The 68,109-nt window shown below is 55.0% G+C and overlaps 4 protein-coding genes and 1 long non-coding RNA gene across 11 annotated transcripts; 3 read left to right on the plus strand and 2 right to left on the minus strand.

Moving 5' to 3' along the window:
- Window positions 1-8,902: 8,902 nt before the first annotated feature.
- On the plus strand, window positions 8,903-14,033 carry CDC42EP5 (CDC42 effector protein 5). 3 transcript variants are annotated; one of them, XR_006197128.1, is made up of 3 exons: window positions 8,903-9,304; window positions 9,569-9,704; window positions 11,410-11,449. XR_006197128.1 is itself a non-coding variant. In XM_042918923.1 (3 exons), the coding sequence occupies exon 3, from the start codon at window positions 13,523-13,525 to the stop codon at window positions 13,982-13,984; it is 462 nt and encodes a 153-aa protein (XP_042774857.1). In that variant the 5' UTR covers window positions 8,903-9,304; window positions 9,547-9,704; the 3' UTR covers window positions 13,985-14,033. The 3 variants fall into 3 exon arrangements, 2 of the variants coding, with proteins under 2 accessions (XP_042774857.1, XP_042774856.1); XM_042918923.1 differs by lacking the exon at window positions 11,410-11,449 and adding an exon at window positions 13,523-14,033 and having other exon boundaries at window positions 9,547-9,704; XM_042918922.1 differs by lacking the exon at window positions 11,410-11,449 and adding an exon at window positions 13,523-14,033.
- An 852-nt stretch (window positions 14,034-14,885) lies between these two features.
- LENG9 (leukocyte receptor cluster member 9) lies at window positions 14,886-16,935 on the plus strand. Its single transcript, XM_042918877.1, has one exon. The coding sequence runs from the start codon at window positions 15,263-15,265 to the stop codon at window positions 16,883-16,885; it is 1,623 nt and encodes a 540-aa protein (XP_042774811.1). The 5' UTR covers window positions 14,886-15,262; the 3' UTR covers window positions 16,886-16,935.
- A 36-nt stretch (window positions 16,936-16,971) lies between these two features.
- On the minus strand, window positions 16,972-28,905 carry LENG8 (leukocyte receptor cluster member 8). 2 transcript variants are annotated; one of them, XM_042918847.1, is made up of 16 exons: window positions 28,783-28,905; window positions 27,127-27,219; window positions 26,262-26,436; window positions 25,780-25,881; window positions 24,898-25,008; window positions 23,847-24,099; window positions 23,488-23,629; window positions 23,039-23,227; window positions 22,365-22,643; window positions 22,143-22,283; window positions 21,711-21,996; window positions 20,886-20,987; window positions 20,738-20,806; window positions 20,518-20,647; window positions 20,227-20,434; window positions 16,972-18,255 (listed from the first exon to the last, which is right to left on the minus strand). In XM_042918847.1, exons 2-16 carry the CDS (start codon window positions 27,162-27,164, stop codon window positions 18,093-18,095), a joined length of 2,388 nt encoding a protein of 795 aa, XP_042774781.1. In that variant the 5' UTR covers window positions 27,165-27,219; window positions 28,783-28,905; the 3' UTR covers window positions 16,972-18,092. The 2 variants fall into 2 exon arrangements, with proteins under 2 accessions (XP_042774781.1, XP_042774780.1); XM_042918846.1 differs by having other exon boundaries at window positions 18,165-20,434.
- Window positions 28,906-32,865: 3,960 nt separating this feature from the next.
- TTYH1 (tweety family member 1) lies at window positions 32,866-47,511 on the minus strand. Of its 4 annotated transcripts, XM_042918886.1 has the most exons (13): window positions 47,304-47,511; window positions 44,532-44,710; window positions 42,533-42,644; window positions 41,847-42,067; window positions 39,264-39,359; window positions 37,931-38,003; window positions 37,477-37,552; window positions 36,953-37,008; window positions 36,719-36,811; window positions 36,486-36,578; window positions 33,612-33,754; window positions 33,447-33,492; window positions 32,866-33,357 (listed from the first exon to the last, which is right to left on the minus strand). In XM_042918886.1, the coding sequence occupies exons 1-13, from the start codon at window positions 47,427-47,429 to the stop codon at window positions 33,319-33,321; spliced, it is 1,353 nt and encodes a 450-aa protein (XP_042774820.1). In that variant the 5' UTR covers window positions 47,430-47,511; the 3' UTR covers window positions 32,866-33,318. The 4 variants fall into 4 exon arrangements, with proteins under 4 accessions (XP_042774820.1, XP_042774823.1, XP_042774821.1 ...); XM_042918889.1 differs by lacking the exon at window positions 33,447-33,492; XM_042918887.1 differs by lacking the exons at window positions 32,866-33,357; window positions 33,447-33,492 and adding an exon at window positions 34,230-34,376 and having other exon boundaries at window positions 33,669-33,754.
- Window positions 43,703-45,050, plus strand: LOC122208162. Its single transcript, XR_006197132.1, has 3 exons — window positions 43,703-43,897; window positions 44,354-44,564; window positions 44,967-45,050. It is a non-coding gene; the product is annotated as an uncharacterized LOC122208162 (long non-coding RNA).
- Window positions 47,512-68,109: the final 20,598 nt, after the last annotated feature.

A 68,109-nucleotide genomic window follows, 5' to 3' on the forward strand; every position in this document is an offset into this window, starting at 1 on the left:
TATTTGAAATTAACTCAGACCCCCTTGGCAATCCGTGCATCCTGAACAGAGACAGAATTCAGAAGCTCAGAATGTTAGCCCCACACTCAGCATTAATGTTACCTCAAGCTCATTACCGCAGAAGATCCCTTACCAGACCAAGTTCAGGGTACCGACTTTTGAGCATGGCCAAAGGATAACAGACTTGGGGGTACAGCAAACTGGTTTCAAAATGTAGAGCTGCCTCTTGCTAGCTGTGTCCTTGGGAATATCATTTCACCTCTCTGAGGCTCCCTCTGCTTTTCTGTAAGATGGGTGCCTGCTTCGCAGGAATGTTCAGAAGATTGATTGATGGTCAGAGATTGTTATACTCTGCCTTTCACAGGAGACAAGAAGTTCAGCTAAGTGGGAAAGATCTGGAGCCAGGTAGCCTGGGATTTGACCATAGGTCTGTCTCATTAACTACATGACTTAGGGAGAGTCACCCCCATGCCTCTGTGTTGTCATGTATACAATGAGGATAATGCTAGGATCTATTTCACAGGGTTTTGGTAAGAAACTAAACAGTTTTATATGTGGTGTGTGGAGTAAGGTGCCTGACATAGAGTTAGCTCTCATGCAGGAATGAGAGTTGTTATTATCATCATCATCATCATCATCATCATCATCACCCTAGTCATTATGTGCCTAGACACAGCCTGATAAACTGCCTGTGTTCAGGAATGACGGATGCTCTTTGATAGATTACTGTTAGAACCGCTGACAACTGATACAGGTAAAGACACTGAGGCCAAGAGCTGAAAGTGACCAGCCTGGGGTCACACGGGCAAGAGTTGGTGGAAATGGGGCCCGAAGCCAAGCCTGTATGATGCCAGTGAATGGGCTTTTACCACAATCCCACCTGCTCACATTTAGCACCAAGGCAAGAAGGATCTGAGGAATCCCCTCTACCACTCCAGAGGCTCAGAGTACTTGGCCAGGACTTTGGCCCTTCCCTCCTGCCTCAGATGTTCCACTGGTACCAGAAGAGTTGCTCCTGCAGTGGAATCCCAGGACCTTTCCCGAGGTGGGGCAGAGGAGTAAGGAATTGTACATGGTCTTAGTTGCATGGGAGATACAGGCACTGGGAGATGGCTCAGTGGGAAGGAGGAAGGAGCTGAGACTCATGACAAGGCACTCCAGAGACAGAACAAGGCTGTCCTGGGAAGCAGGCAGACTGGTTGCAGACCACTCCTGGTGCCATGGTTTCTCCTGGGACTCCCTCTGCTGGCATGGTCCTCACCCCCTCTCTTCTGCCTCCCTCTCTGTCTCCATCTTTCTGGGGCCTCTTCTCTCTGATATAGATTTCTCTCTTTCTCTTTATGTGTGTTTCTGTCTGTCTCTGTCTCTGTCTCTCTCTCTCTCTCATTCTCTCTCTGTCTCTCCTCTCTGGGCCTCTCTTCTCTCCTTCTGAACCTAGATGGGGGTGTTTCAAAGTCCTTTTGGGTGCTGGAAATCCCTTCTGGTGGCAAAACCCGACCTTGGGCTACCCTGCACCTCAACTCCCCTGTTCACATCCCTGAGCTGGTGGAGAAACCCCCATAGCTCATGCATTGGCCACTGCACCCTTATGGCCTCTGACTCCCCTGGCCTCCATTTCCTCATCTGCTGCTCAGAGCCTGGAGCCTGCTTTCAAATTCTGCGTCTCCCTCTCTCTCTGCCCCTCCCCCCTCTCAAAAATAGACATTAAAATTTTTTTTAATTAAGTAAAACTAAGTAAATTTTAAATTTCAGTTCTTCGGTTCCACTAGCCACATTTCAAGAGCTCAGCAGCCACACATGGCTACCATATTGTATAATTCAGATAACAGGACATTCCCATCATTCCAGAAAGTTCTGTTGGACTGATCCCTGTCTTCCTTGCTCCTGGGGGTCCTCTCCATCGTAGAACATACCCTCTCTTGTATTTTCCATCACTCCTTCCCTGTCAGGGTCAGCCTGCCTGAATTAAAATCCCACCTGCACACCTTAACAGCTACATTAGCTAAGTTACCTAAAAATTAAAATTAATTTAAAAATGAATTTTAAAACACCTTTCTGTTGTGTGCCTCAGTTTCCTTATTTGTAATATGAGGATAATAATATCAACCTCCACCACCCACCAAACACACAATGCTATTGCAAGAATTAAATGAGGTTACATACAGAGAGGGCTTAGAGCAGTTTCCAGAAGATTCTAAGCACTCGATAGATGTTAGCTGCTGTTATTATTATTATCGTTGTTGTTGTTGTACATCATTTTCAAAATGTGGAAATAAGCTCAAGCCTCCTTTTGAAATCTGTATGTAGGGGCACTTGCCTGGCTCAGTCAGTAAAGCATGAGAAGCTTAATCTCCGGATCATGAGTTCAAGCCCCACATTGGGCACAGAGATTACTTCTAAAAATAAAATAAGAGGCACCTGGTGGTTCAGCCGGTTAAGCCTCCGACTCATGATTTCAGCTCAGGTCATGATCTTGCAGTTCATGAGTTTGAGCCCCACATCAGGCTCTGTGCTGACAGCTCAGAACCTGGAGCCTGCTTCATATTCTGACTGTCTGTCTGTCTGTCTGTCTCTCTCTCTCTCTCTCTCCCCCTCCCCCGCTCATCCTCTGTCTCTTAAAAATAAATAAACGTTAAAAAAATTCTTTTCAGTGTTTTCTTTGAGCAGCATCTTGATCAGCAGTACTCAACAAGAGGCAATATCCCCCCTACAGGGGACATTTGAGGGGAGGCAGGGGTGATACTGGTATCCAGTGGGTGGGGGCCAGGGGATGGGGCCACACATCCCACATGCACAGGACAGCCCACCCGTGACAAAGAATGATCTGGCTCCAAATGGCATAGGATGAAGGTGGAAAATGCTGGTCTATGTGTTTGCAAGAACCCAGACCATTTGGGAGGTGTACACCCCAAATTAATTTCAGGGGATACACAAGATGGAGACTGGATTGGAGAATGCCATCGAAACCTTTTTTTTTTTTTTTTTAATTTTTTTTTTCAACGTTTTTTATTTATTTTTGGGACAGAGAGAGACAGAGCATGAACGGGGGAGGGGCAGAGAGAGAGGGAGACACAGAATCGGAAACAGGCTCCAGGCTCCGAGCCATCAGCCCAGAGCCTGACGCGGGGCTCGAACTCACGGACCGCGAGATCGTGACCTGGCTGAAGTCGGACGCTCAACCGACTGCGCCACCCAGGCGCCCCATCGAAACCTTATTAGTTGAGGTTTATTTCTCGATCTTTACAAACAGAATGTGTTCATGTATTGTTCATGTAACTAAAAATTACATTAACAACAAAACAAAATAGTAGCAAATGTATCCAAAGCAACCAAAGAAACAATACTCTTTTTCTGACCCCTATCTGACTCTTATCTCTCCTCCGTTCCTGTCACTGCCAGACTTCTGGGGTCTGTACCTCCTCTCTGCCTCCTCCCCCACCCAGTGCAATCTGGCTTCGGTTGCCAGCCCCCCAGCTGCTCACCCAGGCCATTATCAGGTCTCTGGGTTGTTACTGAATCCAGTGAATCTTCTTATCACGTTGGCCTGCTTTTGAGACAGCGGTGAGAGACTGTCTGACTTCCCTGAGCTTCTGGATCCCATCTCTCTCCCCCTCTTTCTCTGGCTGCTGCCAGAACCTTGTCCAAGCAAGTTTCTTTCCTTCTTGCTAGCCCTCCAATGTCACACTTCTCGGATGCTTTGTCCCAAGCCTCTGCTCTTCCCGAACTTCACCCCAGAACCAGCTACACAATCGGGGTGGGGTGTGCATTGCAAATGAAAATGTGGGGTCCCTTTTTCAAAATTGTTAATAATTTCAAGATAGTCACAGGAGATCATTAAACCAAGTGCACAGCACTTCTGAGCACAGGGCCCCAAGGGACTGTGCAGGTCAGTGGCCCATAAACTCACCTTGCTTCCTGCTCTCCTGGGTACAACCCCCAGCCTGTCTCACCCCCACCCCCTGTTCTCCACCTTGATAGTGGCCCCATCATCCCCCAGGACCTGCTTTCTGAGGGTTGTTGGGGTAGACAAAATGCACCTCTCAAGATGTCCCGGCATGAATGCCCAAAACTCACGAATATGTTGATCACAGAGCAAAGGGACTTTGCAGATATGATTAAAGTAACTTACAGACCTTCAAATAGATTATCCTGGTGTGATGGTGAATCTTGTGTCCACTTGGCCAGTCTCCAGCACCTGGTTATTTAGTCAAACACTAACCCAGGTGTTGCTATGGAAGCATTTTGTAGATGTGGTTAAATGTCTACAGTCACTTTACTCTAAGTAAAGGAGAGAACATGGCGGGGGGAGGGGTCTCTCATCCAATCAGTTGAGCAAAATGAAGGTTTCTTTGAGGGAGAAGGAATTCTGCTTCATCTTCTCCTGACTGACAGAGCTTCCAGTCAGTCCTGTGGATTTGTGTCCTGCCAGCCCTACAAGCACAAAACCCAATTCCTTGCAACAAATCATATATATATGGTGTGTGTATATATATATATATATATATATATATATATATAGTAAGTAATCATATATATATTGTAACTAATCATATATATATGCAACTAATATATATATATTTTAACTAATCATATATATATATTGCAACTAATCATATATATATTGCAACTAATCATATATATATTGCAACTAATCATATATATATGCAACTAATATATATATATATTGCAACTAATCATATATATATGATTTGTTAACCGTATTCCCTAGTAATCAGTAGAAATTAATATTTTATATATATCTTAACTATGTAGGTATCTTAATTATATATCTTCTTAGTTTGGTTTGGATACATTTGCTACTATTTTGTTTTCAATGTAATTTTTAGTTACACAACAATACATGAACATATCCTATTTGTAGAGAGAGAAATAAACTTTGACTAGTAAGGTTTTGATGACCTTCTCCAATCCAATCTCCATCTCACGTATCCCTGTATATCTTAATACGTGTGTGTATGTATATACACGTAGGATATGTCCTGGTTCCCTGGAGAACCCTGACTGATAAACCTGTGTTATCCAGGTAGGCCCATCTAATCACATGAGCCCTAGAAGCAGAGAACTTTCTGTGGCCAGAGGCAGGAGAGAGATGAAGAGAATGGGGAATCCAAGAGATTTGAAGCCTAAGAGGGATTCAACTCACTGCCGCCAGAGGGGAGCTTCATGGAAAGCATGAGAAGGAGGCAGACAGCTTCTAGGAGCAGACCAGGCCCCAGCTGACAGCTAGTCAGAGCCAGGAACCTCAGACATATGGCCACAAGGAACTGAATTCAGCCAATACCTTGAAAGGGCTTGGAAGAAGATCGCCATATCGACATCTTGATTTCAGCCCTGAGAGGCCTAAGGACCCACCCGGACTCTGACCTACAGACACCGTGGAATAAAAAAATGCAGTGGTTGGCACAAAAACAGACACATAGACCAATGGAATAGAATAGAAACCCCAGAACTAGACCCACAAACGTATGGCCAACTAATCTTTGACAAAGCAGGAAAGAACATCCAATGGAAAAAAGACAGTCTCTTTGACAAATGGTGCTGGGAGAACTGGACAGCAGCATGCAGAAGGTTGAAACTAGACCACTTTCTCACACCATTCACAAAAATAAACTCAAAATGGATAAAGGACCTGAATGTGAGACAGGAAACCATTAAAACCCTACAGGAGAAAGCAGGAAAAGACCTCTCTGACCTCAGCCGTAGCAATTTCTTACTAGACACATCCCGAAAGTCCAGGGAATTAAAAGCAAAAATGAACTATTGGGACCTTATGAAGATAAAAAGCTTCTGCACAGCAAAGGAAACAATTAACAAAACTAAAAGGCAACCAACGGAATGGGAAAAGATATTTGCAAATGACATATCAGACAAAGGGCTAGTATCCAAAATCTATAAAGAGCTCATCAAACTCCACACCCGAAAAACAAATAATCCAGGGAAGAAATGGGCAGAAAACATGAATAGACACCTCTCTAAAGAAGACATCCGGATGGCCAACAGGCACATGAAAAGATGCTCAACGTTGCTTCTCATCAGGGAAATACAAATCAAAACCACACTCAGATATCACCTCACACCAGTCAGAGTGGCCAAAATGAACAAATCAGGAGACTATAGATGCTGGAGAGGATGTGAAGAAACGGGAACCCTCTTGCACTGTTGATGGGAATGCAAATTGGTGCAGCCGCTCTGGAAAGCAGTGTGGAGGTTCCTTATAAAATTAAAAATAGACCTACCCTATGACCCAGCAATAGCACTGCTAGGAATTTACCCAAGGGATACAGGAGTACTGATGCATAGGGGCACCTATACCCCAATGTTTATAGCAGCACTCTCAACAATAGCCAAATTATGGAAAGAGCCTAAATGTCCATCAACTGATGAATGGATAAAGAAATTGTGGTTTATATATACAATGGAGTACTACATGGCAATGAGAAAGAACGAAATATGGCCCTTTGTAGCAATGTGGATGGAACTGGAGAGTGTGATGCTAAGGGAAATAAGCCATACAGAGAAAGACAGATACCATATGGCTTCACTCTTATGTGGATCCTGAGAAACTTAACAGAAACCCATGGGGGAGGGGGAGGGAAAAAAAAAAAAAAAGAGGTTAGAGTGGGAGACAGCCAAAGCATAAGAGACTCTTAAAAACTGAGAAGAAACTGAGGGTTGATGGGGGTGGGAGGGAGGGGAGTGTGGGGGATGGGTATTGAGGAGGGCACCTTTTGGGATGAGCACTGGGTGTTGTATGGAAACCAATTTGACAATAAATTTCATATATTGGAAAAATAAAAAAATTTAAAAAAAATGTGGTGGTTGTCAACCATATAGGTTGTGGAGATTCTTTCCACCATCAATGGAAAAACAATACCTTCATCCTTGCTTCTCTCTCTCCTGCAAATCCCTTTTGGTTCTCAAGTCCAAGTGAACCTGCCTGAATCCCTTTGCGTTGTAATTTCCTCTCCATTCTTGTGGCCCTGGCTCCAAGAGGGACTCTTGTGGTCCCTCTCCAGGGTCCCTGCACCCAGCCTCACAGCTTCCTGGCCAGGGCCGGGAAAAGGACACTGCCAAAAAAAAAAAAAAATTAAGGAAACATCAAAGATTCAGTAACCAAGATTGACAACGCCGTAACACAACAAACGAATAAATGCGACAAAAAGGATCAATAACACATCCGTGATGAACAAAATATCAAAATCTTAAATGAAGATGGGATCAGAGTGACTGATTTTTTTCCTTTTGTCCCAGGACCCAAAAAAGCTTTCCACCAGCCCGATCCTGTCTTTCTTTGAAGTTTTGATTTTTTTTGTTCATTTTATACATCCATTTTCAAAATAGGGCATTAAAATGTTCTTTATTTAGACAAAATGTGGTCTATCTGTGCCATGGAATATCATTCAGCCATAAAATGAATTAAACACCAACACATGCTACAGTGTGGATGAACCTTGAGGACACTATGCTCAGTGAGAGAAGTGGAACACAGAAGGCCACATAGCGTAGGATTCAGTGTCTGTGAGACGTCCTGAACAAGCAAATCCACAGAGACAGAAAGCAGACTGGTGGCTGTAGGAGCTGCAGGTGGGGAAATAGGGAGGGACTGGCTTAGGGATAAGGGGCTTCCTTTAGAGGGCGATAAAAATGGTTTGGAGCTGGACAGAGGTGGTGGTTATATAACACTGGGGATGTACCAGACATCACTTTTGAATAGTTCCTTTAGTTTTGTGTGGATTTAACGCCAATAAAAGTGTTTGATAAAAATCTATATTTAAGTATGTTATTTATCTTGGTTACTGAGTTTTGTGTAAACCCCTCCCCCCCCATCCACCCTCAATCCACCCTAAAATGCTGGATTTGAAATGCAGCATTCCTCTTGTGAATCCCAGAGGGAACTTTCTTCTTTCTTTCTTTCTTTCTTTCTTTCTTTCTTTCTTTCTCCTTTCTTTCTTTCTTTCATTTTTTTTAAGCAGGGCAAAGGGACGGGGAGCTTTAAGGACTGCAATTTTATTTTATTTATTTATTTTTAAGTTTATTCATTTTGAGAGAGAGAGCATAAAAATTGGGAAAGACAGAAAGAGAGAGAGGGAGAGAGAATCCCAAGCAGGCTCTGAGCTGTCAGCACAGAGCCACACGCCGGGCTCAAACTCACAAACTGTGAGATCACGACCTGAGCCAAAGAGGGATGCTTAACGGACTGAGCCACCCGGCGCCCACCCTCCAGGAACTTTCTAATACCTGGATCCGACCCTGCTATCCTATCCTGGGGTACCCCTTCAGTACCCCAGGCTCCAGGACAAAAATCTAAGCTCCCGGTGGCTTTTGAGCTGATCTCTGCATTTTAGAGAGTGCTTTTTGCCTGTGGTCCTCCTCTGCTCACCTGGACTTCCAGCCTGCTCGGAGTGGTCCTCCTCTTCTTCTCAGCTCTACAACCCGCCCCTCCTTGGAGGTTTGTTCAAGCTTCACTTCCTTGTTACCTGTGAGATTGACTCTCTTCACCAGCCCCAGCTCACAACTAAGACAGCCTCCTTCCTGGGCCTCCTCCCAACCAGCCTCCTCTCTGGGGACTCCACTCTCCTGGGAAGACCCTCCCTCGTGCCTCCTAGGGGGAGGGGGTGGGAATCTTCCCAACATTCAAATCTGAGACTCCTCTTGTCACTAAAAGGTGCAAATGCTCAGAGTCATGGAATGATCTTTCCGTGAGCAGTGTCAGGCAGGGACATTCGCCCAGGAAACTCTCCAAAGCAGAGTCAGAGCTGCTCCTGCGGACTCAGGGACCTTGTCTGTTTCATTCTCACATTCTCTTTCCCTCTCCCTCCCTCTCTCCTGCCCTCCCTCTACACACACACACACACACACACACACACACACACACCACAGACACTCCTCCAACAGCTGCAATCTGGAAGAAATTACTCTTCTAAACAGCCAGACTTCCCCAGTTTCAGGAAATTCCAAGCTGGGCAGGAGGAGGGGCTGGGCTGGGAGGGGGGCGCGCCCTGTCCATCCCCCCACCCCTTCTGCGTGTCCTCTGTGCGCACCCGGTCCGGCCCAGGCCCGCCCCCACACTCAGCCCGGAGGCCTCTGCTTTTCCACCACCGCTTTCTAGTCCTTTAAATCCTAGAGGCAAAACTTTTGGGGGATAAGGAAGGCGGGGAGGGGCCTGGGCCTTAACCCTCTCTGCCCCAGAGGGACTGGGCTGGACTGGGCAGTGACTTCGCGGCCCGTTTGGGCTCCTACCATGGCCCCCCGAGAGGGGCTGACACTTCGATCCCCGGTGCAGGTAAGAAGGGACTCGAGGCCAGGGCCTGCCAGGGGTGGGGGCCCGGACTCCTTGGGTCTGGGTCTGAGGCAGGGAGGGTCGGCGGCCTGGACCCCAGGGTCCGAGGGAGGGGGGGGGGGGGTTGGGACCTGGGACTCCTGGGTCTGAGGAGTAAGAGAGGTAGGAGGCAGGACCCCTGGAACCTGAGAGAGGAGGGGTCCTGAGGAGGAGGACGCCTGGGTCCTGGACCCCCCCCCCTCCAGGTCCCGCATGACACTTTGCCAGGTGTGATCCGCCCGGAGGAAAAAGGAAGAAGGCGCGGACTTGGGACTCGGAGGCAGAGGCGGGCTCCGAACCAAGGAGAGGGGCGTCCCAGTCGGAGCCCGAGAGCGCGCCTGCCCCACTCCGCGAGGGCCACGAGGTAAGGGGCAGCGGGGAGCCGGGGTCCCGGGGCCCCTGCTCAGGTCCGGGGGGCACGCGGGACAAGACGCGCGAAGGGACCGCGGGCGGCAGCCACGTGGCCCCAGCAAGCGCGGCGAGCCCACGGCGGGGGGGGGGGGGGGGGAGGTGTCTCCCACCCGCGGACCCGGCCCCGCCTCGGCCCCACCCGCCTGGCCACCTCTCCCCCAGAGCCGAGAACCGGTCGGGCCGGGTCTGGAGCGGGCGATTATTTCCGTCTTGGCGGGGCCGGGGCTGGAGGGGACGGAGGTGAACCAGCTGTGCCCTCCTCTCCTGCAGCTGCAGCTGCGGGCCTGCAGGGGCGCAGGGAGGCGGGAGGAGGGCGGCCCAGCCGAGTCTCGGGGCCAGAGCCCCCGGGCTCCCACCCTTGCGCCAGCACTCCGCCAAACAACAGCGCTCTGTACGAGCCTTGGCCGGCTGACGGAGTTTTTCCGAGCATGATCTCATTGTGTCGAGCACTCAGCTCTGCTAGAGGGAGACTAGAGCCCTCTATTTAAGAGGACACCGAGGCTGGAGCCACTTACCCGAGGCCCTTAGAGCTAGCACCAAGAGGCCGCGCTCGAAAACGATTTCTAGTTCATTGCGCTCAGTCTGGAATGGAAAAAAAAAAAAAAAAAAAAAAAAAAGCAAGGCAAACAGATATGGTCAAGGGTGCAGGAAATCCCGGGACTTTAGAGCATCTCCGGACGTTGTTTTTTTCCATGGGGATAACACACCCACCCGCCCCATCCAAAGGGGTCTGTGGGCAACAGGGTGGCCATCTTTAGACCCTCAAGTTTAGACTCTGCCTGGTGTCCAAACCGGGACCCCCACATTTGTTGCCCTGTGACTCCGGGCAAGTTAGTCCCTCTCTCTGTGCCTCAGCCACCACATCTGTAAAATAAGGGTCTCCCCCCCTCACTGGGTTGTTCTGAGGATTGAATGAGTTTGTTTATTTGAGTAAACCATTTAGGCCCCCACCTGGCCCAGAATAAGGGCTTAGGAAATACAATATCAGCATCATGAATATACTTTTCAAGCACGCCTAGCAAACAGGCTTTCCGACTCCCATTTTTCAGTGGAGTAAACTGAGATTTAAGGTTGAGGAAGGTAGTTCAGGGTCCCACGGAAAGGTGTGTTTGGCCAGGCACTGGGAAAATGGTGGTAACGTGGCCTGGGAGAGCCACAGAAGGGTGGCATGAGGGACAAGCTAGGGCGTGGGCAGGGCGAAGAGCCAGCGGCTGAGAGCTGCCCAGGGAGGGCTCAGTTCAAGAGGCAGCAGGCAGTGGAAGTGGTAAGTCTGGGCTCCGGAGTCCCACAGAGCTGGCTTTGTGACCTTGGGCAAGTCTCTTTCCCTCTGTGAGTGTGTCCTTCTCTGGGACTTGGGAGAATGATCTAAGGTGGCCACTGAACATTTACTGAAGTTCTGCTTTGGCTGTGTGTGTTGGGTCCTGTGCCCAGACTTTATTGGCAACATCTCACCAGTTCTTGCAAAGGGACTATGACATGTTATGGGAACACCCTATGTCCCTAGGTTCCTTTTTTTTTTTTTTTTTGAGGAGGAAATGAGGTCAGAAAGGTTAAGTAACCTGCCCAAGGCCACACACACCACACAGCCAGACCGAAACCTGGGCGGTTGGCTGAGCTGTGATCTTTTTTTTTTTTTTTTAATTTAATTTTTGAGACAGAGACAGAGACAGAGAGCCTGAGTGGGAGAGAGGCAGAAAGAGAGGGAGACAGAGAATCTGAAGCAGGCCCCAGGCTCCGAACTATCAGCTCAGAGCCCGACACAGGGCTTGAACCCACCAACCGCGAGATCATGACCCAAGCCGAAGTCGGACGCTCAACTGATAGAGCCACCCAGGCACCCCATTCGGTGTTCTTTTCACCTGCAGCTCACTCCACAGTAATGATGGGCACCTACTAGCTCTGGGAGCAGATTCTTTTTATTTTACACTGTGGATTGAAATTCATTAATGAGAAAAAGTCAGCGTTTAAAACAAATAAAATAGATTAGGATTGAAAACATCTGAGTGCCTTAGCTTGTAAGTCTTGTTTCATCCAATGTTTGTTCCCTTTTATTGGGGGAGTGGTGGGGAGGAAAGGCCATTACGTGCCAGGTTATAATTAGAATATATTTACTCATCTAGGTGAGGTCAGGGGAGTTTGAGAAACACTACAGAGGTGATAAAATCAAGACTGGTTTTTCCAGGGAAATAAACGTAAAGTGTGTGTGTGTGTGTGTGTGCACGTGCGTGTGTGTTGGGGTGGGGTAAAGGACAATCCTCAGAACACATCCAGCCATGGTTATTTTAAATCCTTTTAGCTTTAATTTTTCTCTGCATTATCAGTGATGTTTCCCAGAGTGCTAGTTACTGAAAGAATAGTGCTGACTGCTTTACCTTCTTCATAGGGTTTTATCAAATCTAAATTGTGTTCTAGTTATTTGGGGACACATCCTCCTCCCCCCCCCCCCCAACAACTGGCACCACCAATTGGCTGGCACTATTACAAGTACAGTTTTCTTTAATTGAGAATTTTCTACATGCCCTTCAAGGAAGGTGGTGTTATTTTATCCATTTTTTTAAATGTTTTTTATTTATTTTTGAAGGAGAGACAGACAGAGCATGAGCGGGGGAGGAGCAGAGAGAGAGGGAGACATAGAATTTGAAGCAGGCTCCAGGCTCTGAGCTGTCAGCACAGAGACTGATGCGGGGCTCAAACTCACGAACTGTGAGATCATGACCTGAGCTGAAGTCGGACGCTTAACCGACTGAGCCACCCAGGCACCCCTTATCCATTTTATAGAGAGGAAACAGACATAGAGAAATCACATAATTTATCCCACTCATACAGCTGGCAAAGGGTGGTGCTTCAATTCAAACAGAAAGGCGATTTTTTATTATTATTATGATGATGATAACAGTGACTGTTAAAACAAAAGTACAAGGTCATCAAAGCCCCTCCCAAAAGTTCCATAAAAACAGCCAGGTTCCAGGATGTGGGCAAAGGTTGGCAGGCATTTCCAGGTAACATAGAGCCCAGGGAAGCCACGAGGTAGTAACACAGCTATTCCTGTAGTGCACAAGCAGCCAGCTTCAAATTTGCGCTGTTCTTGCTCATTTTTAGAGAAATTTGCAAAAAGCAAGACATTATATTGTCTCTTTCGGAATCAAATACTCATGATAAAATGCTGTGCAAGCATACAGATTCCCAGGCCCGCCTTAGACCTGAATTTGAGTTTCCAGGCAGGCCTGCATTGGGACTTGCTTGTGCCCTAGGCAAAGGTCTCGTGGACATATATTAATTTATATTTTATAGCTGTGTTGGTGTAAAGGCAAATCTTTCCCACACGTTTTAAAATAGATTAAAACATTTTAACATTCTCTTAGGCCTCTCCAAGTGTGGTGGGTCCCAGGCACTGTGCCTGCGTCCCTCCCCTCCATGGACAAAGACATCCCGCCTTCAGGGAAGGGGCCTGGGAATCTCTGTCGGGCAGAAGCCGGAGTTTCTCCGTCAAGTTTAGGAAACACTCGGAAGAGTCGGTGAAGCACTGTTGCCTGGCCTGTAGGGAGACTCGAATATTAGTAATTAGTGGAATCAGCATGGCGTGGTGGTTGCGGGCCAACCTCCGTTGGGGTCTGCGACCTCGGGCCTCCGGGAGCCGCTGTTTCCCCACCTGTCAAATGGAAGTAATCCCTCCTTTGAACCGCTCGCTGCCTTAGGCCCAGGGTGGGAACGCGGCCTCGCTCGCTCACTCGCTCCCGGAGGAGGCAGCGCTGACCCGGCCCTACCCCGCAGATGCCGGTGCTGAAGCAGCTGGGCCCCGCGCAGCCCAAGAAGCGGCCGGAGCGCGGCGCACTCTCCATCTCCGCGCCGCTCGGCGACTTCCGGCACACGCTGCACGTGGGGCGCGGTGGCGACGCCTTCGGGGACACTTCGTTCCTGAGCCGTCACGGCGGCGGGCCGCCGCCCGAGCCCCGGGCGCCGCCCGCCGGGGCCCCGCGCTCCGCGCCGCCGCCCGCGGTGCCGCAGCCCCCGCCGCCGGTCCTCCGCACGCCCGCGCCCGCCGACCCGCTGCTGTCCTTCCACCTGGATTTAGGCCCCTCCATGCTGGACGCGGTGCTGGGCGTCATGGACGCGGAGCGCCCGGGGGCCGCTGCCGCCAAGCCCGACTTGGACCCCAGCTCTGGGGCACAGCACCCCAGGGCCCGCTGCCACCCCAACGCGGACCTCGAGAGGGACGACGTCATCGGCCTGTAGGCACCCCTGTTCCTGATGCTTTTACCATCTGGCACCCCACTTCTTTATACATAAATGGCTAAGGTCTCTGCCCCGGGTTCTGCCTGTTTATTTTGCACGTAGGAAGGGAACATGGCGGGGGAGCAGGGGTGTCCGTGACGGGGTCCCGGCGCCTTTAAGGGCCAAGTGTGTCACCTCGACCTCTATTCCCCAAAAAGACTGGACCGAAGTCGAGGTCGGATGATTGCCCTGGTGAGATGTGGCCCCTTTAACAGAGGAGAGGCGTGGTTAGACGGTGCCCCTTTTAGGGGCGGTGTCCCCACGTGTGGGCTTTCACAGCCTCATTCATTCATCAATTTTGACGGAGGGCCTGGCCTGACTTGCTCCGGGGAGCAACCTGATTCACTCCAGGAGGGGGCCGCTGACTCGCTCCGGAGAGGGGGTGGGGCACCTGACTTGCGGCCGGGCCGGAGTGACTCGCTGCCCGGGAGGCTGCTGAGTCGCTCCCGGGGGGGCCACCTGACTCGCTCCAGAGGACCAAGTGCAGTCCCGCGTCTCCAGTGAACCCCCTGGGGAAGCTGCCCTTTATCCTGTGAGTGGCCGCACAGGTAAGTGTCCGGGAAGAGGCTGGGTCCTGGTGGAGGAGAGACCCTCCCAGCCCCGGATGTGTCGGCTCGAGGGCGACAGCGGCGTCCCATGTCACGGCTACCTAATTTCAGCCTGCCGGGGTCCAGTTGTCTCGCTGCAGGCGGGAGTGGCCAGAGCTGGTCGGGGCAACACTTGCAACTCTTAGGCGAAGGGTGGAACCTAGGCACCCCCCCTCCCCGAGGGCCCCTGAGGGGGCGGGACCTCCATACAAATCACCAGGCGGGGGCGGAGCCAGACTCTAAGAACTTGGAAGACGCGGGGCTGTACACGCAGACGCGGCGGAGGGCGAAGCCGGGCACCCTGGGGCCCCAGAGGGGGCGGGGTCGCACCGGTAAATCTTTTGGGCTGAGGCGGCAGAGGGAGGAGGATCCGGTTCCTTGAGGGCACTGACGGAGGCCGGCACCCAGGAGGCGGTGCCGAGCGTGTAAACCCTTTGGAGCGGGGGCGGGCCACACACGTGAATCGCTGGTCCGCGGAGGAGGCGGGGGCCAGACCGCCTGAGGGCACCTCCGTGGAGAACGGTCCGCCAGGCCCGGGATCGGAGGCTCCGCGAGCGAGCGTGCGCCGTTCCCGGGGCGGCGGGGGCGGGGCGGGTGACGTCACGGCCGGGTCTGCGGCGGCCCGCAGAGGCTCTCGGCGCACTCCGCTCCCATGGCGGCCGAGCCCGAGTCGCCGCCGTCGGCCTGCCGCTTCTTCCTGGAGGGCCGCTGCCGCTTCGGCGCCCGCTGCCGCCAGCCCCACCCCGGGGCGCCGGCCTCGGCACAGCCTAGCCGCGAGGCCGAGGCCGGGGCCAAAAAACCGCCGCTGCGCACGGCCGCGGCCGTCATCCAGCGCATCCGCTGGGACCCGCGCCTCGACCCGGCCGACTTCTCTGTGGGCTACGCCGACCGCTTCCTGGGCGTGCGCGAGGAGCCCTTCTGCGCCTTCTGCTGGGACGAGCCGCTGGCGGCGCTGGGACCCGGCGTGCTGGCTGTGCCGCAGCACCGGGTGCGCTACTTCCGCTTCCGGGGCCGCCTAGTGTGGGACCGCGCCTCGCGTACAGACCACGTCTTCGGCTCGGGCTTGGCGGCTGGTCGCGGGCCCACCATCCTGGACGCGCTCGACAGCGGGGGCGCGCACGACGGTGAGGATGCCCATGTCGGCGAAGACGCCCACGGGCCCCAGGACGTGCACGATGGCGAGGATGCGCGTGCCCGCGAAGACGCCCCTGAGGCTGGGGATACGCGTGACAGCGAGGATGCCCATGTCGGCGAAGACGACGCCCATGGGCCCCATGACGCGCACGACGGTGAGGATGCCCATGTCTGCGAAGATGCCCACGGGGCCCGAGATGCGAGTGACAGCGAGGATGCCCACGGGCCCCAGGACGCGTATGATGGCGAGGACGCGCGTGATAGCGAGGATGCCCACGTTGGCGAAGACACCCACGGGGCCCAGGACGCACACAGCGAAAAGGATGCGCTCGGCGGCGTAGCTGCCGCCCCTGCCAACATCCGAGTGGAAGAGCACAGAGCACCCCACTGGACAGAACTAGAAGTGGGGCGGAGGCCAGCCACCGCAGCCAGGACCACAGAGCCACGGGACGGGAAGGAGCAGGCCCAGGCTGCCCCGGGAAGGTCCGCGGGAGATTTCCCGGAAACCGAAGCAGAGTGGGGTCCCGGGGCCTGGCCCTCAGACTGCGGAGAGGCCGCTGGGGCCAGGGCCGCGGGGCCTCGCCAGCCCCGCCCCACGCATTTTGTGGCTCTTATGGTGACTGACCCTGGGCTGCAGGCGAGAGTAGCCAGGGCCCAAGAAGAGCTGGTCCGAGCCGCGCCCTCGTGCGCCGCGTTCATGGTACCCGCGGGCGCGCTGCACCTGACACTGGCCCTCCTGAGGCTAGCAGGCCCTGGGGAGGTAGCCGGGGCCCTCGGTGCACTGAGACGTGCGCTCTCGGCTCCAGGGCTTCAGGCACCCCCACAGGTGAGGTTTACGCGCCTGCTTCTCCTGAGGCACCATGTACTCTGTGCCCCTCCCTGCCCCTCCTTGGAAAATATGGCCCAAGTGCTGAGACAGAGACTAGAGGCGGAGGGGCTCAGAGTAGTTCAGCCCCTAGGGGGGCTACACCCCCACCTCACCTTGGCCAAGGTGCCCCAAGGTTCTCAAGTCTGCCTCCCCAAGCCCAAGTTCATCCCTGGACAGGAGCTAGGGAGCCAGCCCCTGGGGAAGCTCTGGTTGTGCCGCGTGGGCAGGGCAGGAGATACCTACCAGCCCCTGGCTGAGATGCCCCTGGGGTGACCGCCCCTGCTCAGACCTCTGGGGGAGGTAGATCTCCACCCTAAAGAACAGGAGAAGACCCAGTCCACGCAGGAAGGGACAAAGTGCTCTCTCTCTCTCTCTCTTTAATTTTGGTTTCTCTCAAGCTTCCAAATGGTGCTCAGTGATCCAAGGAAAAGAATGAAGGAAGGAGAAGGGAGGGGAGAGGGAAGGGAGGGGAGGCAGAGGAGGAACATCTGGAAAAAAAGCAGCCTGACAGTCCAGCTGTTTGCAAACTCATTGCACATCCTCCAGTTACATGGCAGAAGAGGGGGGAGGGCCAAAAAGAAAAAGGGGAGGAAGAAAAATAACTTAAATAAACACACACAAAAAGAAAAGAGAAGGAAACATGACGTGAGCTGGTGATCCATGAAGGCAGGGAGGGAGGGAGGGAGGGTAACCGTTTTACCTGTGCTGAACCAAAGAAGGGTGGGGAGCAGGAGGAGGAGGGAGGGAAGGAAAAAAAAACCAGAAGAAACACTGGGGTGGAGGGAGGAGGGACACGGAGACAACTTAATACAACTGCAGACGAGGCGGCCCGGCCGAGGTCCCGCGATGATGGCCTCCGGAGTCCTCAGTGTGCAGTGGCGACGTGGACGTGGCGGCGGCTTGGCGGCGGCATTTCTGGCGTGGGGGGCTGAGGGTGGGGCACAGTCTCTACACGGCTCCCCTAGCCCCAAACACTGAGGCCCCGGAGGGCTGGGCAACAAGAGTCTGTGGTGAGGCGGGCGGGGGGCAGGAGGCGGGCTGGTGTGCTGGTGCCCCCGCCACAGGCGGGCACGGGCGGAGCGGCCTGTCTTCTTCCGGCCCCCCCGGCGTGGGATGGGCCAGGGTGCCAGGTCGGTACCGGAGTACAAGCTCGAGAGAGAGAGAGAGAAAACACTGAGACAGCATTAGTAGAGGTGCAGGTGGACACAGAGCAGCCTACAGACCATGCCCCCAGCCCTCCGCTGTCCCACCCCCTCCTCCCCCAGTCCCATCCCTCTGAGACAAAAAATAAAAATGTAGAAAAAAATCTCTGTACAGACTCCCCGGTGGGAAAACGGGGACAGGGATGACGGCTCTTCCTGGAGCCCGCTCCCCGTGAATTAATTTACAACCCAAGTCCATGGCTCAAAAACAAAATCGGCAAAGGCGGCGCTGGGGAGCCACAGCCCTGCCCCCACCCCGCCCCCATCCGCGCTGGTGCTCAGAAGGCTGATAGCTGCGCCAGGCTGAGGCGGCAGTCGATGCTGGCGTTGTCCGGGCCCGTGTAGGCCAGGCCCAGGGGCTCTAGGAAGGCCCGGCAGGCGGCCTCGCCCTCGAAGGCCAGCTCGGCCTGCAGGTAGGAGACTGGCAGCGCAGGGCGGAAGCTACGGAGACAAGAGGAGAATGTGATGAGGCGGGCGGCGGGCAGGGGAGGGCCCCACGAGCAGGGAGTGGGCGCCCCCCCTTCGGGCACCCAAAGGGCTTCCTCAGCACATTACCTGCTGACCTCTCATCACCACCCCCGCCCGACCTCCCCACCTCCAGGGGCTTGGGGGGGCCCGGGGCAGGGGTGGTGGCCCCAGCCCCAGTTGTGCCCCCCTTCACCCTCACTTACCTGTACGGGGGGACCCAGGAGAGGGGATGGGAGGGAAGGGCCCAGCTGGCTCCTCCGCTGCTCAAGGGCCTGAGCAGGCCCTCAGAAGAGGGCCCACTTTGGCCCAAGGGCAGGGGCCAGGCAGAGGGAGTGACCCGAGGACACGGGCATGGGCACGGGTTGCAGGTCTGACAGCTATTCTGGGGAACCCGCCCTGCCTGGGTCTAAGTGCCTCGGGAACCCTGGGCACAGGGTCAACCCCCACTACACCCTTGCACACTGGCAACAGTCACTTGCACACAAGAGACTTGGCACGTTCCAGAAAACGGCTGTGAACAGGCTGAGCTCGCTCCCAGAAACCGTGTCACCCCTACCCTTTACAAACACACACGAACGAACCCGGAGCTCCAAATCGCACAGGGAGTAAGCGGCAGAGAGGACAGATGCCTCACACCCATGCCACATGGTGACCCTTGATAGCCACGGGGGGCACGAGACAGCCTATTTCTCCCCACATCTGAGCTGGCCTCCCACACGCCCTGCCAGGACTTGGTTCTGGAGGCTCTGGGACGGAGGGACGTGTCTGCCAGGGAGTAAGGAAGGGGTGAGAGAGCGCGTCCGGCCAGTGAAGAGGCCAGGACCCCTGCTCCCAGGCCCAGCCTGCCCGCATGACACCCTGGGAACGGCTGTCCCGCTGCAGAGGGCAGACGGAGGGACAGCCCCCGGGGCCTCCAGACGTACCACCTCCTCATCACCCCTGGGTACGCAACCGTGTCCTGTGTTTCCTGCCGCCTCCGTGTCTCTGCCCCACATCCTTGTCTCTCCTTCTGTGGCCTCTGCCCTGGCTCCGCTCTGCCTCAAATCCTCTGGACCCGAACTGGATCCCGGAATGTGTGCATCTCCTAATTTCACGGTGACTGTGTCTCCTCATCTCCACACCATCCCTGTGGCTACGCTAATGGATGTGGCCCCTTGGACCTACCAACCTCTGACCAAGGGTTTTCAACCCTGGCAAGACTGACACTGGGGCCGGGTAATTCTCCGTCATGGAGCATCCTGGGCGCTACAAGAGGCTCTACCCACTAGACACCAGCAGCACCCCCTAGTTGTGACAACAACAAATGTCTTCTGATCTGGCCCCATGTCGCCCAGAGGCATCTCCGCGCCCTGACCACAGGTTCCCCAGCACAAACACACGCGCGCACACACGGCACCAGTGACATCTATTGAACAGAGAACCGCCCTGCCCTGGCTTGCCCCCGAATCACACCGGTCTCCCTAAACACTCTGCACTCTTGAAGGCGCTCAGAAACAAACGGGGTCTCGTCCCATTAGATCAGAGGCTACCAAGAGCAGGGCCGTCCTTCCTAGTCTGTCTCTACCGAGTGGGAGCTCAGTGACGGGAGAGCCTTCAAAGGTGAACAGAGACCTCGGAGGAAGGAAACCAAGAGCCCAGAGCAAGAAGACAAACCAGGGTCCGGGGTGACGTGAGCAGAAGAAACAGAGACTCAGAGGGGTGCAGAGGGCGCCCTGGAGCAGCGAGACAGAGTGGGGGACACAGGGGACGCAGAGGGCGAACTGAGTGAAGGGAAGCAGGAGGGACTGGGGAGCAGAGCATATGTGGAAAGAAGAGACGGGCAGAGAGGACCATAGGCCCGGGGACAGGAGCCCAGGAGGGTGCGGAGGGCAGAGGGGAGAAGGGGTGGAGGGCGGCGGGGCCGGCAGAGAAGAGGGGGCAGGGAGAGAACCCAGCTTCACATACGTTTTGATCATCGCCTTGAGGGCAGCTCTGCGCTCCCGGTCTGCAAACTTGTCCACCAGGTACCCGGACATGCAGGGTGCGTGAGAGTAGAGCCGGAAGAAGCGGTGGTAGTTGCCCAGAGCCCAGGCTGCCCTCAGTGCCAAGGCGTGGGCCACGCAAGGGTCTGCCTTCAGTTCCCGAGTCAGGTACGCCAGCTCCGTCGTGATGTCTGGGGGCCCGAGACAAACGGGGTCAGCAGCACCCAACCCTGGGGGCCTGGGGCCAGCCCGACCTGTAGGCGGCGCCTCCCACCTCCTGAGTTCTTGGTGAAGATGTAGTAGAGGACCCGGTAGGCAGTGAACTCGCCCACGTTGCCGGGTAGGTTCTCGGCGTACAGCGACTTGAGCTGCGTCTGGCACTGGTTGAACTCCTCGTGATCGCCCTGGAGCCCCGGGCACGGAGAACGAGAAGGAGAGTGAGGCCAGGACAGGGAGCCCCAAAGAGCCCGAGAGGGCCCCGGCACCCCACTCACCTTCTCCAAGGCGATGCGGGCGTGCGTCTCGTACACCTCCACCGTGAACTCTGTCCGCACGCCTTGCACCTGGAACAGCAGGGGGGAGCGGTGAGGCCAGGGCAGGCCAGGACTCAGCACGGCTAGGCCCTCCCAGCACCCCCCTCACCGTCAGGTCCTGCCGAATCGACTTCATCTGCTCGCAGGCAAAGGCGTAGTCCTGTTTCTCTTTCCAGTGGGACTTGACCATGCACAGTGACTTTTTCAAAACCTGGCAAGGGATCCAAATTAAGGCTCAGCGTGCTTTCAGCAAGGTGAGCAAGGCTATAACTAACACCCGTTACTTCTTCTTTTTTTTTTTTTTTTTAACGTTTATTCATTTTTGAAAGACGGAGAGAGGCAAAGCACAAGCAGAGGTGGGGTGGAGAGAAAGGGGGACACAGAACCCAGAGCAGGCTCCAGGCTGTCAGCACCAGAGCCCGACGCGGGGCTTGAACTCACGAACCGCGAGATCATGACCCCAGCCAAATTCAGACGCTCAACCGACTGAGCCACCCAGGCGCCCCACCCATTACAATTTCTTAAACTCCGTGCGTAAGACAAAAGGTGCAACATCAAAGCCGCTTAGCATCTTGCTACCAGCTTAATAAGGAACCCAAAACACTCGGCAAGAGTGCCAGCTCCCGAGCCCCAGCTGCCCACATCAGCATGTACCCTGGGCGCAGGGTCAGCCACGCTGCCGCTGCCCAGCAGAGAACACAGTGGCACGATCACCCGTCTCCCAAAGCGCTGGGCTGGGGAGGCGGCTTCCCTCCCCCTGCCTCCTCACCAGGAGACGGCTGCTCAGAGCCGAGGATGTCTCCCGAGGCGGCCACGTGACCGGGACCCAGGCTCCAGAGCACGTCCCTGCGCAGCCACAGGCTCCTGCCGCCACCCACAGCCCCCTGTGCCGGCGGTGGCCCCGCAGGGGGACCCGCCCCTCCCAGGCACTTACTGCCACGGGGCGCACAGTGGACGGGTCAGGAGCACAGGTGAGGCGCAGGTAGTGCTTGGTGATGTCAGGGCAGGTGCCCACGATCTGTAGCTCCTGCCAGTCGGGGTCCGCGCCGCTGCTCTCCAGGCTGCCCATGTGCAGCACCAGGGGCTCGAGGCGCAGGCGGCGGGAGTGTCCGTGCTGGAAGCGGGCAGCCCGCTTCTGCTTCTTCAGCTCACGCTCAGGGTCCTCACACTCCAGCGCAGCCATCTTTTTCCGGCTGCGCTTGGTGGGAGCCAGGTCATGCCTGGGAAGAGAGACCACGGGTGAACGCGGCCGAGGTCACCGGCTGCCTCGCCCGATACTCCCCAAGCACACAGCCCTCTTCCTCCCAGGAACCCGGATCTTGGTGCCGCCCCCCCCCCCCCCCCGGCCACCTGCCCCAGGTCTCACCTCTTCCCACGCTGCGCCCTGCCTCGGCCTCGATCCATGTGGGCCCCCCGACCTCCTCGGCCCTTAGGGGGTGGGTTCCGGCGACCCACAGGGTGACACTCATTCCCTGAGTAAGAACTGTCTGAATCCGAGTGGGAGTCACTGCACAGAAGCAGCAGGAAGGTGAGGCCTGAAACAGCTGCTTCCCCCCAAGCCCCGCCCCCCATCCCCAAGTCGTCGCACCTTCTGCGGAAGTGGCGGGTGGGGGACCGGGAGGAGGAACGGGAGCGCGAGTCCGTGCTGGAGGAGGAGCTGTTGTCCTTCATGAAGACATTGCGGTTGCCAAACTTGGCGAAGCTGCTGCCCCGGGCTCGGCCAGCACCCCCAGCCCCCGGTGTCCCTCGCTGGGACTGGGCACCCCCGCCCCTTGTCGCTGAGCCTGCCCCCCTGGGAGGATGTAGGCTGCTAGGGGCCTCCCACCGCTTCTTCTTGGGACTCTCAGCCACAGGCTCCCGGGTCAGCCTGAGGATATAGCAGGGCAGGGCATCACCAACCCAGTGCCCCCACCGTCCCCAGCATCTGCCGGCCACCCCAGGGACACACCACCTCAGGCAGGAAAGGAACTTACCCAGGCGACTCAGCTAACACACTGCAAAACCAGGAGGCAAACCCCAGGCTTCCTCTGTCTAGAGAGTGCTCTCCGCTGCTGAGCACCAGGCGCCCGGGAGCCCGCAGGACCTCCCTCCCACCCAGGATCTCATCCCCAGGCAGCGCCTGCGCCTCAGCTCTCCCCTCCTGGCCTTCCACCCCGGGGTCCGACCTCCCGGCTCCTTCTCAGGGCTCCGGGGACCCAGGTCTGCGGGTCTCCGCTCCGGCACCCAGAACCGCCCTTAGCCGCACCCCCTGCCCGGACTAACCCCGGCAGGGGCTCCCGGCTCCAGTCGATGGTGTAGGCGGAGCCGTCCTGCAGCCGGGCCTGCAGCAGCTCCTTGAGCAGCTTCTCGGTCCGGTCCTTGTCCTCCTCCGACTCGCAGGCAGTGAAGCAGCGCTCCACATACTCCTTCATGTCCTGCGGCCAATCGTCGGGCTTCCCGGACAGGCTCCCCCTGGGAAGGGGCACATGTGGGGCTCAGCCGGGCAGCACCCCACAGCCCGACAGACTCCGTCATCGCCGCCGCTTGCAGAGCTGACACGCGCCAGACACGGTTCAGGTGCCTTCTCTCCCCTCTCATTTCCCGCTCATGGCAGCCAAGAGGGAAGGAGGACCCCACCCCATTTCTGGAGGAGCCGACGGAGTCTGGGTGCAGAGCCCACCGGCGGACCAGAGGCGAGGGAGCGGGGACAGCAGCGAGGAGGCGGCCCTCACCGGTGGTTCTGGGCTTTTTCCGGGTTCGGCTGGGGGCCGAAGCTGCCGTGCTGACCCTCTGAGGTGGAGCTGAAGCTCTGGCTGGTGACGGCAAAGGGCCGTTTCTGAATGTTGAACTTGAGACCGCCAGTCCCAGGGGCTGCTGTGGGGACCGCAAAAACGGGGTTAGGCCTCACCCCAGCCCACCTCAGACCGCCCCAGCCCCAGGAACGGGAGGCGCCCAGCTCCGGGTCACCTGCACCCAAAGCCTGGGGGTGCCCAAGAGCCCAGGACGGACCAGCACACCATGCACCCCACGCACCCCACGCCTACTTCTGGACCCCGCGGGCTCTCCTCTCCAAAGTCTACCGCCGACTTACGCTTCATCCGGTTCCACAGCTGTTGGCCCTTCTTGGGCTTGGCAGGCTCAGAGTAGGTGTGTGGCCCATAGGCCTGGCCGGAGGCGGGCCCTGCCTGGCTGTGCTGTGTGGCAGGGGCTGTTCCAGGCTGGGGGCCGCTGTTCAGAGTATGAGCCCCGTGCGGGGGGTTGGAGGGCTGAGGGGGCTGGGCTGCCGGCAGCTGCTGAGGGGGTGCCTGGTAGGACATGCTTTCTTCCATGCCGGGGACTGGGGGCTGGCGGAGGAAGCAGGCACTGAGGGCGGGAGCAGAGGCCTCTGTGCCGGCCCTCACGCTGCCCCGCACGATCACAGCACCGCTCAGCCCTCAACCCTGTGCCATGACCCTCCCGCACCTCGCTGTCCCGAGCCCGCAGACAGCTGACAAGGCTCAGGCTCAGACCTGGAGCTGCTCTCCTCTGGCCCCCAGCTGTTGAATGGCAGCAGTGGGCATTAAACCCTGCAGCCCACCCCCATGTGAGCACTGGCCCAACAGCGCATCACCCGGTGGTTCCTGTCTGAGCATATCCCGCGTGCCAGTCAAGGCACAGAAGTGATTACACACACTCGTGGGAGCTCTGTGAGGAAATGACAGGACTGGCAGAGACGCAGAGGTATCACGTGGCTCGTAACGACACCACCGGAGCGGGGAGCTGGGGTTCTGGGCCAGGCCCGCGCACCTCCCCGGCACCAGCTCCACACTCCCCACTGCACGCTAAACGCCAAGGCCAGACTGCGGATGTGGCTGTGCAGGTATGTGTGCACGCGCTGGGCGGAAATCGGGAAGACGGGCCGCCACGCTTCAGACTGCTCCCGCCACCGCCCCAGCACCCGGCCCCAGGCCGTGCCCAAGCCCTAGACCCTCCCTTTCAAAAGCTACACTTTGCCCTCCTCGTTATCAGATGAGGAGTTGCCCGGCAGGAGAGAAGGCAGGGGGCGGGTGGCTTAAATGATGCAGGTGTGCCCACTGCTCGCCCGCTCAGAAAAACTGTATTCCCCTTCTTCAACATTCCGAGGAGCCGGGTACGGGCATTACCTGGTTCAGAGTCCCCTGGTGCTGGGGTGCCGATGACTGCTGGGGGGTGGCGGAGCCATAGGAGCTGGCCACGCCGTACTGGGAGGGGGAGCCGTAGCTCTGGTACATGCTCTGCAAAGGCACGGAAAGAAGGGTCAGCGCAGGCGCGGGGCCGTCCCTGTCATCCTGCCCGCTGGGGAGCCACACGCAATCTGTGATGCCCCACTTCCCCTTTCTAGTTCTTCCTTTCCGCTGCATAAATGCACCCCATTCTCTTAAAGAAAACTAAAATAAAATGGGAACCTCGATCGATTCCATTCCATTATAGAAAATATTTACTGAGCACCAACTTTTCTAAGCACAACAGAGCCCCCCCAAAAGAGTAAATAAATAAAAAACCATGCTCTAATGAAGCCCGCGCTCAAAACAGATGCAGTCATCACAGGCAAATACGTAGCGTGTCCGGCAGTAAGCACCATGAAAGAAAAAAAGGCCCAGGGAAGACACGGGGCAGGGGTGGGTGGAACCGCTTTAACTACTCAAGTCTGCCAGAGGACGGGGCTCTGTGAGGCACGACCTGGGCAGCCCTCGGCAAGGCGAGGACGCAGACAGGCACGGGAACGTGGGAAGAGAGCTAAAACAGAGCACAGGTGCTCGTCGAGCGTGAAAGACCTAGGAGGTCTCTGCGCAGCGGTGGAATGAGCGTGGGGACGGAAGCGGCCAGAAGCAGGGGAGGCAGGTCCCAGGAGGCACCCTGAACTTGATCTTGTGGGCAACGTGCCAGCGGAAGATTTTCCAGAATTTGTCGTTGCTGTCTTCGGGCCGCCGGCTGGCCCTGGCCCCTGTCCCGACACCTCTCCCGCACCCCAGCGCGGCACCTGCCCCGCCGGGCCCGGCACTCACCATGGGGTAGTAGTAGCTGTAAGGGTAGGCGTAGTTATACTGCTGGTACCACTGGTAGTACTGCTGCTGCTGCAGAGCCGAGGCTTCTGCCTGTGACACGTACTGAGGAGAGGGACACACGCCATGAGCATCGGCAGCAAGAGCCCACAGGCCCTGCGGCCCCCAAAGGAGCCCGGACGACAGCGGTTAAGAGCTAAGGAGCGACACTGGGTCCGCCTCTCTCCAGAGAGCCACGGCCTCTGCCAATGATCGTGGGTCACCTCGGAGACCCCGGACACATTCCCCTCTTCAGGCTGGATCCCCTGGGACGAGGACCGTGAGGTGCCCTAAGCTCTCCAAGCAGAACACACTTTGCTCCCCTCACCTGAAGGCTCCCAGGACGTCTTCGGGGCACCCTGTCCTCGTGACACCAGAGAATACCAAGCGTGTCCCCCCCCTAGCAACCCCCCCACAGGCTACCCAGGCACTGTGTGCCTCCTCACTTGTGCGCTGGCCACGGGCCCGTTGCTGCTGGCCTTGGTGGAGCTGCCGGCAGCTCCTGCTTTGCTGATGCTGGCCAGAGCCTGGCGGGCCTTCTCCCACTCCGGGTTCTCATGCATAGGAGTCTCCATGCCGTTCTCTCTGCCTGCCCCGGCCACCATGCTGTACTGAGAGGACCTGCAAGAGAAGGGACACTGGTCGTCTCTCTCTTCCCTGTGCACGGTGGGCAAGGTGGAGGCAGGCACATACTCGGGCTTGCGTCCTAGATCTCCCTCGCACCACCTACTGGAGCCTGAATTTTATTTAATCCAGGATATACTTTCATCGTAATACGCCGACACCTAGTTTCTGCGTCACACCTTTCTGTGAGAGATAGATTAGAGACCCAAGGCGCTACAGGTGCCTACTACACAGCAGTTCTTGCAAATCAGACAAAAAGATTACCAGTACCCACAGAAGTTAACATAGCATCTGGTGCCTAGTAGGCCTAGATGTTTCATTGGTCAGTTCTGGCTGACACCTCCCCAGCCAGCAAGTCATGATCACGCTGTTTTGGAAAAGACCAGGTATTAGCAGAAACACACAAGTATTTGAGGTGTTGGAGTCTGCCCCTTAATCACAGCTCACTGAATGAATTCCTGCAGCTGTATGAAATAAGCACCGTACTGTGAATTTAAAACGGTGCTCAGAGAGGTGAAGACCCGACCCTCTCCACCCTGCAACCCAATGCTTCCCTGACCCTGGTGGCCAGAAGAGGCCCTCATCCCCTCTGCACCACACTGTGTGCGCTGCCGTCCCTGAGGACAACACTGGCTCTTGCTTCCTCTCGCCCTCCCCTCCAGCCTCCGCCCCTCCAGCCACACTAACCAATCCGTGCTACGTTGATCACCCACGTTGGCCGCCATCTGGACCTTGGGGCATAAGGGGTGGACCTCAGGAGCCAGACTGCTTTTTCACCGTCTATGAGAAAAAGAGGAGTTAGAGAGACTTGCGAAGACGCAAGAAACAAGTCACAAAGTGGGGGACTGGAGGAGCCGGGCTCACGAGGAGCCCGGCACAAAAGGAGGGTCTGAGAAGTTAGGAGAGAATTCTGGGTGTGGAATCAAAGGGCTTCTGTGTGAGGGGAAGACCTCCACCACCCTGCAGTGTTCTGGCTGGAAAATGAAGGATTTGAAAACAGGGAAGTCTGAAGGAATTTCCCAAAGGGAAAGAGGAGTGCCTGAAACCCACATGGGAAAAGGGAAGATTCGAGGGAAACCCTGAGACGGAAGAAAGGTCCAGCGGGCGGGGTGGGGGGCCTCAGGTAAGGGCTGAAAAGAAATCCAGAGAGGAAGACAGCTGCTGAGAAGCAGCAGAAGAAAAAGGACGCTTGGAAAAACAAAGTCTACCTAACTCTTCGGGCTGCAAACAGGGAAGCATCTACGGGAACCTAGAGAGAACTCCAGAGAACAGATAGAAAAAAAATATCTGAGAGAAAAATATCTGGAAGTTACTCCAAGAGACAGGGAGAAGTGGAGGGTGCCCACGATGGTGGGGGGGAGGGGGGCGCTAAAATGAAGGAATGTGTTCTCAGCAAGCTTTCAGGGAGGCTGAAATTAGAGAAGTCCCCAAGGTCAGAGGACAAGCAGCGGCCAAAAGAGGCGATCCCCTGTTGCGGTCTAGAGAGAAAGCTTTGGAGATGCCTGAAAACGTCCAAAACGTCTTCAGGAAACTAAGACTGGAGTAGAAAAGACTGCAAGAAAGTGAAGGGGGTGCCTTGGGGGCAAAACTCGAGGGGCTGAGAAGTATAGGGGGCTCAAAGGCGAGTCTCCCCTGGAGAACCCGACAGTCCCACAAGAAGGGAGGGGACAGGAACAGCAATCTGGAGTTGGAAGAAGCCCTAAGAAAAATCTGAAAGAGGAAAGAGATTGGGGGGCGGGGGGAGGGGCAGGAGGTGATGAGTGGGGACAGTGAGCGGGCACAGCGAATGAGGGAGGCCTGAGACAGAAAGGAGGGTGGGAGTAAGGCCTGGGGTGGGGGAGGGAGGCTCGGAGGGTCCTGGGCTGGTCTGACCGGCACCGGCCACGAGGGGCACCTGGCCATCCCGCAGGCCCGGAGGGGGCTAAGGCGTCAGGTGAAGAAAGAGCCCGTCCAGATCCGGGCGACCGGCTCCAGAGCCACTGCCCCGGCCGTGCCGCGCGTGCGCACCGCGTCTCCGGGGGGGGAGGTGGGGGGGGAAGGTGCCGGGACCGCGCGTCGTCCGGGGCAACGCCATCCTCCCGGTGGAACCTCCCGGTCAATGGGATTGAGGGAGGGGGGCGCTCGGGGCCCAGAAATTCCGAGGGCGGGGGCGGGGAGCCGAGGCCGACCGCGCAAGCGCCAGGGTGCGCAAGCGCAGTGGCCTCCCGGGCCCGCCACACCCTGTCGTCGCTCGCGCGCGGCGTCCGTTGGTGCGACGGCCGACCTAGGCCTCGGGACCCGCTGGGCAGAGGGCCGGAAGGAAACGCCGTCCCCGCCCGACCGCCCACCGCTCCCCACACCCACCTCAGCAGTTCGTCCCCTAGAATCGTCAGCAGCGGCCCAAGGCGACAGCGACACGGCCGCAGAACTGCTCGCGACCCGGCTGGTTCTTGTCTTCCTTGGGCTTCGACGTTCTGACCGCAGCGTCCTGACGTCACACGGAGGCCTCGCCCCACCTCCCTCGACACAGCACAGCCAATGGGCGCCTCGAGCTTGACTTGAGCCCGCCCCCCGCTTGCGCAAGGACGCGTGGGCGTTTAAGGCAAGCCGGAAGACTAGGGTGGGGACGGTGGCCCCGAGGGGACACGCCCGGCGGGGTCGGCCGGCGCTGTGCCGGCACACGCAACCGTGTCTTGGCTCAGTGAGTTACGGTAGCCGCCGTTGTTTCCAGACACAGAGTAGCGTGAGGAGGGATGTGAGACTACCTGCCGTACAGCTGTGGAAGCCCGGGGCAGAGAATGGTGAAGTCGAAGAAAGGGGGTGAGAAAAGCCTCCGGGAAAGGGAGCTTCCCTACTGCATGAAACTGCCAGGCGCCCCCGGCCGAGAACGCCTGCAAACGCACGGAGGCGGGCGACGGGAAAGGCCTGGGGACCACCGCGGGAGCACGGGGGGAGCAGGTGGCCGCGGCGGAGTAAACGCGTGCGGGGTCCTGGACTAAGCTGATGGGTCTGTACAGGTGGGCAGGTGGCACACCCTGGAAGGGCAGTGGTGCCACGCTGGGAAATGTGGACCTGGCAGGTAGCAGGGTGCCCTTTGTTTCCATCCTGGATCCTGACCGGTGGCACGATCCAGTCCAGCTCAGGGACCGCTCAATGTACGCATAGTAGGCAATAGAATAATTATTTCAGAAGCCGTTTTTCCTTCCCGTGTTTTACTATTAGAAACTTTTCTGTTGATGACTGCGTATCATTTTAATTAGCACAGTTGATCTTTTTCTGTCTTCTCTCTTTAAAAAGAAAACTTTGTTTTAGGTTAATTTTGGGTGTACAAAAAGTTGCAAAGATAATTCAGAGTTCTGTGTATCCTACACCCGTTTTCCCTTAATGCTGTTATCGCGCATTACTGTAGTATATTTGCTAAACCAAGAAACCAACATTGGCACGTTACTGTTAACTAAACTGCAGCTTTATTTGATTTTTACTTTTTCCACTAATGTGTTCTTTATGTGCTAGGGTCTAATCTAGAGTACCCCATTGCCTTTAGCATCCCTTTGCTCTTTTTACTTTTGAGAGCAAGAGTGAGAGCGTGCATACTTGTAGGGAAGGAGGGGCAGAGAGAGGGAGAGAGAGAATCCCAAGCAGACCCTGAGTTGTCAGCGCAGAGCCCCTTGCCGGGCTTGATGACACGAACTGTGAGATTGTGACCTGAGCCGAAATCAAGAGTCAGACACTTAACTGACTGAGCCACCAGGCGCCCCTAGCATCCCTTTACTTTTAACGGTTATATTTAAGGTGGGTTTCTTCCTTCCTTTCTTTTTCTTTCTTTCTGCCGATAGGTTTCTTGTACATAGCTTATAGTTGGGTCTTTTTTACCCAAGTGAACAATCTCTGCCTTTTGAAAGAAGTGTTTATAACGACACTTTTAGCAAGATTATTGGTATGCTTGCCTTTATACCTGTCGTCTTGCTATGGGGTTTCTATTTGTCCCATCTTTGTTTCCCTTTTCCCCTTTTGTGGCCTTCTTCTGGTTTGAGATTTTTCTTTTTTTAATAGGCTTTTTTAGAGCAATTTTAGGTGGGGCCTTTGGGAGGTGTTCTGTCTCAGTCCCCCTTTGCTGTTCTGTGGTCAGACTCTGATGACCATGGGCTGTGGTGATTTCAGGACTCACCTGGGTGTTTTCCATGTCAGGGATCACTCTCCTTTGCCTGATGCTGAGTCTTGAACCCTGTTGTTTTACATATTTTGTCTGGCCTTTTGGTTGTTTCAGGAAGGAAAGAAAACCTAGTCCCTGTTCCTCCCTCTTGGTTGGAAGTGAAAGTCCTTCTATGTATGATTTTTAAAATAAAAGTATATTTATCTTTCGTAAAGGTTAGACAAAATGTCCTTCTTTCTTGGTTAAAGCTCCCGGGTTATACATCACTCCTGGACCTGTTGGCAGAAAATCAGGCGGCCTGAATCTCAGGCTACTTTTGGAATCTGCAACCCATCAGGGGGCGTTTCAGCTTGCAGGCAAGGACTCACGGTCACCAGAGGGCGGTGTTTGAGGTCAAAGCAGCCTGAGGAGCTGCGGGCAGGCCCCAGGGTCAGCCAGCTCAGCTGCAGTCAAGAGGAGAAAGTGAGTCAACACTTAGGGCCCCCAAAGCCCCTCACTGGAAGTTGCGGTCAGTTTCTGCTTCCCAGCTTCAGGCCAGTCCACCCTGAAAGCTTCCTTGAACATTCCTTGCAGTGCACAAGATGGAAACAATTAGCAAGACTGGTCCCCTAAGGCAGGCCCTACACCTGGCACTCTGGGCCAACAGGCCCTGACCTGAGACCCTCGGGTATGTGTTTTGAGCTTTAAGGATTTTTCATGGTTTCAAGAGGCAACATGATCTGTATCCCACACAGTGCCTGGTACCCTCAGTACTCTGCACGGCGTTTGGAAGTAACCCCATCAGTGTTTCTGGAGGGAAGAGATGAACATTCACACAGGCAGGGGGACTAGTCTGTTTTTGCCGCCCGGTGAGTTAAGGGAGTTCAGGGAGACTTGTGGTCCGGGAGAGCTTTGAATTTTGGAATCGCAGAGGAGGGCCTGGGGACCTGTCATATGTCCCCCGCTATGATGGATGAGGCAGCTGAGCCCCCAACAAACAGGTCAAGTGACTGACCACAGCCATCTGATGGTACGTAAGCAGCAGGCAAGGCCCTCAATCACAGCCTGCACATTTGTCCTCTGTGCTGCCACCGCCTGTCACACCCAGCTCCGTTCTCTCCTTTCTTAGGCCTTCCCTAAAGTCCCGAACCCAGCCAAGGGCTGTTGTGTTCCGGAGAGCCCTGCCATACGGTTATTTATTGGACTCGCCCTCTTTCTGTGGCCTTCAGCTCCGAATTTAGCCAGAAGCCAAAGTTTTGTTGCAGCAGACAACCCTTAACATACGTCCCTAGATTTAGATGCCTCTGCTCTCCTTCTGTGAAGTGAACCCCCAAAGCAGGCCTGCCTGGTCAGAGGGTCTCCACTGTTTTGATTGATCACACGTGAGCAGACTGTTGTCACTGGATGGCGATTCCCAGTGTCAGGAGCCGCGGGTTGAGTGCCCGCACCTCCACAGCCCTGCCATCAGGGAATCTTCGCGCTGACTCCTAACACGGGCTGGAAAACCGATCCTGCTTGTTTTCAAATCACACTTCCTAATTATTAGGGTTTGAACATCTTTTTGTCTGTTCACTGGCGTTGGGATGTTCATTTTAATTGCTTATTTTCAAGTCAAGTTGTCTTTTTCTTAGTCTATGGAAGCTTTGTAGATTTATGTAGTAATAATGTGTTAACATTTCCTTGCCATATGTGTTAAAATGACTTTTCCCTAGACTACTAATTTGCCTCTTGGCTTTATGGTTTGTTTGTTTGTTTGTTTGTTTTTTAGTTCCACAGTTTGTCAAATAAATTACCTTTTCCTTTCCAGCTTTAGAGGATCTTGCTGAAAATCCTCCCCTTCCAACCAAGGTATACCAGATACAAAATCTCTTTGCATACTTACTCTTTGAAATATTTCTGCCCCTTCCCTTGTCTACATTTAGATTTTCACCTGTCTTGTATGTAGAATGTTTTCTTCCGGGTGGGGGGCCACCGTGTTCGCAGATCTTTGAAAGCAAGCAGCCCCTTCACTCTGACTTGACGTCTGTCTTCTGTCCTATACATACACTCTAAGATCTATTTCTGGGTGGTCTGTTCCATTCCAGGGATGTCTGCCTCTTCCTGGGTCAGGACCTGGGTCCTGCTTTTAGAATCAGGCAAAAAAGTTGGTATCGTCATTATTACTATTTAAAATAACAATACCTCTAGAACCGCCACAGAGCCTGGACAGAAACAGAAGTGCCCGGCAGCCTCTGGCTGCCCTGAGGGGGTCCCTGGGCCCCAGCCGGGAGGCCAGATCAGGGAGGAGAGAAATAAGGACCCAGCTGCTTGTAAAATAAAGTTTTCCCTTTTATTTCAAATCAACCCATTCCCAAGTTAGTGCCGCAAGTGGAGGTCACGGCCCTAAGCCCCCTGGGGCATGGCAGGGGCCGGGCACTTGTGTCCCTGCAAGGATGGGCCTGGTGGCCAAGGGTGACGGGTGCGGGGCTAGCTGGCCATCCCTGCCTGCCAGCCCCAGGCCCCGGCCTGCCCCCTCAGTAGGGGCGTGTAGTAGAGGTGCTGTTAGTGGTGAGAGCCCGGTCAGGCTGGGTCAGTGGGATCTTCTCCGGCCGCCAGGGAAGGAACCGCAGGGAGAGGCAGACACAGGGGCCCGAAGCAGACGGCAGGGCCGTCCTGGTCCCCAGAGTGAGGGACAGGAGAGCAGCGGCGGCTCCAGGAGCCGGGGTGTCGCTCTCTGGAAGCTCACCAGGGTGGGGGTCACGGGCTCCAGTCCGGCGTGGAGGAGGGGCTCAGATGGATGACTGCCACTGCACAAAGCGCTTGGATTCCTGCGGGGAGATTGGGGACAGGGCATGGAGGGGGTCTGGCGCCATCGTGCAGGCCCCCAGCCCCTCCCCCAGACCAGTGGGTCCACTACCTGAGGGTTGAAAGGGTCGTCATCGTCTGTGTCATCATAGTCGTCACTGAGTGGCAGAGAGGCAGGATGGGGGCTCCATGAGGAGGCTGACCCCCAACACCAGCCGCGGCCCAGGGGTCGCCCCACCACCACCACTCCTGGGACCACGCCCCCTCCCCTCCTGACCTGGGCGGGAAGAGGGCCCAGGCGCGGGGCAGGCTGCACAGGGCGGTGGCTAGGGCCCCCGCGGACAGGAGGGAGAAGAGCAGCAGGAGGAGCAGGCCTTCCAGGGCATCCTCACACAGGCCCCGAAGGGCAGCGCCATAGTCCTGGGGTGGGCAGGGGAGGGTGTCAGTGGGCAGCGCCCCTCCCCCAGGTCCCCCCCCCACACACACACACACACAGTGTGCACGGCTCAGACCGCCCACCTGGCTGTGCCCTGCTGGGCAAGTCACTTGACCTCTCTGTGCCTCCGTTTCCTCCCCTGTCACCTGGACTCAGTCCAAGCACCCTGGAGGTGCTCCAAGCACAGTCATTGTACCTGGAGGTATAAACCCAAATCGTGGCCTCCTCTCCACTGCACCCCCAGGCGCCACACCAGCTCAGCCTTGGTCTACTGTGGGGCTGTCCCGTGCACTGGAGGATGTTGGACAGCCTCTCTGGGCTCTATCCACTGGATGCCAGAGCACCCCCTCCCCGGTTGTGACAACCCAGACATGTCTCTGTGCACCCCCAAACGTCCCCTGGGGGCGGGATCTCTGGCTCAGAACCTCGCTAAGAAGAGCCACAGACTCAGAATGGCACCTTGCACGTAGTGAGGTCATTTCAGATCACAGGAAGCCGAGAGGGGACCAGAAGGCAGTGCTGGGCCCCGGCGGCAGTGGGGACGGATCCTGGCAGGAAGGCTCGTGCCCGCTCGAGGCCCCGGAGCCGTCTGAGGGCTGCTGTGGCCTGTGCAGGGAGGGGGTGTGAGGGGCAGAGGCTAGGACCAGTCCGGGCCCCCTGCAGGCGAGGCGTGGAACTGGACTTTAATCCGTGTGCAGGGGAGTCGCTGAAGGGTTTTAGTGGAGAAAGAACTTGATCGGATTGTGTGTGAGGCTCAGCCAGCTGTTAGCTGTTTCGGGGAGGACAGATGGGGGGTGGGGGGGACAAGCAGGGGGACAGGGGCAATACTGTGTGGCCACTGGGTGGGAGGTGAGGAGGGTGACCAGGGTACAGCAGGGGTGGAGTGAGTCATGCTCAGAGCCCGGGTGGGTTTCAGAGGAAGGACCAGCAGAACTTGCCTGGGGAATGGCTGCGGGAGGTAATGGCTTGCTGACAGACAGCAAGAAGGATGCTTCTAGAAGGTTTCTGGCTTGAGTCCTTGGCTGGCGGGCAGGGGTGCCTGGCACTGAGCCAGTGTGTCGCAAGGGAGGGGCCCGTCGGGGCGGTGGGGCCTTCTGGTTTTACTGTATCAGGCACCTACCCTCCTCATAGCCCTGCAAGGCAGAGATCAGCTCCCCCCCACACTGCTGCCTTTTGCAGTGGCAGGAAGTTGAAGCCCAGAGAGGGCAAGCCGCTTGCCCAGAGTCACACAGCCTGGAAGGGGCAGAGCTGGGATTGGAGCCAGGTCTCTGAGGCTCCAGACCCACCCTCCTGGCACTTTATCCCTGCTGTCAATCCTGATTTTAGTATGTGGGGACCCTAGAGCCTAGAGAGGGGAAACTGAGGCCGAGGGTCACATGGCACACCAGTGGAAGATGAGACTCTGACCCACCCTTCTCCCTCCCTTCCTTCCCTCTGGCCACAATGAACCTTGGGAAGCGCAGTCCAGCCCAGTGTTGGCCTGGACCAGAGAGTGAGTGATCTGTGGGGCCCAGTTTGCCCTTCCATGGAAAGTCGGGGTGCTTTCTAGGACTTTGCAGCTCAGGTGTTCAGCAACCCTGAGTATTGCTTCATTGTGTCCCCCATGGCCCCCTTGTTAGAGTGCCAACCTCCGAAGCTTTGGGGACAGTGGGAGCTATGGAAGGGATGTGATCACAGCAAGGGCCGGTTCAGATCCCTGATAGGGTCTCCAGAACAAAGGCAGGATGCCCACTTAGATTTGAATTTCAGATGCCCGACGGCAAAAAATTTTAGTACAAGCACCTTCCCAACACAGCATGGGACGTACCTAACAGTAAAGAGATTATTTGTTTGGTACATCTGGCAGCCCTGTTGAGGGCCCATGAGGGGACACACCACAAGGGCCGAGGAGGCATGTGTCCTCCAGGGGAAAAGAGGCCTGAGCTGCAGTGGGCCCTTGGGATGGGGGTGGGGCGAGGAAATGAGGGCATGACCCTGGGTGACTGCCTGGCTGTGGAGGCTCACAGAGAGAGGGGAACAAGGCCTCTGGGACCCAGCCCTCTGCCCCTCATCTTCCAAGTCCGTTAGGTGGGGCAATGACAGCATTTCCTTCCGACCGACAGCATGACGAATGAGGGCTCAGGGAGCTACCAGCGGTAACGCACACAGCAAAGCCCCGTGCGTGCGGGGAGGACGGAGGTCCCGTGCAGGAAAGCAGGTGTCCTCTCCCTCCTTTCACCGGGGAGGGAAACCGGGGTTCAGGGACGCTCACCTGCCAGTGGCCAGAGCGGACTGAGTCTGTAGGAAACCAGGCATTCTTTCTCTGGGGTGCCCTGCCCACCCCTGCTGCCTCAGTACGATGAGACCACCCCCCCCCCCCCACAAGAGCTTTACAGCTGCTGACCCCCTGCAACCTCGGTTTTATAAGCGAGGAAACTGAGGCACAGAGTAGGTAGTGACTTGCCTGAGGTCAGGAGCCAGGACTGGACCCCAGGCATGTCTTGCTCCAGAATTCCCTAACCAGCACAGGCTCGAGGAGGAAGGCAGGGAGCAAGGGAGGGGTGGGGCGAGCGGGGAGGAGGAATACACATGATAGATAGGTGATAGGTAGGTAGGTAGAGAACAGCTATATGGCAGATAAATAATAGACATAAACGTAAGGATTTCTCAGGGTTGGTGGGAGAAAGACCGGAGGGCTCCCTGGAAGAAGAATTTGGACAAAGGGACAGGGCTCACCTTGTGCAGGCCGCGACAGTGCAGCAGAGCCACCAACTGGTGGAAGTTTCCTTCTGTGACATTGAGCGTCTCCTCCAAGGACAGCAGAGGCTTCTGCACGGGAGTGGAGTGTTACCCCACGCACTCCTCAGGCCGCGGTCCCCCGGGCTCCGCCCCTCTGGACAGACCCCGCCCACAGGCCGCGAGCCCCCACCCGCCGCCCCGCCTCCTTCCCCTGGGAGCGGCCTGCGCACCTGCGCATCAGGGAAGTGGGGGACAGCTTCTCGCTCCAGGCCCTGCAGCTGGGAGTGGATGTTGGCCAGAGCCCGCTGGGACAGAGTCAGCCTCTGCGGGAAGACAGAGGGAGGACCGGGTAGTCCGCGCCCCCAGCCCGCTCTGCATCCTGGCGCCTGCATCCCCCCCCAGAACCTGCGGTCCAGGCCCCAGCCCGCCCTCCTCCGCCCGGCTCCCTTGCCCGCACCCCTAACCTGTTGAAAGGGGTTGGAGACTGCCTGGTTGCAGAGGAAATAATAGTTCAGGATGTCTGAAGCGGGAGGGAAAGAGGGGGGAGGCCATGAGCCTGGGTCCCCAGCGCCTCCCTAGGGCAAAGGTGGGAAGGGGCAGGGCCCTGTCTTTCCACCCTCAGGGCCAGGGGCGTCTCCCCAGCTCAAGACCCTCCTGTGGTCCCAGAGGCCTGGCATTCAGGGACAGGCTAACACACCCTCCCTTCTCCAGCCACAGTCAGAAACACGCGGCTCTCCACACTCCCCTGGAACCGGATCTTCTGCAGTCCCGTCCTTGTCTAAGGTGCACTCCCATTTCCTCCCATTCCTGGGGAGGCGGGCCCAGCCCCTCCTCTGGTCTCCCCTCTCCAGCTTCTGTATCGCTCTCTTTTCCAGCCCATCAGGAGAGGTGCCGAGAGCTTCTGAGACTGAGCCCCCAACCCCACCCCAGGCGGGACTGGGCACAGAGGCCTGAGGACCCAGGGCCTGCGCTGGGTTGATGGGATCACCTGAATCGAGCCCAGTCTCCTCCTCGGTCAGGTTCAGGATGTAGGTGTCAGGACTGGAGCAGAAATCGCTAAGGCCCTGAGAGAAGCATCAGGAAAAAGGGCTCAGACCAGAAACTCTTCTAGTTCCACACTCGCACAGAACTCAGTGTCTGGATAACAGCCCAGCCCCCAGCCCTGGGAAGCCAGGAGTCCAGGCCCCCAGGCCCTCCTCCCCCAGGCCCAGGAGTCCTGGCCCCCAGCCCCTCCTCCCTCAGACCCAGGAGTCTAGGCCCCCAGCCCCCACTCCCTTAGAACACACGTATCCAAGGCTCTAGCTTCCAGCCCTCAGGATCTAGACCTCAGAACCTGGGATCCTGGCCCCAAGTCCTTCCCCTCAGGGTCTGCCCCGGGATGCAGTAGCTAAGGCTGCTAGCCCAGCGTCCCAGGGCCCAGGGGCCTGGCCTGCAGCACTCACCACAGCTGTAGCCGCCTCCAGGCCCATGGAGCCCCAGCTCAGGACAAGAACCAGGAGACTCATCACTGCCATCCTATATAGGGGGGGACTTGTCACGGTCCATCCCATCACAGCCCCCCTTCCCTACCACCCTCTGGAGCCTGGAGGGGTAGAAGTAGGGGCAGAGAAACTGGGCGGGGGTGGGGAGTACAGGTTGTAGATCTGTGGTTGTTGATGTCAACCTGAACATCTGGTTGCTACCCCGGGGGTGAGGGGGGAAGACAGTGAGAAGGGCCCTGGGCTGGCAAGCCAGCACCCCAGATCCCAGCCAGGCTCTGCCCCTGCCTTGCTCCGGGATTCTGGGAGAGCTACCGCCTGCTTCTGGACTCTTTCCTGGCTTTGAGTTCACAGGAGCCCAGCAAGCCGCAAACGTGCCTCCCAGGTTTGAGCATAGCTTGGTCAGCCTCCTGCTCTGTCCAGACTCCTCCCCCGAGGAGCAGGGACATAGCCAAGGCTGAAACTGCAGCCTGAGTTTTCTCTAGGGATGGGGTCTGGGCGCAAGGGTTAGCACTGGAGGGTGGTCACCGTCCGGAAGCCTCAGGGGGAGCCCGCATGGGACTGTGGCACTTCTTACCCAGGGTGGGCGTGGAGACCGGGGAGCCCCAGCAGGGCCCCCAGAGGCAGGGAGGAAGCAAGGGCCCCCCTGAGTGAGATAGGCTGGCCTGAGTCGAAACCAGCTCCAGCATTCCCTGGCTGTGCAGCCCTGAGCAAGAGGCCCAAGCTCTCCGCGCCCCAGTCCCCCCTGTGTCAAATGGGGAGAAGGAAAGTGTTTCCTCACAGGGTCAGCCTGCAGGTTCCAGAAGAGAGCTGGCCGTATTTAACGAGCTGTTAAATCAGAGAGTGGTGCTGAAATTCCCGTGAGCCACACAATGGTCACGCAGCCTCGGATGTGGCTGCCTTCTGCCTCGGTCCCTCCTCTGCACGTCAGGTGCCTGAGAGGCCCCTTGTTCACAGGTGGTTGTGTGTGGACGGTCCTCAGCAGAAGTCAGCAATCACCCCCTTCCTGAGCACGACCGTTACGGGCTTTTTTCTAGGATTTGGAGCCCTCGCGTGGCCTCGAATCCTGTGTTTCCAGGTCTGCCCTGTGCCTCCTGGGCTGCTCCAGGCCTGGTTTCTCTGTACACACTGGCCCAGCCCAGGACCCTCGGGGGCAAGCCTGTGGGATGGGGGCACGAAAGCAGTACGAGGCTGGGAAGGACAGCAGTGGTCCCTCTCGCAAGAGCGCCGTGGGATGGAAAGAGGTCCCCTCGTGCTGTGACGTGAGCCCGCCTGCCACGAGGGCGCCCGCTCTTACACGATCACCAGCCACTTGCTCTGTTTTGCCAGGCCCAGGAGCGTGAAGAGACAGACCAGCAGCTCCAGCAGCAGCAGGAGGACGTAGGCCAGCCACCTGGAGAAGGGACAGAGTGAGACAAATCCAGCCTTCAGCACCCCGGCTCCCAGGCCAGGACTTGGCAGAGGGGGACAGCTCCCCGGCATTCATGCCCTGCTCTGCCTGACCATGCAGGTGCCCCCCCTACCCCAGCTGCCAGGCCCCCGGGCTGCAGCCGGCTCATCATGAAACGGGTGCGCTGGGAGGCGGGCCGCCGTAGCCCTTCAGGGCTCAGGTCCCAGGGCCGGGGCGCCTGGACCCATTCCCGGATGGCAGTTCCCGGATGGCAGCGAGCAGAAGCCCGCTAACAGGCACAGGTGATTGGCCTCCTGGAGCCCCACCTGCCTCCCCAGGCTGCAGGGTGAAGTGAGTCATTCCCAGGCGCGCTGAGTGTCACATTGCACGGCCTGGGGCTCAGGGCCAGCCTCTCTCTGCCTCCTAGCTGCACGCAACCCTTGTCTCTGGAACTTTGCCTCCTGTGCCTCGGTTTCCCTGCCTGTACCATGGGGGGAGAACAACAGCACCTACTCCAAGAGCTTGTCACAAGGCTAGTGGGACAGCACTTAGAAGGGTGCCAAGGGCGCCTGGGTGGCTCAGTCGGTTGAGCGTCCGACTTCGGCTCGGGTCATGATCTCACAGTCTGTGAGTTCGAGCCCCATATCGGGCTCTGTGCTGATGGCTCGGAGCCTGGAGCCTGCTTCCGATTCTGTGTCTCCCTCTCTCTCTGCCCCTTCCCTGCTCATGCTCTGTCTCTCTCTGTCTCAAAAATAAATAAAAACATTAAGAAAAAAATTTTAAAAATAAATAAATAAATAAAAATAATAAATAAATAAATAAATAAATAAATAATAAAAAAAATAAATTAAAAAAAAAAAAAGAAGAAGAAGGGTGCCAAGCACGTGGACACACTTAAATATGAGCTCGAACGCTAGCCAGGGAACTTCAAGTGTTACTTACTTAGGTCTCAGTGACTGATTCACTCTGATGGAGCACGGCCCCAGAGCGCGCTCAGCGCACGGCACCGCTCGCAATGCTCCCCACGCGGCCCGAGAGCGCGCTCAGCGCACGGCATCGCTTGCAGTGCTCCCCACGCGGCCCCAGAGCGCGCTCAGCGCACGGCATCCCTCGCACTGCTCCCCACGCGGCTGTGCCCAGGCTGCGGCCCCAGTGTGGCAGGGACCCTCCTTCCCAGGGAAGGAGCTGGGCCGCGTGGCCCAGTAGACCTCCGCGCTTTCGCTGCCAGTGTCCCCATGGCACACGGCGCACAGCACACCGCACGCACACACCGCACATGCGCGCGGCACATGCACACGGCAGCTCACTCTCACTTCCGTCAGGGGCAGCCCAGCCTCCTGCCCTAGTTGTGTGCTGTGAACTCCTGCTCTCAGCCTCCAGGAACTCTGCCAGGAAGCTCTCCCTCCAGGGGCCCCGGTTCTCTTGCAGGAAACTGGCCACCTTCGTTGAGGGACGACTCCCAAGTGCCAAGCACTCTTATGTTGGTGCATCCAGATGTTTCCCGTTGGTGGTGGGCCTGCCTCACCCCGGTGGAGTCTGCACAGCTACCGGAAGCCCTGGAAGGGGGCTGAGGCCTGGTACATGCGGCCTCTGGGCTCAGCCACAAAGAAGAAGCTGTCCTCACGGGGACCCAGGCCCATCTGACCGCCCGTGGGCCATCCTCCTCACGGGCTGCTTCAGTCCTAATCTGCCTCCACCTTCTCCGTGTGGCCTTCTCAGGCCTCCCCTGCAGCCCCCAGCCCCTGCCAGCCTCTGGACCTAGCCCACCCCTCTCTCCTGCTCAATTTTCTCCCGAGCTCCCCCTACCCACCACCTTGGAGAAAATGTTTTACTCGTGTGTGTTCCTTATTGGCCCCCTTACTGGAAGATGGGCAGGAGTTGCCGTCCGTCTTAACAAAAACTTACATCTCACAGACAACCGTACAGAACGAGCTGGTCGCTGCTGGAAGCACTTAACGGATACGGACGCGTCTAATCCTCAACAATCCCATGAGGGGAACGCTATCCATTATTCCCGTTTCACAGATTGGGACACTGAGGCACAGAACTCGTGAGGAACTTGTCACACGGTTAGGGAGTGGCCCTCTGGCTTTAGAGTTCCCGTTCTCAATCACTCAGGTATGTCTCTCTTTTGCACCAGAAGGTAAATAAACGTGTGTTAAGTGGATACACGTGTCAGATGGGTGGATGACCGAGAAGAGTAGAGCCAGTCTGGGCGTGAGTGGATGAATCCTCGGGGGTGAGGGGGGTGTGGGGCGACTCAGTCCAGCTGTGTCACAGGGTGTCTTCACCTGGGCACTACTGACACTTGACAAAGGCCATCCCTTGCTGCAGGGACCGTCCTGTGCATTGTAGGACGCGTCTCTGGTCTCTGCCTACCAGGGGCCGGTAGCTCCCCGTCCCCCAGGGGTGACCACCAAGCACGTCTCCCAACATTGCCTGATGTCCCCTGGAGGCACAACCACCCAGGCTGAAGGAGCGGTCACCCACCTGTACTCCTCCACGAAGGACACATCTTCGGCCACTTGCAGGGGGCTCAAGGGCACTCCTCGCCAGAAGGCCAGCCCCTGCAGCTGCTGGGTCACGGCCTCCGCCTGCCGCCGAGCACCCCGGGCAGCAGCCACCAGCTCCGTGCGCTGTGCGAGCACCTCCTCCAGGCTGGTCAGCTCTGTCCTCACTGCCTCACCCAGCCTCTCTACTGTCTCCAACACCTGCGTGTAGGGGTGAGTCTGGGGTCAGGGGAGGGCCTTCTCTGGGGAGGCCAGGGTTGGGGGACAGAGTTGTGAGGGTAAAGCAGAGGTGAGCGGTGGCAGGTGTCTGAGATCTAGGGGCTAGGACATCTGTGGAATGAGGAAAGGACGGAGGGGTACAGTTCTGTGGCCTCCATCAGGAACCCTGGGTGGTCAGTGGCTTGGGTCCCCGGTAGAGACCAAGTGTGAAGGGGGGGGGGTCTAGGTTCGAGCCCCACGGTCCAGATCTGGGTTAAGGTCCCGGTGGCAGTCAGGGATGGGGGTCCAGGTGTCCAGTCTGAGGTCCACAAGTTGCAGCCTGAACTTCTGAGTCTGGGGCCCAGGGTTTCAGGGATGGGTGCTGGGCTCTGAGTGTGGGTCCAGTGTCTCCAGGAGGTGGCCCTCTGTGCCTCGGGGGATAGATCTGGCCGCTGCCTGGCCCCTCACCAGGTGGTCTATGGCGCTGAGCGTGTGGTTGGCATGCAGCAGGGCCGAGCTGAGCTGGGACACCCCATCGCTGGTCTCGCTGTTGCCATAGAAACCGATGCCAATGCCGGCGCTGAGAGGGGAGGGAGGGGAAATCACAACCTGTCCTGGGACCCTGGGGGCCGTGTCCCCCCCACCTCCTCACACGCCCAATCCCGGCTCCCACCCCCACCCCATTGGTCCAGCCCGTCGTGGGAAAGGAACGTCTCCAGCCTGGCCCCCACCCGTTGCCAAGGTAACGGGAAGCCCCCCCCCCCCACTCCCCCGCCCCAGGGACGTCATTGTGATGCTAATGGTGGGTGGAGGGGGGGGGGTGACAGATTTAACCCGCACCTCACTGGAGCCGAACTCCCAGCACGCCCAGCCCCAGGAGAAGCGCTCCCCACCCCCGGACCGGACCGCCGGCCCCACACCCATTCCTCATCCTTCCCTCAAGCATCCCTGACAGGAGCACCTGTCTCTTCAGGGTCCCCGCCGTCCCCTCCCCGCCTGCTGGGGGATCCTAGCAGTGCAGGGCCCCAGCCCTCATCTCCTGGGGGACCCCAGCCTGGAGCTCCCCGCCTTCCCCCACCCCCGGGGACCCAAGCGTCTGGCCAGCTGGGAGCGAAGCAAGGGAATGTGGGGCCGATGGGCCAGAAGCCTGCGCCCCCGCCCCTCCGCGGCCAGCACACAGAGCTCCATTGTGGGGTCTGAATGTGGGCCCGTCCCTCCCCCCACCGCCCCCGGAGTGTCCCTCCGCGGAGGGGCCTGGCCGGACTGGGCGGAGGGAGGCCGGCGTCCGCACGGTTCCCAGCCCCGACTACCGGGCCCCACCCCCAGCCCTGGGATCCCACGCCCGCCCCGGCGCCCCCCTCCCCCCCATTGTTGGAGGGCAGACAAAGCTGCTCTTGTTCCCGGGCCGCGGGGGCCGGCCGTGTCTCTCCCCCACGGGGCCTTTGTCCACCGTTCCTGTCCACCCCCACTCAAGAGAGCCCGAGGAGGAAGCATTTTGGATATAGGACGCCCAGCCCCCCTCCCCCACAGACACCCCCAAACACATTCTGCTGGTTCCTGCAGCGAGGGGGTGCGGTAGAACCCAGCCCGACACCCCCCCCCCCCCCCCCCACCAAGCGGGTCCAGTCCTGGGGAAGAGGGCAACTGTCCTGCGCTGGTGGGGGTGTGGCCTGCTGGCCAAGGTTGTGCTTAGAGCTGGCTCCTGCTGAATAGTGGGTCGTCAAGTCCTCCTTTCCTCTCCCCCCCCCTGCACCCTGGGGGTCACAGAAAAAGGCAGGGCCTTGAAAAGTTACTTTCCGCCTCTCCCTGAGACTTGGCCTTTCCAACCTGGGTGTGAGTACCCTGAATCCAGGCAGGTTACTGTGGGAAGGAGTTAGACCCGCTTAGGTCTGGGCCGCGGGGTCTGCTCTGGGATTCTGAATATTCCTACGATGTCTGTCTGCCTGACTAGAACATCATCAGCCCCATGAGGGCAAGAATCTTGTCCCGCCAGTTGGGTATCTCCTGGCACACAGTAGATCCCCAGGAAATAGTTGCAGAATGAATGAATGAATGAATGAATGAGTTCATGAATGACATCACCAGTCACCATTTACTGAGTACCACTGTGAGCCAGGCACTGTACATGCTCTCATTTAATCTTACCATAACTAGCAGGTGGGCTTTGCTATAGCGTCCATTTTAGAGATGTGGAAACTGAGACCTAGAGAGATTATATCCCCTGGCTGCACAGCTACTCAGTGACAAGGCCACCAAACCCTAGCTCTTAACCCCTGCCTCCTCCTGCAGGGCTGGCTGTCCTTGGGAGGTCACTCCTCCTCTCGAAACTCAGTCTCTCCATCCACGCAACGGGAGCTGTTTTCCTGAGTCAAGGCTGAGGTGGGATGCTAGGACACCCTCCACAAGACTGAGCGCGAGCATGGGGCGCCCCGTCCCCGCTTCCCCACCCGCCCTGGGGCCCCATTACCAGCCGACGAGAAGGGCAGCGATACAACTCCAGGTGATACAGCCTCCCCCGGGTGGGGGGCTCTTGGCCCCAGGGGGCTCGGGGGGCCGGCAGCAGCAAAAGCGGATGAGGTAGACAGCGATGAAAATGAGGCTCAGGCCCAAGCCCAGGCCTGCCAAGGCCGCCACCAGCAACAGGGCCTGGGGAAGGGGGAGACAGGAGGCCTCAGAGGGGCTGGAGGTCCTGGACGTGGGGGATTCCAGTGGAGGCGCAAGGCGGCCCCGGCTAGATTGGGGGTCAAGCCCAGCCTGTGGTTCTCAGTCTGTAGGGAAAGGTGGGGTCCCCAGCTCCTCCCAGGCTGGCAGCTGGGTCAGCGGAGGCCCAAATCCTGGGTTCCAGTTCTGCTCTGCGTGTGACCTTCCCCTCTCTGAGACTGTCCCTCCTCACCCCCACTAGGCGGTTGGAGTAGAGCCTCTCCTAGGACCTGCTGGGACCTGTCTCCAGAACCGAGTGGGATCAGGGGGTGGACGGGGGCGCCTGTTCCTGGAGCTGTGTGCACGAGGTTGGGGGTGGGCAGCCTGCCTCTCCCCTCCTCCTTGCTGCTCCTCCCCACTCACCGCTCGCTCTCTCCCCTGCTGCTGAGCTCTGCACACCCACCGCACTGTGAGTCTGTCACCCAGGGACTCACAGGGAGGGGGGCGTGACAGCCTCCATGGCAGTGAGACCGTGTGCAAGACTCAGAGACGGAGACTTGGGACAGAGACAGAGAGAGAACCAAGGGCAGGGAGAGAACAGGCGTATGCAGTTGGAAAAGCCTTGCGGCACAACCTGGCTCTCCACGGGGCAGGATGTCACAGCGGGTGCCGTGCACTCCTGTCCTCTTCCGCACGCCCAGAACGGGGCAGGGCGTTACCTAGAGCCACACAGCACAGTAGGGACAACATGGGGAACGGAACCAGACCTCCAGGCTCCCTGATGCCATTTCCCGTAAACTACAGGCTCTCTGCTTTTGTCCCTGCAGGGTGGTGTGTGGGGCGTGTGACACAAGCGTGCGGTTTATTTGCGTGTCTGGCTGTGAAACTGGGTGTTTTATCTTTGACTGAGTTTGTCTACCATGAGATACTACACCTGACTCGTGTGTGTGTGTGTGTGTGTGTGTGTGTGTGTGTGTGAGGGGGGGGGGGGCAAGAATATATGTGAAAGTGGGCAAGAAAGTATGTGTACACAAGTGAGCTTGGGGTGTATGAGTGACTGAGGGAATTGTGAGTGTGTATGTCTATGTGACTGTGTGAGTATGGGGCATGTGTGAGTGTGTAAGTGAGGGCAGGAACGTGCGTGTGAGTGTGTGTACGTACATGTGACTATGTGGGTGTGTGTGAGTGTCTCTTCCAGCCTGGTGTCACCCAGCGCCTGACTTTTTCCAGCCGTGCCCACAGTGGTAATCTCCCTGGGGGGGCAGTGTCCCCTCCCGGGCCGTGTGACTTTGTGCGTATCCCAGACCTGTCACCCTGTCGATGACGGGGGCGGAGTGAGCCTCTCCGAGAGCCTCCGGCAGTGACTGGGACCGGGCCAGCTACTGGTGCTTGGCTGTGTGGGCAGGTCTCCCCGGCCGTGAGGGGGCGTCGGTGACCGGCACTGGAGGTCGTGGTTGTGTAAGCACGAGGCTGTGGGCAAGGGGGTTGGCGGTCCCCATTTGGTGGGGACAGGGCGGCGCGGAGTGGCAGGAAGGAGCTGCTCCCGGCTGGCACAGCCATGACCCAAATAGCTCACAATACAGCACACATCCCCCTCTCTGCTTTTCTGGGACCCCCCCACCCCTAAGCTCTCCAATCCCCAGCCCTCTATCCCAGGAGCTCCCCCTGCACAGATCCGAGGCGCCTAGACCCTCCAGGCAGGGCCCGGGACCCTTGGCTCCACCCGACCCCCCAGCTCCACCCCACCCCCCCACCCCGCCCCCGGCCAAGCCTTGCTTCTCATTAATCTCAAAGCCAAGGACTTGAATTAAACTGGGTCAGGGGACAGTTCTTTCTCCCCCTTTCTGGAGCTGACCCAGGCTGGGCCCCTTTCCCCAGGGACCGCCGCCTGTCAGGTTCCCACCCAGCCCCACCCTCCGGACCCATTTCTGTCATCCTCTGGTCCCCAGATGGAACCTCCTCTTCACCCCCACCCCCACGCGCCCCAGCGCGCTGGACGCCCCCCCTCACACACACCCCGGAATGTACATACAGGCTGCAAGCTTCCTCTGCCGGTACCGCCAGCTCAGTCCCCCATCCCTGGCCCTGAACCCCTCACGCCCCTTCCCCACTTCAGGTCTCAATCCCGTCCTGGACCGAGGCACCCCGGCCTTCTTCCTCCCCACCGCGATCAGTTCCTGTCTCTCCCAAGTCGTACCTTACCTGGGACATATTCACCTGGACTGCCCCGACCCTATCAGGGGAGGGGTCATCTTTTAGGACACGGAGAGTGGACCTGTCTCCCTGGTGGCCCTGGAGGCTCGCTTCCCAGACAGCTCCCGAAACCCTGGGGTCCCTTCCCTGTGGGACTGAGGGGTCCAGGCCCCGGGGCCCTCCCTCACTTAAGGAGCCAGGGCTCCGGCCCCCAGCGCCCGTCCCAGGGGAACCTCCAGGTAGGGGAGCCTCACGTCCTGCTCTTTCAGATACCCCGAAGTCCGGGCCCGGCTCCCACCTGCGGAGAACACAGGACTCTGCCACCCAGCCCCCTCCTCCCTCGGGACCCCTCAGCTCTGCCCACCCTCCGCGCCCCCGCCCCCAGGACCCCCGCGCCCGCTCCCACCTGCTGGTATTCTTGCTCTTGGGGCGCGAAGCCGCTGGGTACCGGGCGGAGCTGGAAGTCGGCGCGGGGCAGCTGGTGGAGCAAATGCACCCAAGCCGAGGGTCGGTAGCCCGGGGGCGCCCCCATAGCCCCCGGGGAGGGCGCAGCGGGACGAATGCCGGGCTGCGGGAGCCTCGACAGCGGAGCGGGGCGCGGGCGGAGCGGGGTCTGGCGGGGCTCAGGGGAGCGGAGCAGGGGGAGGGAGAGGGTGGGGGGCGGAGATTGGGGGAGGAGGGGGGAGGCGCGGGCCAGGCGGGGACCGTGCTGCCCCTGGTGGCTGCCGGGGGGACTGCGGCGCCGCAAGCGGGGGGGCCCCCAGCGCTCCGCCCCTCGGTGACGGCTCCCACCCGTGGCGGGCGCAGGTACCACTCGGTCCGGCGACGGCCTTGTCCGAATGAGGCCGCTCATACTGTGCTATCACCCTGCAGCGGCGGAAAGATGCCTTTATCTCTAGGAAGAATTTTTAGGTCTGTGCAAAGGTCGCTAAGGATTTGCACAGCATTTTCCAAACAGCGGTCAATTGCACCCATAAAAAAACCTTCATTTCTGTGTGTGAGGGTACTCCGGCTTATCAAGGATGCCATGTGGATAGAAGCCCCGCGTTTGTAAGTCTGTATAAGAGCACATCTTCTGTCAACAAACCTTCCTATGTGTGCAGACCACTCTAGAAGGTACGCCTGCATACCAGTGTTAAGGACCCCTCCCACCCCTAGATAGAAGAACCCCGCTCATCCCTCCAGGGACCCCCTCCCATCCTTATAAGAATGCCTGACAGGTGTTTAAGAACCTGTCCAAGCTCATTAAGGATTCCTTCAATGTACATAAGGATTTCCCACTCCCCCTACTCCTTGCCATTCACTTTACAGTTTATAAAGTATTTTTCCAGCCACTCTCGATGTTGAGTCTCACAGGAACCCACTGATGCCACACCAGTAAGTTGGGAAGTAGAGACCCTTGGAGGGGACCCAGCCACTTTGACATTACTGTCCGGGCAGTCACTGTTGTAGCTAAAACTAAGGTTCCCAGAAATTGCCCCAGAGAACCTCCCACCCTTGTAGAGCTAGGTGAGACTTTGCCACGTGGGGCCCCACCCCTGGCCTCCCCTGCAAGGACTGAGATGGGCAGGAGGAAAAAGGGGAGGTTAGTACCCCACCTAGAATTCTCATCCCAATATTGTGCCCCAGATTGGTGAGAAAGGGCTGGAGATAGGTAGTTACCCATTCCATTACTCAGAGAAAAATAATGATTAATGCTGGGGATGATAGTGATGGTGATGATGGTGGTGATGGTGATGATGACGGTGAAGGTGATTATGGTGATAGTGCTGATGGCGATGATGGTGTTGGCGATAGTGATGCTACTGATGGTGGTGACGGTGATTATGGTAATAGTGATGATGATGGTGGTGGTGATGATGGTGATGATGATGGTGATGGTGATGATGATGGTAATAGTGATGATGATGGTGGTGATGATGATGGTGGTGATAATGATGATGGTGGTCATGGTGGTGATGGTGATAATAATGATGATGGTGGTGATGATGGTGATGCTGATGGTGGTGGTGATGATGGTGGTGATGGTGATAGTGATGATGATGATGGTGATAGTGATGATGATGATGGTGATAGTGATGATGATGATGGTGATAGTGATTATGATGATGGTGGTGGTGATGATGGTGATGATGATGGTGGTCATGGTGGTGGTGGTGGTGATGGTGGTGGTGATAATGATGATGGTGGTCATGGTGGTGGTGGTGGTGATGATGGTGGTCATGGTGGTCATGGTAGTGGTGGTGATGATGGTGATAGTGATGATGATGATGGTGGTGGTGATGGTGATGATGGTGGTGATAATGATGATGGTGGTCATGGTGGTGGTGGTGGTGATGATGGTGATAGTGATGATGATGATGGTGGTGGTGATGGTGGTGGTGGTGATGGTGATGATGATGGTGATGATGGTGGTGGTGGTGATGATGGTGGTGGTGGTGATGATGGTGATGATGGTGGTGGTGGTGGTGATGATGGTGGTGGTGGTGATGATGGTGGTGATGATGATGATGATGGTGATGATGATGGTGGTGATAATGATGGTGGTCATGGTGGTGGTGGTGGTGATGATGGTGGTCATGGTGGTGATGGTGATGATGATGGTGATGCTGATGGTGGTGATGATGGTGATGATGATGATGGTGGTGATAATGATGATGGTGGTCATGGTGGTGGTGGTGATGATGATGATGATGATGATGATGGTGGTGGTGATGATGATGATGATGGTGGTGATGGTGATGATGGTGGTGACAGTGATAGTGGTGATGGTGATTATGATGATGGTGGTGGTGATGATGGTGGTGATAATGATGATGGTGGTCATGGTGATGATGATGGTGGTGATGATGGTGGTGGTGATGATGCTGACAGTGATGATGATGTTAATGGTGACGGTGATCATAGTGATGGTGATGATGATGGTGAAGGTGATTATGGTGATAGTGATGATGATGATGGTGGTGGTGTTGATGGTTATGGTGATGGTGCTGATGGGAATGACAGGATAATGATGGTGATGGTGATGGTGACGATATTGATGGTGGGGGTGATGATGAATACAGAAGAGTAAAGGTAGTTGCCCTCATCACACACACACTCATCATCACTGCCCTGGTCTTCTCCAGCCCACCTGCAAGTCCAAATCCAGTGGCTGGAGTCATGTCCTCCACTGTCCCCAACCAGACAGGCTGCATAGGACCTGGAGACAATGACATTCCTGAGATGAGAAGCCATGAGTTGTGCTAAGTGACCCCAGGCTAGTGATTTCTGATCTTGGAGTCTCTGTTTCCCTGTCTGTAAAATGAGCTGAAAGAGGTGAGATTAGCCTGTCCTAAAAGACCTAATCGGATAATCTACATCATATCCACAGCCAATGTTTACGGAACCAGCAAAACTTGCTAAAGGGGAGAAGAATTTCAAATTCCTAATGTGTGTAGTTGGGCATGTGTAAGTGTGGGTGGAGTGAGGTGGTCACTGTGAGTCAGCAACTCAAGAGCACTCAGTTGTTCCCTATTGCCCATCAGATCAAGTCAAATAAACACTCTAAGTCCTGCTTTCATGTCTCCCACCATCTGGCCTTGTGTCCACCCTCCCCATATAGATCATATTTGAGGGTAGACGTTTTTCAACTCGTGGGACCTCAGCCACACTGACAAATACGTTTTACAACGTGATCTGGCACACACACATGTGTATACACTTCCGAAGTGAAAGTTTCATAAACAAAACTGACCTCCGCTAAGCACATTGCTCTCCAACATCCTCCATGTTTATTCTGTTTCAGAAATAAAAATCTGGTCACAACCTCCTAAATTTTTCATGACTGGCTAATGGGTCTTGACTTGCAATCGAAAAAAAAAAAACAAACCACACACACACACACAGACACACGCACACACACACACACACACACACACAAAACCACTAATCTTGAATTCCAGAGGTCCACGTGGGGTGGTGTTAGAAAAGGAGTGGGGTGGTGCCCGGGTGGCTCAGTCAGTTAAACCTCTGACTTCAGCTCAGGTCAAGATCTCGCGCTCCGTGAGTTCGAGCCCCGCGTTGGGCTCTGGGCTGATGGCTCAGAGCCTGGAGCCTGCTTCAGATTCTGTCTCCCTCTCTCTCTCAAAAATAAAGATTTAAAAAGAAAAGAAAAGGAGTGGAAGTAGCTTATATTGGCTTTCAGGGGGAGCTCAGTGTTTTGTTCCTGCACTGCTCCCCCAGCATGCTGCATGCATCAACAGACAGACACACACACACATATATACACACACACACAGGTACATACCGCTCCCTTTCACTCTCCTCAGAAAGAGGTTTGTTGGGGCGCCTTGGTGGCTCAGTCGGTTAGGCGTCCGACTTCAGCTCAGGTCATGATCTCACAGTCCGTGAGTTCCAGCCCCATGTCGGGCTCTGTGCTGACAGCTCAGAGCCTGGAGCCTGCTTCCCATTCTGTGTCTTCCTCTCTCTCTGCCCTTCCTCTGCTCACATTCTCTCTCTCTCTCACACACACAAATAAACATTAAACAAATTTTTTTAAAGAAAAGAAAAAGGTTTGTTGACTCAATCTCCCTCTTTCTCCCTGTGGCTCTTTCTCTTGTGTCTGTCTGTCTCTCTCACATATGGTTTGGGTCCCATAATGGTTTACATTCTTTAGGGGATTGCTTCTAGCCTTTACTGGTTAAGCCCAAAGCATCCATCCCAGTCAGGGCTTGGGTGCCTGAGAACCGCCCCCCCCCCCCAACCGTGAGCGGAGGAGGGCTCAGAGTACATGGTTGTTTCTATCTAGTGTCAGTCAATGCCTGCCATCTGGGAAGAGGGGCACAACACTGCCAGATGTTTCAAATTTCCAGGAGAAGACAGAAACGTGGATATTTTTAAAAGCAAAATCCCTCAGCTCTTAAATGTTAAAACTAATTCAAATACGAAAAAAAATACTGTGTGGGCCAAATAAAACCTGTCTGTGGGTTGGAGCTGGCTGATTTCTAAGCTCTGGTCTAGCCACATGCTCAGCAGCACCAGAGAGCGGAGAAGGGGGCCCACGAAGGGGCTGCGGAGGAGAAGACCAGACAGGCAGGAAGGGGGCCAGAGAGAGGCAGCAATGCCACCTTCTCCAGGAAGGCCTCCTGATTGATCTACCTCCCTTGACAGAAGACCAGAGCAGGGCCTGGCTAACGGGGTTCAGCACGTACCTACCCCCAGAACCTAAACTCTTACACTTCCCGGCTTAACAAGGTGGTTGAGTGTAGCACAAGAGTCCTTTCACATGGTGTTCTAGAACAGACAGGACCAACCTGCAGGACCAACAGTAATCAGAGTAAGGCTTACCTCTGAGGAGGTGGGGGCAGGGCTGACTGGGAAGGGGCTGAAGTGAAGGCATTGTTCGGTATCTTGATAAGACTTTGGGTTTCACAGGGATCTGTGTTTGTGGTACTCTTAAGATTTGTGCATTTCACTGCAAATGTTACCTCAAAAGAAAATAAGCACTCTAGCCAATGATACGTATTGCTTAAGTATCGGGGAGGTGGGGGGGGGGAGGGCAGGGGCGGGGGAGGGCGTGTAGCAGGTCTTCAGTGTCCCTTCAGATGGATCAAAAAAGAAAATAAGAGGGGTGCCTGGGTGGCTCAGTTGGTTAAGCGTCCGCCTTCGGCTCAGGTCATTGATCTCACGGTTTGTGGGTTCGAGCCCCATATAGGGTTCTGTGCTGACAGCTCAGAGCCTGGATCGGATTCTGTGTCTCCCTCTGTCCCCTCCCCTCTCTCAAAAAATAAGTATTAAAAAAATTTTTAAAAAAAAGATGGATTGACACAGGGACAGATACGTAATAAAGCAAAAATATTAACAGTAGAATCTACAAAGTCACCATAATATTTCTTATTTTGTCCAGCTGTACTGAGATATAATTGATACAGAACACTGTGTAGGTGTAAGGTGCACAACATAACGATTTGATATACGTATATATTACAAAACGATTATCACATAAGGTTAGCACATCCATGAGCTTACATAGTTACGTTTTGTGTGTGTGTGTGTGGTGAGAGCTTTCATAATCTGCTCTCTTGACAACTTTCTTTCATTTTTTTTTTAACTTTTTAAATGTTTATTTTTTGAGAGAGAACGAGCAGGGGAGGGGCAGAGAGAGAGGGAGACACAGAATCCGAAGCAGGCTCCAGGTTCCGAGCTGTCAGCTCAGAGCCCCACACAAGGCTTGAACTCACAGACCGCAAGATCATGACCTGAGCCGAAGTCGGACGCTTAACCGACTGAGCCACCCAGGCGCCCTTGACAACTTTCAACTATACAATATGCTGTTGCTAATTATAGTCAATGCTGTACATTAGATCCCCAGCACTTAAATCTTGTAAGTACAAAGTTTGTACCCTTTGATCACTTTCACTCATCCCCCCACCCCCACCCCACCCCTACCAAGGGACTAATCTGTTGTCTGTATCTACGAGTTTGGTGTTTTCGAGTCTACATGTGAATAAGAGCATGTGGTATTTGTCTTTCTCTGCCTGACTTATTTCATTTAGCATAACGCCCTCAAGGTCCATCCATGTTATAGATGGAGGATTTCTTCCATTTTTATGGTTGGATAATATTCCATTTTGCATATATACATCACATATACTCAGATATCTCTGAGTGAGTGGTTTCGTTTTCTTCCGGTAAATACCAAGAATGCGGTTGCTGAATCATAGGTATTCCTGTTTAATTTTTTGAGGAACCTCCATACTGTCTTCCAGAGCAGGTACACCAATTTACATTCCCACCAACAGTGCAAGGGTTCCCTTTTCTCCACATCTTCACCAACATTTATCTCTAGGGTTTTTTTTTTTTTTTTAATTTTAGCCATTCTTAGCTCACTGTGGTTTTGATTTGCATTTCCCTGATGATGAGCGATGTTGATGCCCTGTTGGCCATCTGGATGTCTTCTCTGGAAAATTATCTATTCAGAGTCTTTGCCCATCTTATAATTGGACTATTTGGGATTTTTTTTCCTCCCCACTGGAATATTTTTTCAACATTTTTATGTTTGAAAATTTTCATAGCAAAATATTGAGAAGAAAAGAGCAGGGCTCTAATTAGAGCAACAGAATAGATGATGCCGTATTGGATCACCACCCAAAAATGAAGTAAATATCCCTAAGTCCAAAATGGTATAAATGATAAAGTAATAAATGCAATAAACAGGAGAGAAAAGACAGCTCTCCCATGCAGAATAATTACAAATAATTTATGCTGCTATCCTACCCTCAGGGAGGTGGAGGAAAACTCCCCTCTCTTCAAGGATGGGTTGAGCATAAGGACTTCTTTCTAGAGGGAACAGCATGACAATTGGAGGAAGAAAGTAACTTTGTAGTCCCCAGGCCTCACAAACACTGCCTCCCAGGGATTAGGACCAGCACCAGCCGTGGTAAGTCATGTGGATTAAGCCCTCCACATGGGGTGATGAAAACGGTATTTCCCCGTGTCGCTACTCTAATTATGAGAAAAAAATCTGCCAGTCCCCAGTTGAGGCACATTCTACAAAACACCTGGCTGGGGTTCCTCAAAACCAGAAGACTTTGAGAAACCATCAGAGCCCAGAGGAGCATAAAGAGATATGATGACAAATAGAATGTGTCCCCCTGGACGGGATCCAGGCTCAGAAGGACAGTCGGTAAAAACTAAGAAGATCCTTTCTAATAAAACGCGGATGTCCATTAACAATGATGCCTCGACATTGGCTCATCAGCCGCGACACACGTACCATAGCCATGAGTGATGTTAACGCCAGGGGAAACCGGGTGAAGGGGGTACAGGAACTCTCTGTACCAGCCTGTGACTTTTCTGTACACTTAAAAGTATTCTAAAATAAAAATTTTACTTAAAAAAATTCAAATGAAAAAAAAAGATAGGATAGTAAAAAAAAAAAAAAAAAAAAAGGTTTGGGCTCACTGGTGTGAACAGGAAACAGCTTTATTCTTTCTCACCCAGCCTTCACACACCATCTGCCTGAGTCTCCTTTCCCTCCCCCATGGCTATATCTGGAGCAGATCTTCCAAATTTTCTTGCCATTTTGGGGTTTTCCAACTGTCCCAATTTCAACGGGTCAATAGTCCAGCCTAACTCAGTACCAAAACATCCATTTGGCGTCCAAAGTCACTCCCTGTCTCCTGGGGGAGGCCTGAGCTAAGACCCCCCCACAGCCCAAGGGCAGGGATGGGGGCTGGGGTCACTTTGTCTGCTCTCCTCTTTAAATGTAAAGGCTTCCCTTTAAAAGAGGGAAGCCACCTCCCCTTTCCCTCCGCCCACCAAGAGTTTCTGCCTCCCTTCCTCAGAGTCAAATTATTGCCGTCATGGGCGTTCTAAAGCCAAAGACCACCAGGAACGCCCTTGGAATCGAACATGTTGGATTTGTTACTCACGGCCGTGAAAGAGAATGCACGTTGTGAGCTAAGAGGTTACACACACTGGGTAGCAGGCTGCTCTGGGCTGCATTGTGTCCCTGCTAAATTCTTGTGTTGATGTCCTACCCCCCTCATACCTCAGAAGTGCCTGTCTCTGGAGACAGATACACCTCCTCTCTAAGGAGGTGATTATGTTAGATGAGGTCGTATGGTGGGTCCTAATCCAATATGCCTGATGCCCTTATAAGAAGAGATTAAGACACAGACACAGAGGGATGACCAGTGAGGACACGGGAAGGAGGTGGCTCCGATTCTGACACCGGTTCTGATGTGGCTTTTTTCCCCCCCACACCACCGAGCAGCTCTCCGATACCAGCTGGGCATCTTAAAATTTAAGTCAATTCTGGGGCATCTGGGTGGCTCAGTCGGTGAAGCATCTGACTTCGGCTCAGGTCACGATCTCATGGTCTGTGAGTTCGAGCCCCGCGTCAGGCTCTGGGCTGACGGCTCAGAGCCTGGAGCCTGCTTCCGATTCTGTGTCTCCCTCTCTCTCTGACTCTCCCCCGTTCATGATCTGTCTCTCTCTGTCTCAAAAATAAATAAACGTTAAAAAAATTAAAAAAAAAATTCAAGTCAATTCTGACATTATCTGGAGGCAGCATCAGATCCCATGGGCTAAAGGCTCAGTCTCACAAGACCACCCCCCACCGCCCAGCTCAGATTCCAGTCACAGCACCAGGCTGTCACTGGCCTCCTGACCCACCTGCTATACAGATCCTGGTTCCTGCACCGCATTCCCCACCCCTCCTCTGAGCTGACTAATTTGCTCGAGTGGCTCACCGAGCTCAGAGAAACATTACACCCGTCTACTGTGACAGGACATGACTCAGGGACAGCCAGCTGGGAGAGGTGCACAGGGCTGGGGGGCGGGCACGGCCAGCACATCACTCTCCCCACATCTTCACGTGGTCACCCACCTGGAAGCTCTCCAAATCGTGTCCTTTGGGGTTTTTATGGAGGCCTCATTGCACAGGGAGGCTTGATTTAATCACTGGCCGTTGGTGATTAAACTCTGTCTCTAGGAGGGCGCAGAGGTCACCTCTCTGAAATAACATCACACCTCTCTGGCTCTCATCACCTGGGAACTAGCAAGGGCTTCAGGAGTTCTGTGCCAGGGATGCAGGTGAAGACCCAATACGTGTTTCTTATTATAAATTGCAATAACCCAACAGCAATCTACGAGCCAAGAAGAGAGCTGCTTCAGAAGACAGCAGCTCTCCCAACACCTTGATCTTGGATTTCCCGCCTCCAGCACTAGGAGAAAATAAATTTGTCATGGGAACCCCTCATCTGCGGTGCTTGGTCACAGCCACCGGAGCAGGCAATCACAGAGGGCGCTGGAAAGAAGGTCTCGCGGGGATTCCCTTGTACTGGGTCATTTTGAGCAGGGTCAAAGGAAGAGAGAACTTCCTCTGGATTTGGATGTGGTGAGGAGGTGGGGGCTATTCTGTGAGACTGTTTGCATGGCCGGGACGTCCTGGCGGGGCTGAGAGTCCACACCGCAAGTCCTGGGCTCCTGTTTCCCTGTCTCGGCGGGAAGCAGCCTGCCAGCCAGGTCCCCGCTCTCATCACCTCCTCCTGTCCCTCCCAGACCGGAGACAGCTTCAGGACCCAGCACACCTGCAGAGATGATATGTGTTAGCTCCAGCCTCAGCCCAGAACTCTAGCCTGTGCACCTGCAGCAGGGTCCAGCCCAGCCCTGGGATCCCCTGCCTGTCCAAAAATGCCAGCAGGTGACCCTGACACTGGTGGCTTCCACAGTGTCAGACGAGGCTCCTGCTGTGCACCTGTGGTGCCAGCAAGGGCAGTCCAGCCAGCTGCTCACCTGAACACCCAGGCTTCAGGGACACCGTGCTCCAGCTCAGTCCCCTGGAGGCACTGAGATGCTTTAAAATATAGGTTTTGCTATGATTCAGGTACAGCAAGGCCAACAGATCTGAGAATGTGGCTCATTACAGTCGCAGATCCCAGGAGGAGGGCCAGCACGTTCTAGTGTCCCTGCCTCTTCCTGTAGGGGCACTGATCCCATCCTGGGGGCTCCACCCTCACGGCCTCGGCTAATCCTAATGACTTCCAAAAGGCCTCATTTCAAACGGCATCACATTCGGGGGGTATGGTTTCCACATATGACATTTTGGGGGTGGGGGTCACACATTCCATCCATCATACCCGACAAGAAGAAATACACACCCCAGTCTGCAAAGTACACCTCAAAGAACACCACCCTCTGTGAGTCTCGCCTCAAAAGGTGGGGCCCGGCCCCACAGAGGGGCAGAGAGAGAGAGAGGGAGACACAGAGTCTGAAACAGGCTCCAGGCTCCGAGCTGTCAGCACAGAGCCCGACACGGGGCTCGAACCCACGAACCGTGAGATCGTGGCCTGAGCCGAAGTCGGACGCTTAACCCACTGAGCCCCCCAGGCGCCCCAGAAAATCTCCTCTTTCTTAAAGCCAGCTTAATTGGGGGCGCCTGGGTGGCTTGGTCGGTTCAGCGTCTGACTTCAGCTCAGGTCATGATCTCGCAGTCCGTGAGTTCGAGCCCCGCGTCGTGCTCTGTGCTGACAGCTCAGAGCCTAGAGCCTGTTTCAGATTCTGTGTCTCCCTCTCTCCCTGCCCCTCCCCTGTTCATGCTCTGTCTCTCTCTGTCTCAAAAATAAGTAAACGTTAAAAAAAATTTTTTTAAAGCCAGCTTAATTGAAGTGTAATCGATATACAAAACCCTGTACATATTTAGTATATACTGTGACTCTGGATGTGTGCACACACCATGACCCCATCACCACAACCCAGGTGATAGGCATCACCAACATATCCGACCTTCCTTGTGCCCTTCAAGATACTTCTAAATACTCTCCTCTGAGAAGGGTTTCCCAGTCTCCCAGAAAAACCACCACCCAGCTCTCTAGAACTTTGCATACAGGTTGGGGCTTTGTGGTGGTGGTTGTTTTGTTTTGTTTTTTACTGTTTTGAATTTTTTTAATTAAAAAATGTTTTAGGGGTGCCTGAATGGGCTCAGTTGGTTAAGCGTCTGATCTCGGCTCAGGTCATGATCTCACAGTTTGTGCGTTTGAACCCCATGTCGGGCTCTGTGCTGACAGCTCAGGGCCTGCTTGGGATTTTCTCTCTCCCTCTCTCTCTGCCCCTCCCCTCACACTCTGTCTCTCCCTCTCTCTCAAAAATAAACATTAAAAAGAAATTACAGGGCACCTGGGTGGCTCAGTCGGTTAAGCATCCGACTTCGGCTCAAGTCACGATCTCGCCGTTCGTGAGTTCGAGCCCCGCGTCGGGCTCCGTGCTGACAGCTTGGAGCCTGGAGCCTGCTTCCATTCTGTGTCTCCCTCTCTCTCTGCTCCTTCCCTGCTCACACTCTGTCTCTCTCTCTCTCAAAAATAATAAACATTAAAAATGTTTTAATTGTGATGAAATACACACTACCTAAAAGTTACCATTTTAGCCGTTTTAAAGTGTGCAATTAGGTGGCATTAAGTATATTCACAATGGTATGCAACCAATTTCCAGAAATTGGTGCAAAACTGAAACCCTAAACCCATTAAATGATTCCCATGCTCCCTCCCCCAACCCCTGGCACGGGCCAGGGCCATCCTACCTCCTGTCTGCATGAAGTTGACTCCTGGGCGCCTCCTACCTGTGGAATCGAATACTAATGTCTTCTGGGACTGGCTTATCGCGCTCAGCTTGACGTCTCCAGGTTCCTGCCTGTTGAAGCATGCGCCAGAATTTGCTTCCTTGAGGCCGAATGATATTCGGTGGTGCGCATGCGCCGCGTTTGGCCTCTCCGTGCACCGCGTTTGACCCGGGGCTGCTGTGAACCGGGTCCACCTGCTGGAGACCCGCCCTCAGCTGTTTTCTGTCTGTGCCCAGGAGTGGAATCACCTGTGCCAGTTTGGTTTTTGTTTGTGTTTTCTACTTCTTATCGTGAAGCACTTTTTACATGTACAGAAAAGTTGCAAAGACAGCACCGAGTTCCCGTGCACCTCCCCCGCCCGGTTCCCTGATGTTAACGCCTGACATCACCGGGGAACGTGGTCATGGTCAAAACCGAGGGCCCAGCATTGGCGCAGGAGCATTAAATAAACCACAATCTGTATCCAAATGTCTCAGTTTCCACTAATGTCTTCTCTCCAACCCAGGGTCCCACATGGCATTAATGTCCTCCCGACCGTGACAGTCCTCACTCCTTATTTTTCATGACCTTGGCAGCTTTGAGCAGCAGGGATTTTGCACAACCTCCCTAGTTTGGTTTTGTCTGATTTTTTTTTTTTTTTTTAATAATTGGACTGAGATTGTGGATTTGGGGGGAGGAAAACCAGAGAGGTGATGTGCCCTTCTCATGACACGGCGTGTTTTTCCCTGATGCCTTTTTTTTTTTTTAAGGTTTTATTTCTTTTTGAGAGAGAGTGTGTGCAAGCAGGGGAGGGGCAGAGGGAGAGGGGGACAGAGGATCCGAAGCGCTGTGCCCAGACAGCTGACAGCACAGAGCCCAATGCGGGGCTCGAACCCATGAATCATGAGATCATGACCTGAGCCAGAGTTGGACGCTCAACCAACTGAGCCACCCAGGCACCCCTCCCTGCTGCTTTTTTTTAATTATCTGGTGGTAATGGGGACCTCAGTGTATAACTACCTGGGGTATAACCAGAGCACCATTTTATTTGGTATGATGAGGAAATATTTTAGAGGAAATGATACAAGACGGTATCTGAAAGATGACAAGAAGCTATAGGGAGAGAGTTTCAGGCAGGAGTAACAGCAGGTGCAAAGGCCCTGAGGCAGAGAGAAACTTGGGACTGAAGGAACTGAGAAAAACAGTAGATGTGTGTGGGTATGTAGGGGGGTGGCTGGAGTGAGCAAAAGAGGCAGTGTGCCAGAGTCAGAGGCTGGCGGGGCTGCGGGCAGGGGCTCCTTCTGCAGAGTCTGAAGTCTAGAAGAGCTTAGAGCTTCTTTTCGGGCGACAGAAGCCGCTGGCAGGTTCTAAGTAACCCTGGGCAGGACAGTGAGTCCGCAAATGGAGTTTGACCGGACGAGGTGTGCACGCCCAGACACTATAGGTGTTTTTAGCTCTAGTAGTGTGCTAAAATTAAACCATCTTCTTTTTTTTAATGTTTATTTTTGAGAGAAAGAGAGACAGAGTGTGAGCAGAGGAGGGGCAGAGCGAGAGGGAGATACAGAATGAAGCAGGCTCCAGGCTCTGAGCAATCAGCACGGAGCCCGACGCGGGGCTCAAACTCACGATCTGCGAGATCAGGGGACCTGAGCCGAAGTCGGATGCTTAACCGACTGAGCCACCCAGGCGCCCCTAAACCATTTTCTTTATGGCATCACAGGCACATAGGGATTGACCTATGTGACCACCAACTCAGCACAGGTCAGCATAACCTCCAGGGACTGACCACCAACTCAGCACAGGTCAGCACAACCTCCAGACTGCTGTGATCCCTTCCGGGCTATACCTGCCGGGCAGGTGTGCCTCACCTGTGCTGGCAGAAAAGGAACTTTCAAGGACTTTTCTCTCTCTCTGTGTCTCTCTTTTCCTTTCCTTTGCTTTCACTTTTGCACTTGCTGCCTTTTCTAGGGGTGGGGGGCTGCTTGGCCTGAAACCTTCCCCAGGAGACTGAGCAGGAAAATAAAATCGGGGCTGGTCTGGTGGAGGAAGGGGACACCCCGGATCCACAGTGCGGCCCTCCTCTTCCCCCTCGGGGTAAGTTTTAAAAGGAGGGCACTACTGTTTCAGAATCTGTGTCTCCCTCTCTCTGACCCTCCCCCGTTCATGCTCTGTCTCTCTCTGTCTCAAAAATAAACGTTAAAAAAAATTTTTTTAAAAATAAAAAAATAAAAATAAAAGGAGGGCACTGGTGCCAGGTTCAGACGGCCGGGTTCAGATCTCAGACCTGCCGTTTTCCAGCTTTGTGACCCTGAGACTCTGGAATATCCATTGCCTAAAATGGAGATATAAGCATTCTCGCCCCATAAGGCACCACGAATAAATCGACATGTGCCTCAACATGTGCCGGGAGTTTACATCTTGTGTGGCATAGTAAATGCTCAGAGAGCAGTAACTCTCACTTTGTTTAATGAGGCGAAATTCACAAACATAAAGTTACCCTCTGAAGTGTATGATTCAATGACACTTAGCACAGTCACTGTCACCTACTTCCACAACATTTTATCACCCCAAAGGACACCCCATGCCCAGGAGCCGCCACTCCCCACTTCCCGTGCCTTGCAGCCCTTGGTGACCATAACCTGTTTGCATGGATTGCCTGTTCTGGACACTCTGTGTTTTTTTTAATTTTTATTTATTTATTTTTTAAACGTTTATTTATTTTTGAGACAGGGAGAGACAGAGCATGAACGGGGGAGGGTCAGAGAGAGGGAGACACAGAATCGGAAGCAGGCTCCAGGCTCCAAGCTGTCAGCACAGAGCCCTATGCGGGGCTCGAACTCACGGACCCTGAGATCATGACCTGAGCTGAAGTCGGATGCTTAACCGACTGAGCCACCCAGGCGCCCCCCCCCCCGGACACTTTGTTTAAATGGAATCACACACCCTGTGGCCTTTTGTGTCTGGCTCCTTTAACGGAGCATGAGATTTCCATAAGGCTCTTTTTCTTAAAGTTTTCATTTAAATTCCAGTTAGTTAGGGGCTCCTGGGTGGCTCAGTGGGTCACCCGGTGCTCATCACTGGACAAGGGCCCTCCTTCACCCCCACCCCCCGTATTTAACCCAGCCCCCCACCCACCTCCCATCTGGCGACCATCAGTGCGTTCGCTATAGCTCACGGTCTGTTTCTTGCTTTGCATCAAGCAAATATTTCTCCTTTTTAAATTGTGGTAAAATGAACACACCCTAACATTTACCATTTGAACCATTTCAAAGCCTGGTGTCATCAAAGGCATTCGTGTAGTGGGGCGGCCACCGTCTCCATCCAGAAGCTTTTCACCTTCTGAAATTGAAACTGTCAGTTAAACACCAACTCCCCACACCTCTCCCCCAGGCCCCGGCAACCCCCATGTTTCTGGGAAAACAGCTGTATTCTGTGTCTTCATAGGGCTTGGGTGTCTCATTGTCCAAACGCAGCGAGTAGCATATTTAAGACCTGTGCGTTTCACGTGCAAATTTTATTTTATTTTATTTTTAATGTTTATTTATTTTTGAGGCAGAGAAAGACAGAGAGTGAACGGGGGAGGGTCAGAGAGAGGGAGACCCAGAATCTGAAGCAGGCTCCAGGCTCTGAGCTGTCAGCACAGAGCCTGACGCGGGGCTCGAACTCACGGACCGTGAGATCATGACCTGAGCTGAAGTCAGACGCTTAACCGACTGAGCCCCCCAGGCACCCCTATTTTTTATTTTTTTAAATATTTACTTATTTTTGAGAAAGACAGACAGACAGACAGACAGAGAGGCAGAGCACACGTGGGGGAGGAGCAGAGAGAGAGAGGGAGACACAGAATCTGAAGCAGGCTTCAGGCTCTGAGCCGTCAGCACAGAGCTCAATGCGGGGCTCGAACCCACGGACTGTGAGATCACAACCTGAGCCGAAGTCAGATGCTTCACTGACTGAGCTACCCAGGCGCCCCTCGCGTGCAAATTTTAACACGAAAGAAAAAGAAAGGCACTGCAAGCCAAGCTTGAGCCTTAGGTAATAAGGTGCTTGGTGAAGTGCCCAAAGGGAAGCATACTAATGTTGGCAACTTACTCAAACCCACCCCAAACACCCAACCTGGTTTGGTGGGCAGCTAGGTGATAAACCAGGGAGAGGAAGTTGTCAGAGGTTGAACGTAAGTGTCGTGTGAATATGGGTATTCACCGTAAAAATGCTTTCAACTCTTCCGTATGTTTTGAACATTTCTCTCCTGGGGCGCCTGGGTGGCTCCCATTCTGTGTCTCCCTCTCTCCCTGCCCCTCCCCTGCTCACGCTCTGTCTCTCTCAAAAATAAATAAATAAAATAAAATAAAAATAAATACAAACATTTAAAAAAATTAAAAATAAAAAAAAATGAACATTTCTCATAATAAAATGTTGGAGCTGGGGCGCCCGGGTGGCTCAGTCGGTTGAGCGTCCAGCTTCGGCTCGGGCCATGATCTCGCGGTTCGTGAGTTCAAGCCCCGCGTCCGGCTCTGTGCTGACAGCTCGGAGCCTGGAGCCCGCTTGGGATTCTGTGTCTCCTCCTCTCTCTCTGCCCCTCCCCCGCTATCTCTCTCCTCTCTCTCTCTTTTTATCTCAAAAATAAATACTAAAAAAAAAAATTTTTTTTTTTAAATGTTGGAGAAAAACTCTCCATCTGTAACAATTTTCTCCCTTATAGGTTCCCGAGTGTCTTTTAGCCGCAAGAGGCTTTGGGCACCTGGCAGAAAGTGAGTGGGAAGAGAGGGGTTATTTAAGGAATCACCTTGATTGGTCTGCTTGGTGACGTAGGATACATTTGTCATTTTCGGCTGTCTGCACAGGGACACTTTCCCTACGCGGCAAGAAGTGAGGTCTGTTCTGCCTTCCTCCAGGGAGGTCTGGGTGCTCGCTGCCCCCATCCTCTGATCTTGTGTCTCTGACGCTTGTCCCACTGTGTGCTCCCCCCCCCCCGCCCCCCACCAAGTGATTCTTCCACACCGGCTGGAGCCCGATGCTTCCATTCTGACACCAGCTGCCCGGAGGCAGAGTCAGATCCCACAGGTGAGGGCTCGGCCCCCCAGGACGGCCCCTCCCCACCCCCCAGAGGCCGATCCAAATCAGGTTATCTATGTACTTCTGTCCACTACAGATCAGGGTTCCCGTGCCCCCCTCCTTGGATGTGATGAATCCATTTGCAAGAGCAGCCTCAAGAGAACTCAGAACATTTGACTTACCAGACACCCGTTTGTTAAACTGAATACAGCTCGGGACACACGGCCAGGCACGGGGACGGCGCCCTCTCCCCTCACCTGTCAAGCTAAGGTTGTTTTTCTCTCTGGCGAGGCATTAACATCGAGACAGTAGGGAGTAGCTGGACTTTAGGCTATGATGGGATCGCCCTTCTCTGGGAAACTGGTGGAGACTGTTACGCGTTTCATCATTTGTTTTTTGTCCCTTCCTGTTTCAGGGTAGCTGGGAGTGTCCAAGGAATGTCACAAATGTCCCACCTTGGGGGTGGAGGGGAGCGCCAGCTTGCGTTGTGCCCTCCGGCTGCCTCAGGCTCCCTCAACAACCTTGGCGACGTATTCCCTTTCTGCACAATCACTGGTACTTTTTGGCAACTAACCTTGATGAGGGAGCATCGGGCAAGCTGACAGGCCACCCACACCTCCCCCCAACCAGGTGGGATTTGTGATATTCCCCGGGGCACTCCTGGCCGCCCAAGAACAAAGGAAAGGGGAAAACCAATGGCTAACTGATAGAGATCACAGTCCTTCAGGACGTGGGTCTCCATCATCCCTCCACAGTGTGATGTGGGCAACAAAGGCAGAAGGAAATGCCAGATAGAAGCAAACTTCCGTATAACCTGCAGCCCATTACAAATACTAGAGGCCGGCAGAGTAAAACATCTCTCCAGGAACTCCCTACGTCTTAATGCTAATGTTTTGCCAGAGGGCAAACAACCTTAGCTTTTGACAATAGCTAAGGCTTCCAGTATCCGGTGGGCCTTCTTTAGCATATGAAAGTCTCACTGGAAACTCCCCCTGGACTTTACCTCCCCCAGTCTCTCCTCCTGGTCCCCGGGCAGCTCTTCCTGCCCACGGGTCCTGTCCCCGTGCTTTAGTAAAATCACCTTTTTGCTCCCCAAAGACGTCTTCAAGAATTCTTTCTTGGCCATCGGCTCTGGACCCCACGAGCCCCACTATCACCCCCCCAAAACCTCATCACCCTAAGTGTGTACACAGCACTTTCATTCGCTGGCCAGTGTCGTGGTCCCTTGGGCTGCGGGAGCAAAATCCCACCGACCGGGTGTCTTGCCAACAGCAGACGTGCATTCCTCACGGTGCTGGAGGCTGGAAACCCAAGATCAAGGCTCCGGCAATTCGGTGTCTGGAGGGGGGCTCTCGGCCTTGTGAAGAAACCAGGAAGAGGTGCCTCGCCAGAATCCAGCTGCCCAGGACCCCTGATCTCAGGCTTCCCTGCCTCTAGAACCGTGAGAAGTAAGTGGTCTGTGGCGCTGTTGTTACAGCAGCCAAACTAAGACCAGGCTGGATGGTCCTTTGCTGTGGGGGCTGTCCTTGGCCGCCACCTGCTGGACGCCAGGAGTAACTCTCTCTCCCCACCCTGAGTTGTCACCATTAAAAATGTCCCCAGCCATCTCCTGACGTCTGTATTTGGGACTCTTCCATCATTACTGCTGATTCCATGACTCCACCGTAATCACCCAGCTGGCTCTGGGAGCCCCCAGTGCAATTATCCAGCTGGTTCCTGAGACTACGCAGTGGTTTCTTAGCTCATTCCAGTGACTGTACATCCTTCAGTGACTCTGCATAATTATGGCCAATTCTTAGAACACTGCCATGATATCTGGCCTTGTGTAGAAATCCAGCCATAATTACCCAGACAATTTGCTTATTTTCTTTATTATGTAGGGTGCTGTTGTGGCCTCCAGGATCTCAGTCCCTTTTCTGGGTACCAGGGACATAGATGGGATTCTGATTCTATCTGGTCCTAAAAGAGCTCATAGGCTGTTGGGAGGAGAGAAGTTAAGACACTGTACCACCCAGAGAAATGACGTAGCCAGCACAGAACTTGGTGGGACTGTAGAGGGAAGACATCAGGGCTTCCTGTACAGCTGGGTAGTTTGTGCACTACACAACTCTGGGGTCACCATCCCACAAACTCCATTTCCCCCTGTTATTTTTGAGAGAGACAGAGTGTAAGTGGGGAGGGAGCAGAGACGTGGGGGGGGGGCACACAGAATCCAAAGCAGGCTCCAGGCTCTGAGCTGTCAGCACAAAGCCCCACACGGGGCTCGAACTCATGAACCACAAGATCACGACCTGAGCCAAAGGCAGATGCTCAGCCAACTGAGCCACCCAGGCGCCCCTGGATCTCAAGAGTCTTGAAGTATCAGCAAATACTTATTCAATGAAAAATACTTATTCAGTAAATATCAGCAAATACTTATTCAATGAAAAAAAAATTAATTTCTCAGATGGAAAAAAAGTTTCCCTTTGACTTCAAAGGGAATTTCTTCACTGTGACCACAAGAGGGAGCACGAGATACATGTTAAGTCTTTCCGGCCCCAGGTGGGTGATCTGTGATGATGAACCTGGTCCATTTCTGGGATTCTAGCACCTCTTTTCTTTATTTTTTAAAAAAGTTTATTTATTTATTTTGAGAGAGAGACAGAGAGCAAGAGGGGTAGAGGCAGAGAGAGAGGGAGAGAGAGAATCCCAAGCAGGCTCTGGGCTGTCAGCACAGAGCCTGGCACGGGGCTCAGTCTCACTGACTGTGAGATCATGACCTGAATTGAAACCAAGAGTCGGATGCTTAGCAGACTGAGCCACCCAGGCACCCCATCGCACCTGTTTGAAACTTGGGAGACCCCAATTCCCTATGTGCCTATCTCCCTGTGCTTGGTAGGGGATCCAGCCGCAGGAGCAACCTGGAGAGAAAAACGCATCTCCAAATCATCCCACCCCCTGGAGTCCATCAAAAGACCTTGCAGGATGAGCTCAGGAAGGGGAGGGCTCTCATCCAACATTCTGATATTTTAAAACAGACTTTCCAAGGAGACAAAAACTGCTTCACACTCATTCTGATGGCTACTAAAACACACACACACACACACACACACACACACTCAGAAAATAACAAGTGTTGGCGGGGATGTGGAGGAGTTGTGCACTGTTGGTGGCAATGTGAAATGACGCAGCCTCTGTGGAATGGGCGGAGGCATAAAGAGATTAATTAGTTTGCTCAAAGTTACAGAGCTTGTAACCGGCAGAGCCAGGATTCAAACATAGAAATGTGGTCTCTGGAATTGTGTTCAATGTGCACAAGGTGCCTCCATATACTTCCTATTATCCTGTATGTATCTATTTCTTCATCATCATTCAGAAGTGCTTGTTGAATATCTACATATGTCAGGTACTGTTCTAAATGTATGGATGCAGTAGGGGCCACTGCAGAAGAGAGAGAGAGAGAGAGAGAGAGAGAGAGAGAGAGAGAGAGAAACACTGTAGTAAAATAAAATCCAGTAGAAACTAAGATAAGGATGCACTTTAGGGGGAGACAGGCAGGAAAGAACACCAAAATGGAAAGTACATAACAGGTTAGTAGTTTAATACATGCCAAGGATGGGGAGGAGGGGGGGAAGTGGCAAAAGATCATGTGAAATCTGGAGGGGGTGTAGCGATTTTAGATAGGATGGTCCGGGAAGGCGTAAATGAGAAGAGAACAGTGGAGCAAGACTGTAAGAGGAAGTCTCTGGGGGAAGAACGTTCCAGGCAGAGAGAATGACAAGTGCAAAGGTCCTGGGGCAGATGCACACTTGAGACATTCCAGGCAGGGCAAAGAAGTCAGTGTGGCTGGAGCAGAATTGACCAGTGGGGTAGTAGGAGATACAGTGAGAATACTAAAAAGAGAGAGAGGATGAGAGAGAGAGAGAGAGAGAGAGAGAGAGAGAGAGAATGCAGAGCCCTGTACATCTGACTGAGGGGAAAATTGTATTTTAACATAACAGCATGCTTTACGCTGTGGAATCAGACTCATACACTGGCGAGAGATTCTGTTTGTTTTCAATGGAGATATATTTGACTTATAACATTGTATAAGTTTAAG

The sequence above is a fragment of the Panthera leo genome, chromosome E2 (assembly GCF_018350215.1).
Source record: "Panthera leo isolate Ple1 chromosome E2, P.leo_Ple1_pat1.1, whole genome shotgun sequence".
NCBI classification, from domain to species: domain Eukaryota; kingdom Metazoa; phylum Chordata; class Mammalia; order Carnivora; family Felidae; genus Panthera; species Panthera leo.

What these genes read in the sequence shown, in the direction of transcription:
- CDC42EP5 (XM_042918923.1), top strand. Translation starts at nt 13,523, where the DNA reads ATGCCGGTGCTGAAGCAGCTGGGCCCCGCGCAGCCCAAGAAGCGGCCG.
- LENG9 (XM_042918877.1), top strand. Translation starts at nt 15,263, where the DNA reads ATGGCGGCCGAGCCCGAGTCGCCGCCGTCGGCCTGCCGCTTCTTCCTG.
- LENG8 (XM_042918846.1), bottom strand. Translation starts at nt 27,164, where the DNA reads ATGGCGGCCAACGTGGGTGATCAACGTAGCACGGATTG. An exon ending in GAAAAAGCCCAGAACCACCG is followed by an intron (nt 23,228 to 23,487) that starts GTGAGGGCCGCC and finishes GCCCCTTCCCAG; the next exon opens with GGGGAGCCTGTCCGGGAAGC. An exon ending in AGGGCGCAGCGTGGGAAGAG is followed by an intron (nt 21,997 to 22,142) that starts GTGAGACCTGGG and finishes CTCTCTTCCCAG; the next exon opens with GCATGACCTGGCTCCCACCA.
- TTYH1 (XM_042918889.1), bottom strand. Translation starts at nt 47,429, where the DNA reads ATGGGGGCGCCCCCGGGCTACCGACCCTCGGCTTGGGTGCATTTGCTC. An exon ending in TGGAGGCGGCTACAGCTGTG is followed by an intron (nt 37,553 to 37,930) that starts GTGAGTGCTGCA and finishes TGCTTCTCTCAG; the next exon opens with GGCCTTAGCGATTTCTGCTC. An exon ending in ACTGTCGCGGCCTGCACAAG is followed by an intron (nt 33,755 to 36,485) that starts GTGAGCCCTGTC and finishes TGCCCACCCCAG; the next exon opens with GACTATGGCGCTGCCCTTCG.